Source organism: Cloeon dipterum, chromosome 3, assembly GCF_949628265.1.
Source record: "Cloeon dipterum chromosome 3, ieCloDipt1.1, whole genome shotgun sequence".
NCBI lineage: Eukaryota > Metazoa > Arthropoda > Insecta > Ephemeroptera > Baetidae > Cloeon > Cloeon dipterum.
Window position 1 is genome coordinate 19,867,191 of NC_088788.1, and position 70,717 is coordinate 19,937,907.

The 70,717-nt window shown below is 39.6% G+C and overlaps 6 protein-coding genes across 6 annotated transcripts; 4 read left to right on the forward strand and 2 right to left on the reverse strand.

Moving 5' to 3' along the window:
• Positions 1-3,744: 3,744 nt before the first annotated feature.
• LOC135939235 (locomotion-related protein Hikaru genki-like) lies at positions 3,745-43,771 on the reverse strand. The gene is made up of 9 exons (XM_065483509.1): positions 43,601-43,771; positions 30,466-30,672; positions 25,309-25,400; positions 16,883-17,048; positions 16,102-16,275; positions 11,996-12,130; positions 8,297-8,440; positions 6,582-6,986; positions 3,745-4,839 (listed from the first exon to the last, which is right to left on the reverse strand). The coding sequence occupies exons 1-9, from the start codon at positions 43,713-43,715 to the stop codon at positions 4,631-4,633; spliced, it is 1,647 nt and encodes a 548-aa protein (XP_065339581.1). The 5' UTR covers positions 43,716-43,771; the 3' UTR covers positions 3,745-4,630.
• On the forward strand, positions 26,413-30,199 carry LOC135939237 (UDP-glycosyltransferase UGT5-like). The gene is made up of 6 exons (XM_065483510.1): positions 26,413-26,559; positions 28,087-28,536; positions 28,596-28,811; positions 28,959-29,343; positions 29,480-29,699; positions 29,757-30,199. The coding sequence occupies exons 2-6, from the start codon at positions 28,087-28,089 to the stop codon at positions 30,058-30,060; spliced, it is 1,575 nt and encodes a 524-aa protein (XP_065339582.1). The 5' UTR covers positions 26,413-26,559; the 3' UTR covers positions 30,061-30,199.
• Positions 42,198-43,467, forward strand: Muc18B (Mucin 18B). The gene is made up of 3 exons (XM_065483747.1): positions 42,198-42,318; positions 42,382-42,610; positions 42,851-43,467. Exons 1-3 carry the CDS (start codon positions 42,280-42,282, stop codon positions 43,324-43,326), a joined length of 744 nt encoding a protein of 247 aa, XP_065339819.1. The 5' UTR covers positions 42,198-42,279; the 3' UTR covers positions 43,327-43,467.
• A 9,305-nt stretch (positions 43,772-53,076) lies between the features above and the next one.
• Positions 53,077-55,616, reverse strand: LOC135939706 (zinc phosphodiesterase ELAC protein 1-like). Its single transcript, XM_065484217.1, has 8 exons — positions 55,394-55,616; positions 55,143-55,258; positions 54,932-55,084; positions 54,603-54,739; positions 54,335-54,536; positions 54,181-54,278; positions 53,453-53,624; positions 53,077-53,388 (listed from the first exon to the last, which is right to left on the reverse strand). Exons 1-8 carry the CDS (start codon positions 55,473-55,475, stop codon positions 53,245-53,247), a joined length of 1,104 nt encoding a protein of 367 aa, XP_065340289.1. The 5' UTR covers positions 55,476-55,616; the 3' UTR covers positions 53,077-53,244.
• A 128-nt stretch (positions 55,617-55,744) lies between these two features.
• Gmd (GDP-mannose 4,6 dehydratase) lies at positions 55,745-58,579 on the forward strand. Its single transcript, XM_065484218.1, has 7 exons — positions 55,745-55,976; positions 56,064-56,306; positions 56,364-56,556; positions 56,837-57,069; positions 57,598-57,813; positions 58,010-58,078; positions 58,136-58,579. The coding sequence occupies exons 1-7, from the start codon at positions 55,911-55,913 to the stop codon at positions 58,196-58,198; spliced, it is 1,083 nt and encodes a 360-aa protein (XP_065340290.1). The 5' UTR covers positions 55,745-55,910; the 3' UTR covers positions 58,199-58,579.
• Positions 58,580-58,727: 148 nt separating this feature from the next.
• On the forward strand, positions 58,728-64,014 carry LOC135939708 (forkhead box protein C2-B-like). Its single transcript, XM_065484219.1, has 3 exons — positions 58,728-61,918; positions 62,822-63,183; positions 63,610-64,014. Exons 1-2 carry the CDS (start codon positions 61,536-61,538, stop codon positions 63,153-63,155), a joined length of 717 nt encoding a protein of 238 aa, XP_065340291.1. The 5' UTR covers positions 58,728-61,535; the 3' UTR covers positions 63,156-63,183; positions 63,610-64,014.
• The last annotated feature ends 6,703 nt before the right edge of the window (positions 64,015-70,717 follow it).

Genomic DNA, 70,717 nt, shown 5'->3' on the forward strand with positions numbered 1-70,717 from the left:
CAACTCTTGGAAGTAATGAAAAGTCAAGTCAACATTGCGATTTTGCAATACGAACGTCAACAGGTTGGAAGAACTTGCAAACGTGAAAGGTTCAGACATCTTGTAATTGCTATTACTTAGAAAAACATGTCAATGGTTGAATATCATTAAAATAACTCTGAAAAGCCAAAAAAAAATATTTTTTCGCGAAGTAAAGAAGCTCAACTCTATTACATGGCTCTCTGAAGAAAAATAAGGTTGCTAGCAGTTTTAAAATTACCCTCCAGGCAGCGAGTTTCGGCGGAAAGTTGGCAAATAAAGTCGTCAAGTTTCGGGCACTGCAGAGACACATTCGCGCTCGGCATCCATAATCCTCTGGGCTATGAAAATGATATCCTCCGGCAGCACTCGGTGTATCTTTTCAGCTGCGTGCATCTGTCACCGGCGGAGTGTGTTTACGGTAAATGCTCCCTCAGGTACCACCATTCGGCACTTCCTCGCGAGCTTTTTATTAAAAAAGTTCTCGCTTTGCCGCTCGAACTCCGTAACCTGCCGGAAAGCAAACATTTTCGCTGCCGTCTAAATCCACGCTCGACGCATTTCACCCACCAATACCAGTATTCCATTCAAGTGCGCCGCATGCATGATTAACGGTGTCAATTGCAAATCTGATTTGGAACGGCAAATCCTGCAGACGGCTATCAATTTGTCTGCTGGTGACCGAAGAAATGGCTTTTGACAGTAGAAATTAATATATTTAGCTTTGAGCACGGTTGAATTAATTTAAATTCTCACTCTTCTAATCAGACGTGACATGCTAAGAAGATTCGCATCCTTTGAGTTGATTTTATATAAAATGCTGCAGAATCTCATTCTTTCATTTCAGTGTCTTTGTTGCTATTTAAGATGTTCTTACTTCTTGAGGCTTTGCCAAAATTGCGATATAATTATTATCTAAGAAATTAGGTCTGAAATTCTAAACAAATTGGACATTATAATACGAAAAAGTTTATTAAAATTAAATGTTCATATCCCATTGCTAATTAATAACGAAGATCATACAGCAATTTATTTGTTTGTTTTTTCTCACTATCAGTCCTAAATACATTAATGTATCACAGTCAAAGTCAAAATCAAAAGCATGTTAGAAGGGCGACACTTCAGGCAAACAAGATAGTAGCTAAGACCATGTCCAGGAGGACAAAGCTGAAGTGGGCCGAGACTATTATTATTTATTAGTATATCCTAAAGAGAAAATTACCTGTTAAAATTTCATTAAAAGTAAATTTAATTTTTATTATCCACCTCATTATTATTATGAATTATATGTACAAAATGTTAAATTATTGGTCGAAAGTTAATGAATCTTAAGTATAATTCTTATTATGAAGTTAAGCTACTTCAAATTATTAAGAAATACTTTAATGTGTTACAAATTTTTCGTGTCTGATGATAAATCTGATTAATTTCAAGTTGCATAATAATTCAACACATATCTTTTTCTCAGATTTTAGTAATTATTCGATTGCTATTACAATATGCTATTAATTTGTAATAATAGCAGTGACGCAGTAAGTGATACTATAGGTCAGTCTAACTAGGAATGCAATAAAAATCTGGGATTTTCCAAAATATAAATTTATTTTTAGGATGGAGTGGAGAGGAACAGATTGACAGTGTCCTAGCGCATTTCCATGCGAGTCGGGTGTGCATGTCGTGGCTGGTTTTGCGGCACGCAGATAGATAGAAGGCAGAGATCGTGAAAAGTTTTGCGAATTTTCGCCCCGCTCGATTCGGAAGCCAGATTACTCGGCGAGCGCGGCAGGGGCGTATCAAATCGTGCGGCACGTCAGCCAAGATAAATTACATTTTGAGCGGCGATATGCGCCCATTTTTATCGCATATTGATGCAGTGTGTGTGATTTCATATTTGCGTTGATGGGCGGTGAAATATTGCGGAATCGAGTTTGCAGAAGCAATTCTCGCGCGCGCACCAACGATGGAAATAAAGAGCGCGCAAAATCCATCGCTTTCCGCAGAGAAGTTTTAAACTTGCGTCGAATGAAATATTGCTTCTTCTCTTTTCTGGAAACCGCCTTTTGCGCACACAACGTGGGGCAAGCAGCAGCCTCCACAGTCAATATTATGATAATAAAATGCTTTCCCTCTGCCTTCTAGGCGTACCCGTTTGTTAAAATAATACTCTGATTCGCACTCTCGCCTCTCACAACTTCTCCCCAAGCCGTATTTTAATCCTTCTATCTTGCTGATTATCCTAATTTCTTGGCACGAATGCAAAATTCTCCTCGGTCTCTAATCCTCTAACCTTGAAGAACACTCTGCGACAAATGCTCACTAGCAGGAGCCAAATTATAGATTTTTCTAGGTTCACCTTCTTAACTTCAGACTCATAAAAATAAAAGAACCACTCCTTTCTCGGCTATTTTATTGATTTATATTTTGGTTTCAATTTCATAATCAAAGGAGCAATTCAGTGCGCCATAAAAATTTTAGATTTACACCCAATTATCTAAATTGATTTCAATTATGGCGCGTCCTGGCCCTTGGCTTCTGAAAACAGATTCTATGTGAAGCGCACATGAAATGATCGGTCGACCATTGGCTTCCACCAAGTGCAATCATCACAAATTGAGCTGCCACGCGGCCCCAAATAATTACAGATGAGTAGCCTGAGCTGACATGACAGGCAATAGCAGCCTTTTGACAGGCAATCATAATAAAAGAGAGAAATAACAGCCTCCACTCGCTCGCAGTTTCTCGGCGTTTGCTGGCGACTAGGATTGAGAGCCGACACACGATCACGATCAGACTAGGTCGAGAGGCGGAAACAAAGTGATGCTCGTCGAGAAACGGACCTGCGTTGAATCTTCAGTTCCAAAGCTTCCAGAAAGTTCGATTTAAAATTGAGCTTCCACTTTGATAGCCTATGACAATATTTTTCTTTAAAATAGAGAACAAATCGGATTTTATTCTATCAATTTACTTCGTAATATTTTTCATTCAAGATTTTCAGAAGAGTTAAGAAATTCTACCAAAAAATGTAAACCGAGAGGGTTTGCAAAACTTTTGCTCAGCTGACTGAGTTGCAAATCACAGGCATTATTTGAATAATCCGACTGACAAGCACCAGTTCCTCACACATTTAGATGTTCTCAACAACAGAGAGTAGTCCTTCCTATTCCATTCCAACCCATTGGCCTCAACAAACGCTTCAATCAAGAAGATAAAACAACGACAGAAAATTAGATTTGCACCCCTCTCCAAATTAAGCGACTGTTTTGATAAGGGATTGACTGATTAAAGTGGGATTCCCCCAGTTCATCCCCTTTTCCTGGGGGGAACAAACAACCCCGTGGTATCTGCTCTAATTAAAAAGGGTCAAACGAGGTGGCGGTGGCCTTCTTTACTTCAATGTACGCAATAAATCAACTTGATTTATCGCTACATGTACCGAGAAACAAAGAACATGCCTTTTTCCCGTTGGACGCCCGCTCGCCACTGCTGCTCTAAGTGTTCTTCACTTTGCCCTGGTTAATTGATCATCGATTTCTCAAGCTAGAACTGAGCGATTCAATTAGCACCGAGAGTGGAGGCGCGTTGAGAGTTCATAATAAAATGAAAATACGCGTCACACGTTGTGTAAAGGCGTGGCGTAAAGGACGTCTGCTTGTGAGACTAAAAAAGTTGTTTGTTTCTTCTTTTCAAATGAATCAAAATAATTAAGAGGGGAAAATTTAAAGTCAGTTTACATTCCGTCATTTTTATTGTTTGTATGTACACTATTGCAACAGGCAAATGATACTCTAGCCGCAGTAATTACCATTTTATTTCAAATATGAGATCTACGTACATTTTTCGGGTTTTGAGATCATTCAAGATCGCGGTCCAGCACTCTAATATATAATGCTACGAATATTTGATCCAAGCAAGGCGCCACCTGATGATTAAATTACTTACATCGCAGTCAAATACACTTGAATTTTCCATCATTTAAGAAAAAAATATCTTGTGCAATAATCATTTTCTCATATAGGCTACAGCTATCTGAGAAGGACTGTGAATTTTGTCGGATACGTACATGTCACTACATCGTCTTTTTACGGTTGGGATATACTCGTGCACCTAATGATCTTACTAATTTCACCCTTTCAGTAAAAATTGTATTTTTCTTTAAATTTTCGGGGATTAAATTTTAAGACACATTATTCAACTGAAACGGTTTTACCAGATGCGACCGGTCAGATTTAAAATTTCACAGCCCTTCTGATGTTACATAAACATTTAATCTAGGGTTCACATATTAGCCCCATTAAGTATCAAATAACACACGAGTGTTGATTACATGAATGCGATCAGGTGGCGCCACTACGCTTATCGTTTTACAAAAGTAGGTACACATGCACACGCAGAACTCGCAGAACTCACACGTTCCCAATAAAAGCATCACAAATATATTACAAATAACTAAAAACCACGCGGGCTGTAACTCTTGCATTTGGCGTACACAACACACTCGTTCCCAGCCAAGGAAGTCATTATGACACAATTAAACGTCAATTCCACTCGCAAGTTGCCGTCGCGGTTCACTTGTGCTTGCGGCGGAAAAGTGCAAAAATCCGTGCTCGCTCACTCAGACCTGAGTGTAGTCGACACAGCTGGGGATTTCCTCCGACCATGAGCCGTCTTGCCGACAACTCGGCCTCGAAGTTGCGGTGCGCTCGCGAATCACGAAGCCCGGATTGCACGTCACTTTGACGTGGTCCCCGGGCTCGTAATAAAACTTGAGCGGCGCTATGCGGCCGTTCTCCGGGTCGCCTGGATATGGACACCGCGGCTTGCCTGAAACACGCCCAACAGACACACAACTTGAGACCTGCTGATTCGATCAAGGCCCGGATAATCAGGTTAACCAAGTCTCGGGGATATACGTGCATGTGTGCGTGCAGATTTGATGTGTCTCGGGGCTGGGCTCAAAGAAGGGATCTTGATTTTAAAAAGGGGTATTTCCTAGAGTTGGAATTCACTGTTTTAGAAAATTTGATTGCAATCTTAAGAGGAGGGTTTCAAACTCAATTAATGGTGACGATCCCATTAAAAATTGCGGTGTTCAATAATTTATAGAAAAAAATATGAGCGTGTGAAAAACGAAACGCGAATTTATTTAACATTTGAGTTTCAAGATAAATATACATATTATGTTAAATTACTTCCTAATTAAATCTTAATTTTTATGCCGAGATAACAAGTTTAATCACAAGGGATCCTCACATGTTCTAAGAAAAAATTTATAAATAACAATTAAGATTCGAGGAACTCCTGATTGCGAGAGGAAATATTCCAAATTTGAATTATTTAACCCTACAATAAGAATTAAGGGAGAGTAAATGTGAAGGAAAATTATGTTAAACCAATTGAAAATAAACTCCCAAGTTGGCAGTGAACATTTGCCAATTGCTTGTCAGGAAGGGAAATTTAAAAATTGTGCAGGGAAATCAATAACGGAATATAATGGAGCACTGGTTTGTATTGCAAGTTCTGCAAATCCCAACCCGCGTCAGCAAACCTGGCTATGGAAACGCTTTTGTTTTCTCTGCAGCAATTTCAGAAATTTCTTCTTTACGACAGCGAGTAGCCATCCATTTTAAAAACTACTCAGCACAATTCAAATACCAAGACGAGTTCTTAGGCTGAAGTTATAGGGGAGTTTATTTAAAAAAAAAATATTACCTAAGCGACAAGAGCATTTTACATTTAAAAATAAATTCGTGCCTTTTTTCAAGAGACTGGAGGAAATATAATTCAAATTTTAACGCTCAAAAATGATTAATTTCTTTTGTGGATATCAGAACCCAAACGGGCATTTGAATTGAAACTCATCCGCTGGCGTGTGTTCATTAGCAAAACGTATTTCCAAGTGGAGCTCACACATACACCATAGTCTACTGCTGGATGGTCGGCGCGCAGAGTATCAAAGCGGGGTAGCAGAGCCATAAGACCGTCTGCTTTGCATTCGGCGGCTGCGGCCGGCGGTTTAGTCGGGGATATTGGCCTAATTACCAGCCGGCCCGTCCGACTCAATGCTCGGGCTCTCACGTGAGCAAAAATTACACGCCGCGCATCAAACGGCAAATACGATTATTATTTCACGCAGGCAGAATTTGCCGCCGCTTTTTCCGACGCAGCGCGAAACCATAGTGGCAGTATTTGCTCTACGTGGCCAGCGGATTTACTCGATCGCACACACATACACACTCTGTGATCATAAAGCCGGAGAGCTTACTCTCGTTCGTTCGCCGCGGTTCGAGTTGAAATTTGAATAAAGGGTGGTGAGCAAGGGAAGCCTGACAACGAATTGTCGTTTGCAGCCATTGCGATAAAGATACCTGATTTTTTGGCTGTCCAAATTATTTTTGTGCGAATGAGTTTTAACTAAAAAGGACAACTTGCCGGGGTCAATAAATACTACTCTGGAACTAGATTGGATGAAAGGATAATAAAAATTTTCTATTTTAAAATTAAGAAAAACTATATCTGATCTTAAAGTGATGCCAGATCGATCCATTAAAAAACTGTATACTCACAAAGTGGCGCTTTGTGCGACCAAAATCCGTTCTCAGTGCAGACAATGGTGGGCTCACCGACCAGCTGGTGCGAATCTGAGCAGCCGAACTGGACAGCGCTACCGACGGCATACCTGCCGTCCGAGAGTGCTCTGCCGCCGGCCTCGAGGATGCGACCGTTGAATGGCGGCTTGGGTGGCGGACAGTGCACCGGCTGGCAGCGCGGCACCTCACCGATCCACTTGCCGTCGCTGCCGCACTCGAGCCCCGGCGGCCCCGTCAGTCGGTAGCCCCACCGACAGCGGTAGTACGCACGGCCTAGGTACGTCGTGTTCTGTTCGATCAGCTCCAGGTGCGGGTCGCCAATGTCCCGAAGCCGCGGACACCGCACTGGGTTGCACTGTGGTGGCGTTCCGGACCACTTTCCTGCACCAAAAAATTCAAAGGTGAATTAAATATAAAAAAAGGAAAAAATTGCTGAATCTATTTTTCAAAAATGATTTGATTCATTTTATTTTTTAAATGAAAGAAATTTCAAATAATTCTTGTGAACTATAAAAATCATTATCAACTGAAAATGAGGGAGTTAATACAAATGTAAATCGAATGAAGAATTTATTGGACACAAAATGTGTACACCAGATATGAATAATGATCAATGTTCACAGGTTTATGCTAGAGTTTGCATTCAGTCCTCATACTTGTACAAGAGTGGTAAGTCACTTCAAAAAATAGAGAAAAAAAAGTTAATATATATTATATTTAAGAAAATAAATTAAAAAAGTTTTAAAATTATTGATTGTTAACGTCGAAGCTCAGACAAACTTGTCAAATGTGCAAATCCATGGGATTTACTCAATTACTCGCATTTGAGAGAGCGAATACGAAGAAGCGATCGTCTGATTGTTATTCAGCGAGTCTAAAGTTTGTCTAGTGAAATTCACGAGGGTGGCAAGAGCAAATAATGCAGGGGGTTGGCGGGCACAAATTCGACTGACAAGCAGCACGCTGAGTGCAGAAAAGCGAAAAATCCAGGAGGAAAAATATAAAAGGGGAAATAAGAGCGGCGAGAGGGATTCGCTTTGTGCGCCCGCGGATGAAGTGGCGTTTTATGAAGCAGTCAGAACCGACAGGATGTTTTTAATTAAACCGTTGCAACTTTTAACAGGTGGAGTGAGAGAGCACGCTCGCGAGATGAAAAAAGTGTTTCTATCATTGCAGAATATTACAATAGGAGCAAGTTGTGAAAGACTTCTCGGAAATTAATATCTCAAGTATTTTTTATTGCCCCCTTCCAAATATATTCAAGCCTTTCTTTGAAAAAGGTGCGCACAAAAAATCGATGCCCATGTTATTCAAGCTTCGCTAGTGTTTAAACTGTCCAAATACAAATTTTGTGATGTAAAAACGTTTGTGCTGGATAAACAGTCCGCAAAAACTTTGAGCGATGGCCAAAAGAGTACACGCTTGTCTGGAGGTCAAGGCTGCGTGTGCCAAGAAGAAAAGCGCGGCGGCCAAGAGTTGGCTGAAATGGTAAAATATTGACGTGCACCGTGGCCAGGTTTGCGAATTTAAGCTGGCTGGGTGCGCGCCAACTTCACACAAGATGAGCACGGCTTTCCGCACGGCTTAACCGATCAAATATTTATGCTTTATTTTTGCTTTTCACGCATCTGCTCGATCGTTTGTTCTGCTCCAATCCAAGTGGTGATTTCAGCGATTGATTTTGAATGTACCTGTCGCGTGGCAAGTGAGATTAGCGGTGCCGTTCAGGACGAAGCCCATGGGACACTGGAACACCGCTGTATGGCCCAGTCTGCTGCCTTCGACCCTTGCGGTCACGTGCGGGTCATCAACCTCCAAGGGCGCGCAGTGAACAGCTGAAATCACACGCAGAAAACTTATTTTGATTTTCTAAGGCATATTATGATGTGAATTAAATTTCTTTGCAAGGTTATGAATTGAAAAAAAACTATCTTCTGTTTAGTAACATTCATAGAGAAGATTTTAAAACAAATAATTTTGGAAAGTCAAAGAAACTTATTAAATTTGGTTCCTGGTTTCCAATTTATATTTGAAATTAATGCTAAACTTAAGTTGTGCACGTTTTGTGCAATTGATTATCTTATAAAATTTATAATATATTAATAAGTAAATAGAGTTAATTTCGTGTGTCTTCTATTCCTCGTAGTTTTCAATGGACTGAACTTAAAGAAATGAATATTTCGATTTGCTAAGGAAATATGGAAGAATGGTGTTTTAATTTTATGAAATAAGAGAAATATTCTTGTTTATAATAAGAAGAAAATATTAAAGGAAAAATTGGGCAATATGGTTTAAGCACTGCAAATATGACAAGGGTAGATACAAAATTAGGTTTGGTCCGACCTAACTATTTTTAGCCTCCCCAATGACGTGCTTTTCTATTTTTCTCATATTTTGGAACAGGCTCTCTTTGTGGCAAAAAAGCTAACTTGAAATAGATATTTGATGCAAATACCATATCGACCAACATGCAGAGAAAAGGCTGTATTTGACATTCAATACGGGGAATTTATTTAACAAGTGAGTAAACGTGCAAAATATGGAAATTTCCGTGTGGCGCATCGCTTAATAAATTTCAGCCACGGCGAATGGCAAAAAGATCCTGTTAAGAGCCCCCAAGTGCGTTTCATATGCACTTTTATTCAAAACTCGGGGCCGTCATCTGAAAACTAATGAAGGCGAGAGCAGTCGATAGCGATTCCCAGCGGCTTTGAATTTTCCTTTCACTGAATTGCATCTAGAGAGGAAAGCGACGGAAAATATGTCTGCCATGGAAGAAGAATGCACCGGGGAGTCAGCGAGTGCGTCGGCAGTTTGTTTGGCGTCGCCTTCCCAAGGGTGAGGCGAGCCCTTCGTGCTTCACCGTTCAAGCGCAGCCCCTCGTCTCGTTCTTGGTACACAGAAGCGAGTGCAAACGAGGCCAAACACAAACAACTAGTGGTCCTTTATCTGTGCTGAAGCTAGCCTAGACTGATGCACCTCAAGCTACGCGTGAGAGCCAAATGAACCGACCCCTAACGAATGGCTCAGTCAGCGCGCCGTGCAGACCAATTTATGTGATGAAAACTTGCCGCCGGCTTTGAAGGTTTTCTGTTTGAAGGTCAGAGAAGGTGCAGATTAAATGGAAAGTTCTTGCGTGTCCAATTTCAAAAAGGCAGGAGGGGCGAGCCTCAAAGGTACACTACGTTTCAAATTTACTTCTTGCTTCAATGATCTTAAAGTTTTCGATCTTAAAAAGTAGCTAAAAAGAAACTTTCGTTTGACAAATTAATAATATTTTTACGATTTGATGCATATCGTATAGTATTTATTCGAAGCCCAGCTAAACTAAATTGTTTATCGGACTTAACCGTGCTTAAAATTTTACCTAGTAATTTTTATAATTCATTATTCCGCCACTATCATATAAAAAATCATATTATTTTGATCGAATTTTATTTAAATTGAATAATGATCTCCAAAATTGTGTTTCAGACCTTAGACGCAACAATAAAAATAAGATCTCTAGAATTTGGAACAATTTTAATTTAACTCATTTTAACCTATATATATATGTTCAAATTTCGATTTAAATCAGAATATCGATTTTTCTCCAAATGTAAAAAAAACGTCTTATACTTTTAGTTAAATAAAGCGTTGCTTACGCATTTGGCTAATTTGTGTGCTGACATGAGAGGTTTGCAATATCAAACACAATTTTTCTCTCTAAAATTTGCCATGGCAACTTTTGAAATCGAATCACCAGTGATGGACGGAACCAATCAGAGACCAAACTGTGGCCATAATTGGATTAGCCTCTACAGCTCCATTAAAAGCTTAGCTACGGGTCCGAAAATTGCACCGTTGCATAAATAATTAAAAGCTGATGCTGGCGGCGTCCAAACCAGGACGGCTTCCCCCCTGAATCGAGGAACACAGGAGCAATATGTCAAGACAAAAAGGTCCGATTCATTAGATGCGCAGCCAGCGGCGCGTGCAGTTTATCTGCAATCAGGGGGGCAGCAGCCAGACGGAAAATGATGGCGCCCGGCCGTTTAAAAAGCCGCCATCACTTTGTTATTTTTGGTTGCGCGCTCGCTCTCGTTTCCTTGGTGATTTCAATTTTAATAAAATCACTCCGTAGCCAAATTCGCGCACCGACGCATGGCAATGTCGTGTTCGGCCTGTCTAATCGAATATTGCACGCGGCTGCGATATTTGCCCTTTTCGATGAACTTTGTCAAACAGGGTCTACAATGAGGCTTTGAAGAAGTTGCGTAAGGGTAAAAAAGAGCTGATCAAAGTGCTGGATTAGGTCGGGGAAAGAGAGAAAGCGGAGCGAAAGCAGACGAAAGGAGGACGATGATGCTGTGCCATGGATAAGGCACACACAAGTTGCTTGGATTTCTGCTCCTGGTCAGATGTGAAAAGTGATGAAGAGAGATCAATATGTAGCGATAGCCCGACTGAGAAAAACTCCGCAGCTGACCGACCAGCAGCCCGGTCAACGAAAGCGAAGCCAGCAGAGTTTTTTCGCTCGTAAAAGAGCTGAGATTTCGCGAAAAGCTCTGCGTGGGCAGATTTATTTATTTAAGGCTTCCTAGATACATGTTTTGGGAAAACTGAATATATTTTCCTATCAAAAACAAAGCATCATATATTGTAATAAGTATTTCATTAAAATATATAATTAATGCAGACCTCACACGCAAAAACCAAACATACCAAATAAATATTTAATGTTCCTGATTTTTAGTAGTTTCTTCCCGAAATATCCTAATATCGTAATAGGGATGGGCGTCTGAATTTAAATATTTAAATAAAATCATTTGATTATATCACATAGCCTTCATCAAGTAACAGGATAATATGAATTCCAACATATTTACAAATATTACCTATTTTCAGCATCCATATCAGAAGCGCAAGCGCTTGTTCGTAATTTTGATCTATTTGGACTATTTAATTAAATTAGTCTGTTACTTTTGTGCAACAATTTTTCGGTGCAAAAATCATCTATTATTTAAATAAATTAATTAAATGTCAAATTTTAATAAGTAAATTTAAAATTAAATATTGATAATAATCAAATTTTTTACGTTTGTTATTAGTGTTTAATAAGTATTCAAAAATTCAGCCAAAAACAATACTGCTACTAATACATAAACATTTTAAGAATTTCTCATGCAATAGAACCAACAGTTTTTCTCCTGCTGAGAGTTGAAAAAAAATCCCAAATCCAGTGGTGGGTATTGGGATTGAGGTCGAGTGCCAAGGGCACGATTTAAATTGTCGATTGAAAGGCACTCGCACCACACAGATTCCACCGAGACAAAAACTTTCGGGTGGCAATTATTGACGCAGAGGTGCTGTGATCAATATCTGGAACGGCGCGGGGGGAAAACACTTACCCACAACATTGATTGTGACGCTGTTTGTGAGTCCGTGGGGCGTCGTGCAAGTGAACACACCTGAATCCTGCGGCTTACTGTAATAAATGGAGAGGCGATACTTCCAATCTCGCTCCTCCGGCGCTATCGCCCAACCTACAACAAACAAATAGGTCCCAGCTTTATTAGCTGCCGAATTTTCATTACGATAATTGTTCATAAAGTGGCAATATTTGGGGGAGCAGGGGGATACTTGTTGTAACTTAAAGGCAAACGTTAGGATTAAATTGACTTTATGTTAGGAAAATTGTTGCATAAAATGTCTGGAATAGTTGTTTGTAGCTTATGATTTGGAATTTACAAGAAAGACGGGAAAGAGGTGTTGGGGTATTTAAAAAAATACAAATACCAAAAATAAAAAAGCAATTTTGGTGCAAACCAATATGACATTAAACTTCAGCCGAGTTTTGTACTATAAATGGTGATAAAGACACGAATACAAGCTTCCGCAAAACGACGCCATTTGCAGAAAACCATGAGTCAATGGTGGCACGCAATATCCATAATTCAGGTGGGAGCACATCTCATGCATCATTAAGCGTACATTCAGCAGCGGTGCTAAATTATCGCTTTTTACGGGAGCACACGAACAAAGCGGTGTGTGTCTCATAAATGTGCAGAGAGAGAGAGAGAGAGAGAGAGAGAGAGAGAGAGAGAGAGAGAGAGAGAGAGAGAGAGAGAGAGAGAGAGCCGGATGGGTGCTTGACGCTGATATCATGACACGCGCTGTCAAATCGCCTGCCAATTACCAAGTGACAGGCTTAACAGAATAAAATGACGCAAGTGATGGCAGTAGCAAAATTTTTGTATGCACAACGAGCGAAAAACACAAATGAGGCAGGCAAATGTCACGTTCGGTCGGGTCATCCCGAAAATAAATTGGAGCGATTGCTCATTTCACGCTCGATTTGCAGCTCGCGAATTTCAGACACACGGCTTGATCAATAAACGGAGCGGAGGGGCTGACTGATCGAGGCAATTCGTAGCAGACAACGCAATTCCATTAGCCCGCTGAGGCAAAAACATAAACTACACGCCGAGTCAACACGCTTGTTAAGTTTTTTGCGACATGCGAAACTCATCTTCTGCTGACGGTGAATTTTTCAGCACCCGAGCTATTCCGCCGGATGTTAATCTGATTTGTTGCTATTTTTGCGTCGTTGAATGGAGCACGAGAAAGTTTGAAGCTAAATGGAAAGTCGGAAAAAGCTTTTTCTTCGCCACTGACGTTCACAAATCGTGCTACAGACTTTTCATTTCTGCGTCGGTGGGTTGAACTCTGTTGAGGATAACGTCGTGTTTGTTTCTTGCAAGCGGTCACAACACTTTTTGGTGACACGTGAAACAAAATATTCATCTGCCAAAAAATCTTCTGTTTTTATTCATCAATGTGAAATCACAGAGCACTACATGAAAATCATAATATCATATAAATATATACACACAAACAGGTCTGTCAAATGCATCAGGTAAACAAAGGTAAAGGTGATACGCGTTGAAATTTTTTGTTTGTTATTCTCCTGTTAGCTGTGGAGTTATTTTTTCATCTACTACAGGGGGCTGAAATTAACGAGTTTCCAGTCTTTTAATTATGTTATAAATAAATTCAATTTTATCTCTTTCAGCACCTTTATACTAAAACATAACAACACATAAATATTGCGTCGTCTGTGTGACACGCATTAGAATTTCATTTCACAACTCAACAACTTCAATGCTGTATCATAGAACTTAAAACATGAAGCACAAATAGTGCTCTTTGAAAAGTACATTGAATATTTATTAAGTGAGTGAAGAAATCTGAAAGATTTGTTTTTTTTTCTGTACTTAAAGAAATTTTATGATTGTGGTGAATTCTTGGCATGTGTTAAAAATTTATAATTTTTGTGTGTAATTTGTTTGTGCATTGCAATTGGGGGGCATATATTTAGAGTTGTAACAAAATCTGATGTATGACCTCGCCAAAAGACAATAAAGATGATAATAATAATATGAAGCAAATGCAAGAGACGAGTTCAAAATTATTTTGTATTATAAAAAATGTTGAAATTATATTTTGTTTGCATTTGGTGCGCGCTTATTATATACATCATCAGCAAAACAATGCGCCCTCTGTGACCAGTGCAGCTGGCATTGTTATCGCTCGGATGCAAATTGTGACAATGAAATCCAACTGCCACCCCTTTATGATGCAAAATTACCTGCTGGCCTTTCCGTGCATTAGCGAGGACATCTGTATATAAATCGCCAGCACTTGGCATGAATATGCATTTTCCTGCAGCAAAGTGCTGAATTATTCGTACGCGAGGCGATAAAATTCTATCGCCGCCTTCCTGCTGCATGTTAAAAAGAAACCGGCCTTACATTCCGTTTGTCGGGCAAAATATTAGCCTGCCGCAGGCCAACATTAGCCACTCGTCATATTATTTTATTTCCCGTCCCATGGGAGCCTCCAAGTCAATAAGTTGACCGTACAATGACGACCGCCGACCCCTCTTCAGCAAATACACATAAAATTCGGGTTGCACGCGCGCATCGGACATGGTTCCCTTCCGAGCGCAGCTAGATTTACCATTTTTTCGCTTCCAGGTAGAATTTCAGACGAGTAAACAGGAGCGTAGAGGAATGTGTGAACTAAGCTATCACAAACCACTGTAATCCAATATGTGTGTGGAATCCTCGTATTATTAGACGGCCTACAAACAAAAATGGCATCTAGCTTGCATATACCGATGACGTGGCCTAGAAATGATTTGCGATTTTACAGCAGGAAAAATTAAATTCCCCATTCACATACAGGACTGCAGTCATTAAGACCGTGGAAATATTCACCAGTAAAACAATATGAAACGTCTTGAAAATACAATATTAAGTCTCCATTAGACTTGCAACTGTACAAATATATATTTTTTTAAAAGCACTCATCAGTCTGAACTAAGAATTGTTATTTTATTTTTATAAAAAAGAACTCATGAAGTCATGAACATTGCAGCTTTGCAATATTTAAGAAGAGGTTTCCAAGGAATGTCCTTTTAACGCTCTCTTCAGTTGAACTCATTATATTTGTAAATCCTCTGAGTGGGATTGAACATAGAATGTCTAGCTACTGAGGAATGACATTTTTCCTCCTCGAAATTCAGCTCGACTCGAGAGTAATCTATTTAATGGCTCAATCCGAGCACTCCACTTTTGTGTTCTGGTTTCATGAGTCATTTCCAGTATGCAAATGAGTGCCGTCGTGTATTATGAATAAAGATAAAACCAGATTGAATTTCCTGCCTAGCGAAGGGCCAGTTTTTAGAACGAGTTATTCGCGTATAACGGCACAGCGCACAGAACAATCAAGCCGATCCGATTCAACGACAAAAACGGCGAGCACGTTTCCGAGTCTGCTGAAAGATGATAAAGGCAATTCATAGTCATGGCCGTTGCACCCGACTTTCGCCATTCGAGAGACCAATGTTTGGCGGCAGTCGCCTAATAAAAAAACAACAAATTCTTATCTGCCTCGTGTGATTCGGAGTAAAAAAATGGGAATGGCTCTCTGCGGACGGAAATACTTAATCTCCACAGTCCAGGTCGGGCAAGACCACTAGGGTCAGTCTAAATAAAGGCTAGCAAAAAGATCACGAAGCACTTTTTCAAGGTGGTAAAGTTGCAAAACCAGGAATGTAAGGTCAAAGGCCAGGCTTCTCCAACATTTAAAATTTATACGAAAAATCACATGATTTTGCTCCAGACACACAAATAATGAGAAAATATACGATGCAGCAAGATAAATATACAACAAATGTACAAATGATGCATCAACTATGAAAACGTTTTGTTTTTAGAAACGTTAGAAATGTGTTTCATAAAATTTACAAATGTAAAAAATACAAAAATGTTTAAATCAGTTTTTTCACCAATTTTGTGTCATATACCGAAATAAATATATGATGTACACCAATATCAAAGGATTTGCACCGTATGCATATAGTTAGCACTAAATTTCCAAAAAGATTACATTAATTTTGTTCATGTATCACAAAAAATGCTCCAATAACTAGAAGAGTACTGGTGCTCACCTGTCAGGTACTGTCTGAAGGCCGACGACCAGCTCCACTCAGGGTTGCCCAGCTTGCGTGCGAAGACGCACTCCAGGTGGATGATGCTGCCCGGAAACACGGCCAGCTCGCCGTCAGGCTCAACGGAAGCGGAACCAGCAGGCACTCGCACAAGAATTGTGGGAGGAGCGTCATCTGTAGAAAAAATATCCCCGTAATGGATTTCTTGCGGCTTAAAAGCGGCTTGCTATAAAGTTGAAATTATGAGAGATCGCAAGCTGCCTGCCTTTTACGACTGCTAGTCAAGCTGGAGCACAAACTTATTGGCTGCAGGCATGAAGATGTAAAAGCGTGAGTTGTTGTACATTTTTCTCGAGGAAAGTACGTTGTAAAAGAAAAAAAGCATTCCTTGAGATTATAATAATTTTAGCATTCCACTAAAATGAGTATGCGGAAAGACGAGAACTAATATCCCAGGCATAATAGATTGAAATGAACACTCGCATTTCTATTCAAAAATAGTTAAACTTCAAAGCAGATTTACAGCAATATATATCCTGCCCGTAAAGCAAAAAAAAAACTTCTGAACTACATTTTATCTTCGTCTGTGAGATCTTTCACCGGTTGTAGGTCACAGCGTGCAAATAAATGCTCGAGAGCCGAGAGCACCTTCCAGCGATGCAAAAGGGAGCGGAAAATTTCACAGCAATAAAACTTTGCATGCATTGCAAAGATTCTAGCCAGCTGAGCCGTTCAATCGTAAGAAATAAAAACAGTTTGCTCAAGCACTCGAAAGTTTTACCTGTGAAGTTGGTTAGCAGCGTAGTGGGGATGCAGTTGGGCACCTGGTGGTTCCACACGCCACCCTGGCACGTCAGGGTTGACTCCCCGAGCAGCTTGTAGACGCCGAGCTCACGACACCGAACCATCACCTGCGTGCCGTCCGGAAACGGCACCCTCGTGTCCGCCTGCAAACACAAACAATGCAAACTTTATAAATGAGGAGATAGGTATGCAACCCGCGCGACTGTATTGTGTGGCAGGTGGAGGAAATGTGGAGTTTCAGTTACGGCAAATCACGCGTCTAAATTTACCTTTGGAAATAATCATGAAAAATTTGAGTCAGTCATTTAATTTTCGATTGCTTATATTTCAAACTTGTGCTTTGAGTGCATCTCCTGGAAGTGGAACTTAAAAATTTTTGAAACTTGTTTAAATTCTTAGGGTGGGACAACTTTTTAAAGCCTTTTATACGTTATTTTTAACAGTTAATAAGTCAGAAGATAGATATATGAACAGGGAAGCACAAAAGTGTACTACTCCAAAAACCAATTTTTTTTCTATTGGTGGCTTTAAATTGATTCTGTGCTATACAAAAACTGTTTTTTAATCGCTTCTTTCTAATTGACTCGTTTATGTTTAAGCCAATTTTCCTGTCTCCTTTAAAGCTTATTGAAGTCAGATAGATTTGAGGGCACAGAAAGGCCAAAATTTGGGAAATATCAAATAATCGGGACACTTTCAGTCTGTCCGGAATCCTAATTAGAACGCTCATATTGAATGGCCACTACTTATTAACAGGACAGCGAATTATAATTAATATAAACGGGTATCATGCTGTCACCTGCCAAACTTCGCAAAATTTTAATTGTTTTGCACGTTCGTTCCAATTAAACCGGGCCGACAGCCGAATTTAAATGGAAATATCATATTCCGCGCGCACAGCAAGCATTGTTTGATCGCATTTTGATGCAGATTTTGTTTACATCGGCGGTCCGTAATTCACGCTGGCAAACAATCGGATGGACGAGAGCGAACGCAAAAACAGCAACCCCGCATGAACAAGGCAATTAATTTTATACCGCAGCAGACCGTGCACGAAGGCTGGCAGTTATAAACAAATGATAACAAATTTGCAGCCTGGGAAGGGTCACTTTAATTCCATTTGGCACAGACAGAAGTCCAAGATACTCTGTTGGTCGGCGGCTGGTAGAGATAAAAGAGGCTGAGGAGAGGAGAAAAACGCCATACTAGAGTAAGGGAAGATAACGTACTACTTTGCTACACAACCGGCCATTGCTAAAACGAGCTACTTTTACAAATGGACACCGCTGAATAAAGTTGCTGCTTTTCGTGGTCCGGCTGGATTGAAAGTGCGCCGCCGGGAAAGCGGCGGTCGACGCAAACGGTGCGTGCTCTTTTAATTTTCGCAGCTCCACCCGTCCCTTCCCAATTTTTGCCACACACGCGCGCCGAATGGCCGCCATTAGGCCCTTGTTTCTTCAGCTCTCGCCACTTCCAAATCGACCGTGAAAAGAGCGGGCTTGGAATTGCCGTGGCGTTTCCTTCATAGCATCTTGTTGCTCGTTTCTGCCCATTTTTCCTTGTCCCCCTCATAAAAACGGATATTTTAGACAGGAAACACGGCGATTTGGACTGAATTTGGCATGTTTAGATTGGCCTATTATTTATAACTACTGCGACGTAAATTTCTTAGCAGTGAACGAGTTGATTTATGGATTGCTAAAAATAATTTATGCATTGTCCTAACGTGGTCAAGATCATTTTGAACAAGTATTCTGAATCTATGCAGTCTTTTTTGAATGACTTTCATGTGTTTGTAATGACAAAAATAAAAAAAAACGTATTTGTTTTATAAATAGTGCAATATAGATAAAAATTTAAGATTTTTCTCAATAGTAATTATCTGAAAAATTGTGTCGCTTTTGTCAAATTTCTTTTATTGACTAAACAAATTGAAGAATATTTTTCTACTGTAGTGAGAATTTAATCCTTCTACAAAGACTAAACGTCTGGAAAACCCTGTTCAAAACCGTCTCCAACTTCCATTCCAATCAAATCTCAACGCTCGCTGGCAAGCACACAGAGACAGACTTGACGGCACGTTCTCTCCCTCTCACCAAGGTGGCATTTAATATATGCAATGTTGATTCTGTGTTTGTGTTTTGCGAGTCAGCAAAGCAAAATCCCACCTACAAAGCAGGCTAGGCAGACAACTTCAATTTCGGTTTTGCGTGCGTGTTCGCAAGTAAATTAATATTGCAGAAAGCGAAATATTGGCCGCGTGCGATCGATGCTCAAAATTAAATTCGCTGTCATCTCGTGTGCTCGAGAGAGTATCGAATGCGCCTCTGCAGTCGTTCGCGTGCCCAGAGTATCAATTATGTTTTCCAAATTTGTTTTCACTCGTCGCTGTGGTTCTTTCCATTTTTTTATTTATTCGTTCGAAATGATTGTACCACCACCAGCTTATTTATTCCAATCATGCAACGTTAAAATTTGGTTAAACTTTTGGCGAAGCAGCTCGTGCGTATCGGCGTAAAAGAGAAACGCAGTGGCTTAAATTTGTAATTTAGTGCCAGCGTCAAGTGCTCTGCGCGTGCACTCTGAGAGTCCATTATTCTTTTTTGAGAGCAAGAGAACGAGCACTGTATTCAAATCGAAAAATAGTGCTGCCCAAGTCTTCGTCTCCTACGCTAACAGATACAACTTCTAGCGCATCAGAAAATTCGATTGGTAAAATATTTCTCCTATGATTCAGATTTACTTTAACGTAGCAAGTTCTGTAGTTGTGTCCATTTTTCATTTCACTTTTTAACCATGAATTATAGCACCCAAGAAAAATCAAGAGATTTGCTTATTAAACAATTTCCTATAAACTTTTTAATTTTGTATTTTAACGCTTGCTGAGAGTTGAAATTTCGTAGTCGAGAGTCACAAGATTTCATTACCACAAAACACTTTGAAGAAATTATAACAGAGGATCATCTATGTAGTAGCATCACTGTTGTTGAAGTAATCTAATTGTAATTAACGTGTTAATTATCGTATCGACATGGAATAAAGTTTGTAACATAGTTTGAAGTTGATTGAACATTACAATGTAACAACAGTGGTTAGTTGAATTGAGTGTTAATTAATATTGGCAATTAAGATAGCTCTGGAATTGCTCATGTTTGTAGGTTCTCCTGGATGTGTGTTTGCGACAACTTTATAAAACAAACAGATGTAAAATTATTGATGAAACCGATGAAATGAACATTTTCTTTGAAAAAGATTCAAGATAATATCAAATTTAGATTTTACTGAAGCTCTTTAATGTATTAATATGCAAATTAATGCGTCTTTTCAACAAAAGAAATAGATGCATTCTTTCCGTCATAATTTAACTTTTCACTTAAATTTTCTTTCACTTCCGCTCTCTGCTCTAACTTAGTGAATTGATTGAACAAAAACAAAAGCAAGAGAGTCATAAAATCATGAGAAAACAGGTCCGGATGCACTGGAAGGATATGCATAATTAAGGATGCAGCTAGAAGTTTGTTTCACTAGGGGAATCAAGCGAGGGAAGCCCTCCCTTTTAAAACATTTAAGCAAGACAAAAAGTAAGTCTTATACGGCGTATAAAAGTTGACCCAATTTAGTTGATCAACTGCTGTGAAAATACACAGCGGCAGATAAGTGAAACGAGCTCCACTTTTCCGAGACGGAAGGCAAGTCAAACTCACGTCTGGTCTCTGTGCCAAAGGCAGGCAGCCTCTGTTTTTGTTAACGACGTGCCGCCGAGCGGGCAAATTCACATGCACAGACATTTCCAGCACACTTCCATATATTATATGTGAGCTCTTTATTCAGAGGGAACAAAGAAAAGGGCTGCTGCTGGAAAGCAGTTTATTATTTATTTTTCAACTGAGGTGCGCAGTATCAAAAATGAAAAGCGCAGGAATTCCAATGTCGTACTTTATTACACGAGGGAAAACTAGTTTTCCGCTGCTGGATCAAATTTATCGGCCGTCTTTGAATTTTACGGGGCAGAGGGAAAGTAATAACGCTCTTCTTCCGCTCCGCCGGAGGATTGCATCTCTTAACATGACTGATTTCTCATTTCAGATAACTTTTCGGACTCGGTGAGTGCGGAAATTTTATTGGGAGCGACGCTAGTGTAGGGGATCGCGATTTATTGCTCCTTGTTTCCTCTCGAGCGTGTTCTTTCGATTCGTTGCATTTGCGCCACTTTTGATAAATGTTCGTGCTAAATCAAAAGGTAAAATATTACGCACACATGCACCTTCTCCTACATTTTCTTTGCAAATATTAATCAGTTACACTGAATCATCAAATCCAAGTCATTCATCTGTAGCAGAAATAAATGTATCAGAATCTCAACAACTATAAAATATTATATACTATTTCATTTTTTAATTGTATACTAATCACAGGAATGCTTTTGTAAAATCAATTTGTAAAGTAAATCATCCCAATAAATGGTCTCATTTTCTGTTTATTTGATAGTTAAACGCTTATTTCGCATTGATGAATTAATTTCACGGCAAATTTCCATTATTTGATTATTGATTGGACAGTAGTTAGCAGCCTTAAGAAAGGAACCCGGAATTTCTATTTTACCTCTCAGAATTTCTTTCGTGAAATAAAGGGCAGAAGTTTCTTTATTGAATCAGCTTTGTAAGAAAGGATGGAATTTTAGATATGGATTGTTTTGTTCCAAGAGAGATGTTTTCAACAATCATTGATTCCTTACTCTCTGCAGCTAATATTATGGCATGAATTTGCATTTGAAGGTCAATTACTGCTGAGGAGGCCCGCGAGGCCAAAATAGCGAGCTAAATAGTACGAAAACGGGTGAGATAATTTTCCTTGCAATTAATTAACTTCAAATGCCACCCATTCCTCATTTGTTTGCCAATTGTGTAAAATCTACGAATTGTGTATAAGTATTTTTTCAATTTTAACAATTGTAGTGATCTCTTGACAATTTAACATCTAATTTAGAAAATAACAAATCATTGCCAGAATTTGTACATGCATCATGACATGACTTCAATTTTGGTTAGCTCTAAACATTGCGAGGAAATCAATAGCCAACTCTCATGTCGAACAAAAGAACGTATTCATCTATAGACGCACAAACAGAGCTTGGCAATAGAACTTGAGTGACAAGCAGGCCAACGGAGAATTTTGAGGGTTCTTGATAAATATACTACACATCACTCATTCTGACAACTGCTCTAGCCATTTTCTTTTTTGCTTGCTGCACCAAATTCTTTCCGCTCCAACGACGCAGCCCCTTTTGCATACGGAGGAATTCTCCTTTGGCCGGTGGCGAATTCCGTGGGGCAATATTGGCTCTCGACTGGCCGGCCGGTCGGGGCTGGGCAGTTGCCGGTTGCCCATCCGCCTCGGCCAGTCTGGCCCCATCCCGGCACACCTAGCCTTCAATTCCCACCTCTTTTATGCGTCAAGTTTTATTAGTTGCCAAAGTAGTGGTGGCGGTCAGAAAGGGTTCCTGCCGAGCTGGCCGAACCGCCTCTTTGAGGTCTCTTTTCCTGCCGGTCCAAAGTGAAAAATCACTTTGAGAGACGAGAATCGTGTTTCATGCACGGCTGCGTTTCTCAGGTTCTTGCCAATGGAACGGCGACTTTTGCAAGGTTCGCTTCGGCATTCAGCCGAGGGGTTTCTTCTGGATGCTGCCACATTGGAAACGGTCTCTTGTGAATAGAGGAAATCCGGGAAGTACCTATATTACGTCAATGAATCTAAAATGCTTAAAAATTGATTTTTATAGGGTAGCCCGAAATATGTTTTAAGAAAATAATATCTCGTACCAAAACAAATATTGAAATAAAATTATGAATTAAAACTGCTCACTGTTATATTCTAAGTATTTAATATTTAATAAGGTATTTGATGCACACAGAGAGCGGAACGTAAAATGAATTAGTCTGCCTATCTTGAGCCATGAATCAGTGAGATTCATTCCTTCCTCCCAGAGCGACCACACCGCAACACGTAAATTTCACTTATAAAGAGAAGGTTAATTTATACAGCAACCTTTCTAAACCCAGGAGATACTGTAAAAATCTCAATAGAAAATATTATCGTAGATTAAAATCAAAGATCCTAGTTTCATGCATGCGATCATATTTTTTCACGCAGAATGGACACTCTATGTGGGGCTAGCCGATTGAGCGGATGGTTCCAGAAGATATTGCACTCTCCGTCAAGGTATTATAAAACAGTTGATGAAAAATTCTGCCTATCAGACGCGATGGCAAAAAATAAATTTGCTCTAGTCGTTCGCGGACGTGAAAAAATTGGCCATTTGTGCCGAGGACACAAAATGAAAATCGATCTGGCTGCGCGCCGGCCTGACGTCAGCCTTTTGTGCAGCGCGTCTCTCGCGTGCTGCTCTCTCAAACTGTTGGATCCATATTGAAAATTGATAGCCATTTATTATCGCGACCGCGAATATGGCGAGTTTAATCAAATTAAGCCTCGGCTGGATTTTGGGCCAGCTGGCGTTGCCGGACCGCTTTATCTCTGTGTTGCGCACACGCTGCTAAACCTGCCTTTGATGGATTGAAGGGTGCACAAGGAAAAATCCATCATTTTCATCACGTTTTCGTCAGCAGCACCGCAGCAAAACTCGTTTCGCCGGACATGCTATTTACTTGATACCCTCCCCAATTGATGGAAAGGGCAATTCAATGACGGATTTCATTTTTGATCTTTTACAAGCTCCAATTTAATCTTTTCCCACGATAATGATCAAACACATTCGTTTTTTTTATAAAGTTGTAACCCTATCGTTTTGAGTTTTGCTAGTTGTTAACCACTGTAATGGTTTTTAAAATGGTTTCTCTCATATACTAAAACAAAAGGAATTTGTAACTAAAATAGGTTTTTTATTTACTTAAAGTTTAAATAATTTTTGTTAGATGATTTGGATTAGTTTTCAGGAAAATTATAAAGCAAATCCGTTGTATAAACATATGTTGAATACATGATCGTTCACTTCAATCAATTAAATTACTTTTATCCAAATATATCAATCAAGTTCTTTGAACGTGGTCCCCTAACACATTTTAATTTACAGGACATCACTGCTATAGTTTCAAGACAATTTGAGGTATGCAATTCTGCGTTTGATTGAAACAGCCATTTCTCTCATATTCAATCAAAAATGTATTAATTGAACTAAACAGTCAAATATTACACCATATATGATTTCATCACCAGTGTTTTGTTTTTAGTGTATTTCATGGGCTGAGGATTTAATAAAATTTTGGAAATTTTAATCACATGCTTAATCGCACTTTCGGGATTTGAAGGGGGCACTTAATTCGCGTTTTTATCGTCGCTATCAGCAATCTCAAATGGTGTAAGAAATTTCATTTCACGAAGAGAAGGCATAGGAAATACAGCTAAGGGAGTCGTGCGCGAGAAACGAGCGAAAATAAGATTTTATCACGCGCGCTGTGTTTCAACACCTCATTTTTTAACCATGCACAGACAATGTAATTTCGGAACGAGGCATTTTTCAAGAGAACAAAAGCAGGAGACGCACGAGAGGGAAAGAGAGGAGTGAGAAGAGAATATTGGGAGTGTGTGCTCGAGCGAAAATTGTCTTCATCTCCGGGCACGATTTAATCCCTTTGTGTTGAACCCGACACATTTTTGTCAAGCAGCCGTCCCTGGGTCTGGCGCTGCAAAGTGGTGGTACGTTCTCCGAGGTGGAATTAAAATTCATCCCTGCCTTGCGCAAAATGTTAATAATACGTCCTCTCATCCGCTGCCGAGCAAAAAACTCGAGAGTGGAAAAGAAAAAAGGCCAAATTTGTCGCCATCATGCACGCACAGGGGGAATATTTTATTCGAATTTAATTGCCCAGCTGTGCGCCGTTTCACTTTTCCCCGCTATGGTTGCCAGAACCAGCTTCTCGTTCCAGAAAATCGGTTTTCATCCAAATTCAAGTGTTAGAAGCAATTACTGGATTGGTAGAAGAGCATGGTCTGCTAACAACCACATTATTTAGAAATAAAATTAAATGCGTGATAGCATCTTTAAGAAATGCAAAATTCCTCTAACCATGCCAACTTTTAAATTTTGAAGTTGTCTATTTGGCAACCATGTCGGGAAGAGGGAAATTTATTGTTGTCGAATTTTTCACTCTTCTCGTCATAAGCCGAGAGAGAGAGAGAGAGAGAGAGAGAGAGAGAGAGAGAGAGAGAGAGAGAGAGAGAGAGAGAGAGAGAGAGAGAGAGCCAGCCGTGCAAGACCCTTTTTGTGTGTGACAATTTAATTTCCTTTGACCCTGATGCTTGCGCGCTGGCGTGCAATTTTTTATGGGAAGGGGATTGTATCTCTCTCTTCTCGTATCTGCCGACGGAGATGGAATAAGAACTCACCACAATGCTGACATTCTTGTACATCACCAGCAGCTGAGGCGGAAGAGCGCCGAAATGACAGCTTCGCAAGAGAGGTCCGTAAATGTCGCCGCCTGGAAAGAAAACAAAATGTGCTCAATGCGAAAAAATGGAACGGGAGCGAGGCTTAATGCGGGAGGAAACTAAATCCATCCCGATTTTCATTAGAGCGGAACGAAATAATCCGCTTGCTGCCTCTTACAGCGTTGACGCTTACTCAAAATATTTTAATATTCTGAAAAAGTCGTCATGTTTAGCAAATATTTTTAATCAACATTTGGTAGCGCTCGAAAGTCGAATGTTTTCTTTGGAATGTTTAATTTCCTCCAAAATATGCAATATATCAGAAATTAGCTTTAAAATATTATTAATATTTCGTTATAAATACTGTCTCAAGGTTTTTATTTCATAATACAATGCAATCTTGAACATTTTTCATTTAGGTTTCACTCTATGTCTTGTTTAAATTTAGAAGTAAGTTACATTTTTAGGACATACATAACCACAAAAATAACAAAATAATTTTCATCATTCTAAATTTGCAGTAAAATATAGGTTTAATTAATAATTTAGGAAGATAAAACAGATGGGAATTTTGAAGCTAAAATGTGTGTTGAAATATAAATTTCTACCACTGTTTAATTTTCATATATTTGAGAGAACTGAAGACTGAATTTAAATATAATTAAAACCAGGCTTCATCCTCGTTGTCAATTAAAGAGAAATTTGTCTTCTTTATTTCTCGACCAGTTTCGACGTCATCAAGTACGTCCTATTCATGAGGAACTTGAGGCAAGCTCCAAAGACCAAATGAGGATGAAGCCTGGTTTTAATTATATTCAACATGAAAACAACCTCGAGTGGTCGCACTTTTCAAATACTGAATTTAAACTCCAAAAACGGATCCTTGAGATTCTGCAAATTGCAATTAAAGCTCATTTTCTATTTTCCTCAATAGATGTCTCTTCAATTCTCCATTCATTTAATAAAGTGAAATCTTTCGCCGAGTTGCCGCATCTGGAGCCTTGCATTTATATGGTGCTGCTCGTCACCTTGGGCAGCGATAGTGCGTTGCCCTTGCTCGGCCCACGTGACTTTTGTAATGCATCCTCTATCTTTTCTCCAACCGATTTCTGCCGCACATGCGTATCATCAGTACAGCAAGTCAGCTGAGACTGAGAGCTCTGGTCCAGAGTAATTGGCAACCGGCTATAAATTATTTGCACAAAACAGGTACATGATTTTTAGGCACAATACGTTTCAATCGCTTTTTGCGAATAACCGCTACACTTTCAATTATTGTGATATCGTATTCCCTATGAAGATAGGCGGAGGAGGTAATTATTGAATGTTAAATTTTAATTAACACAATATGTTCGTTTTCTAAAGTAAGAATAATTTATTCGATATTTTTAAGGCACATAATGTTAAGATGGTTTGAACAGCTACAAATTAATTATGCCATAAAAGGTTTTTTTTTTTTTTTTTGCTCTTTTTATCCCTGTCCGAGGACCGGAGGACCGGGAAGGGCGCGCACTGCACTAGCACGAATGCTGAAACCCGGGTCCCAATAACACCGCGAACGGATAACATGGGCGCACCAGGCCGCACAGGGACCCAGACCACTGAAGGGCCACTTGCCTCCGCACCGAGGACTGCATTGAAACGCTAGACATTTGTCCCGTGAAGCCAAATCACGCATGCTGGAAAGGTGCAAACCAGCAAGTAGCGAGTCGGCGCCGGTGCGCCTCCCAGCCCGTCGAGCAATTTGAGCAATTCGAGTCACTAAACTAACCACTTTTTGCCATCTCTGACATTGGGTAGCCAGTATTAGATCTCCCAACTGCTCAAATACCTCTCATTGCTTTGACACTCCTGAGAGTGCCTTAACAATGCGAGCCAACGGGCTGGTTTTAAAATAATTTTGATAGAAATTACTTTATTTATTTATTAACCAGTTTTGAATCGGAGTGTTCAATTTGTTGTTTTATATTTTCAATTGATAAATAAAAATTTAATATATTTGAGTTCCCTATAAGCAATAAGAAAATATACAACATGGCGAAATATTGAATTTTCAGGAAATAGGCCTTTAAATTATTGATATCTGTTTAAAATCATATAATATGATGAGCGATTCATTATAATATGTATTTTGTTAATTATTCATGATTTAATACATAACACTCGAAAAATATTACTTTTGGAAATCGCACGAACAAAGGCAAAAAATTTAATATATTCTCCTCATTACAGAAAACAACTCTTCCGAGCTTTTTTTTTTAAAATAATATGATTATAGACAGATTTGGTCTTCTTTAATTTCAAGATAGAAACATCAAATTACTTATAAAAGCTTTAGCTCAGGGAAGAAACTTATTGGTTATAGATATCATTTGATTTAAAAGTTTTTCTTGCCATATTTACAGAGTTAGATAAAAGACTTTCAATTGAACTTTCCTGATAAATTACATATTATATAATAAAGAATTTCTTCTCCCTTAAAATGAACCATTTTTCAATCATAAAAATATTGAATATCAATATACGTTTAAAACGTATTATGAAGCCAATTGTAAAATTGAACTACAATTGTGTTCCTCCGCCTGACATAGTTTTAAGGAAATAACCAGCTCAAATTTTTGTTTCACGTTGAATGTACAAAATTTGCTTGGAAACATACTTCTAGCTTAAATTGAAGCAACAAAAATGTCTAATTTCTAAACTAAACAATCAGCGATTTTATCATGATTTTGCCAGATGCGGTGGTTATCGCTGTTGGTGTTGGCGGCCACCTGTGTGGCCTACGGCCATGGAGCGCGCATCCTGGCCATCTTCCCCTTCATCTCCAAGAGTCACATGATTGTGCTGAACGGACTGACCGTTGAGCTGTCCAAAAGGGGCCACGAGATGGTCGTCGTGTCCGGTTTCCCACAAAGCAAGAAACTACCCAATTACACTGACATCGATCTAATGCCCGCTCTGAAGGAAGTGATCGAAAACGGTCCAAGCAAAAACCTTTTTGAAATAAGCGACATGCCATTCTACATGGTGCACATGATGATGTGGGGTTTTGGCTACTACGTCACAGAAGTCGTTGCCAACACTCCTCAGTTCCAATCAGTGCTTGAGGATAGGAAGGGATTTGACCTGGTCATCGCGGAGGTGTTCATGAACGAGGCTTTCTATGGATTGGCAAACCACTTCAAGGTAATAATTTTTTTTGCCAGGCTCACTCAGCTTTATTAAATTATGCTAAATGATTGTAGGCACCTTTGGTTTTGGTCTGTCCGTTTGGTGGTTTCCATTTCCACAACTACGCGTTTGCAAACCCAATTCCTTTGTCATTCTACCCTAATCCATCCCTGGAATACTCTGATAGAATGTCTTTCATCGAGCGGCTGACAAACTTCTTGTACACAAAGAGCTTTGACCTTGGATATTACCTGTATAGTGTGCCCAAGCAGGACGCCCTCAGCAAAAAGGTAGTTTAATTCAGTTTTATTTTTTTAGATATTGCAATTAGTATTCCTTTAAACAATTTGCAAACTCTTTCTTGAAAGTTCAATTATAATAAAATTAATTTTGCGGCCCCCTATTCCTCTTGCCATATATTTTAAACTCTTAATTAGATTTTTGGCCCGGACACACCACACGTGACTGAGCTAGAGTCCAACGCTGTCGTCGTGTTGGTTAATCAACACTTCACGCTTAACTACCCGCGACCGCTGATGCCCAACATCATCGAGGTGGGCGGGATGCACGTTTCTCGCGAGGTGAAACCACTGGACAAAGACTTTAAAGACTTTTTAGACGGTGCCAAAGAAGGTGCCATCTACTTTTCTATGGGCAGCAACCTTAAGAGCGAATTGATGGGCGAGGAAAGAATCAAGGCGCTTGTTGACGCTTTCTCAGAATTGCCCCAAAGAGTACTGTGGAAGTGGGAGTCGGACCAAATGCCGGGAAAACCTAGCAACCTCAAAGTCGCATCATGGATGCCTCAGCAGGAAATTCTAGGTAATAGTTTATCTGGACAAAATTTCCAGCCAATTAATGAAAATAATTCATTTTGCAAAAGACTTTCAAGGGTTGTTAAGAATTTTTTAAGCGAACAAGTATTCAGAGAGAAACTCTAAAGATTAATAATTTGCAGCACATCCTAATGTGCAAGTTTTCATCACGCATGGTGGCCTGTTAAGCGCCCAAGAAGCAGCCTTCCATGGCGTAACGCTGGTCGGAATTCCCATTTTCGGCGACCAAAAGCTCAACATGCGAAAAGCGCAGCTTGGAGGCTATGGAATTCTGCTCGACTTCAACAATATTACGAAGGCGTCTGTTAAGTGGGCATTAAACGAGGCTATCCACAACAAAAAGTATCGCAAAAATACAGCCATACCGAGCGCAAGGTAACTTTTGATACCTTATTTCAGGATAAAAGAGGCGGCCCGCCAGAGGTCGTTCCAGTACAGGGATCAGCCCGAGTCACCCTTGGACAGGGCAGTCTACTGGGTTGAGTACGCCCTGAGACATAAGAACGGTAAGCACCTTAGATCCGCTGGAGCCGACCTCAATTGGGTGCAACTTGGCATGTGGGACGTTTACGCTGCGCTCTTGGCACCGTTTATCTTCCTTTACTGGTTGTGCAGAAGATGCTGCTCGAAAAAGGGTCAAAAGCCAACGCCTGATGCGGTAAAACCGAAAACCTCTGGCGCGAGTAAGAAGAAGAAACAGTGATGTGTGACTGGTGTTTTATATTTTGAGAATTTTCTTTACTTTCGATATTTTGTGTTCGTGCTATGATACTGTTTGCTAGCTCAACGAAAATTATACGGTTTGAAATAAACATTGTCAAACCATAAAAACTTTTCGACGAGTCCCTTTACTTTTAATCCAAAAATCCCACCTGATTTTAAATCTTTTTATGTAATTGCAGTTCCAAATATTCTACAGAATGTTTGTTTGTATCGATGAATGTAATCATTGATATCTGAATATTTGCATGATAGTAAATAAGCGGTTGAAAATAGGTTGAATTTACAGACAATACAGCTTAATAAATATTTCAAAACCAAACTGGTATCAATTAAAATATCTTAAAATGCATTTCACATAATATGGTGAAAAATAAAATTTGCTTACCCGGTGCTTTTGCAACGTTTATTTGACACATTGGGCCGACCCACTCTCCATGGAGGCACTGGATCCTGCACAGCCTCCGCTCCCCCGAAGGCCCGATGGCGCCGTGGAACATGACCTCGACGACCTTGGAGTAATCGGTGGTGGAAGAGATGACCGAGTTGCCGTCGAGGGCCATCTCTGGCGGTGAGCAGAGGGTGCCCGCCCATCCTGCAACAAACGGCCGCCGACTTTTAATTAAGTTTTTGTGCAATCGACGCGACGGGCGGTCGGAAAGCGTTTGGAGTGATTATTCCGCGTGCTGCACCCGCCTGGCGGCGATAATCTGATCGCGCCTCAGGTCAACAGCACTCCCTGGGGTGCGGTCACAAAAAACGGCGGTCAAGTGAGCGCACTCCGCGCTCGGTTTGCATGCGAAATGCCCTCGGGGACCACCTGTGCTGCTTAATCTCGGCGAAAAATTAATTTCAGTCCCACTGGAAAGCTCCTCGTGCGCGTGACATTTTGATTCTTATTTTTTGTGGTAGTGTGGCGCAGATTTAGCGGTGAGGGTAAATTTTGCAATTTATGACTGCTTCCATAATGAAACAACTTTTTTAGTAGGAGGGTGTTTACGGTACTGCCTTTCTGTGGTAGCGATGGCCTCTTTTTAGTCAAACTCTGAATGATGTGAGTGTGCAACCACGCTTTATGAAAAATGCTTAACGAGAAATGAAAACGAAAATACGCTTCTCATTAAAATGATTAAATTCATACCACGTTTTTAAAGATATTCGAAGTAAAGGGAAATAATTGGAATTGGTGAAAACAAGAAGAGAAAAAAAGTTTATTCTTCCTCTTGAGGTTTCTCCTCCACTTTTAGCATGGTTAAAAACATTTATCTGCTTTTGGGAAAACTTTCTTCTAGAGGAATTCCACAATGAAAAGGACGTAGATAAACGGTAAACCGTCACTTGCCTTTCTCAAGTGCACTTTGAGCGTCACGACTGCATGATCACCCATTTGATAAATATTTCTCACTGACTCGGCACCACATCTGTGGATTTTCTGCGGGGCTCTGCACAAATAAGTTTATAATTCCTCTTCATCCCCAGCTGGTGGAGGGATGTAGTTTGCGCCAGAGAAAGCAACTTGGTCTTCCTTCATTTATGATTACACAGAGCAGAAAACTTTTCTCGCCGGCTCATGCACTTTCCGAACTGGAAAAAGAGACCATCTTTTCAACTTAGCCGAGCACATCTATTCGTAGTTCATAAATAAAATGAATTTGCAGCGGCAGCCGGAGCTAAAGAGAGGAGCAGCCTTTTTATGCAATAAAAAACACACGTGCTGTCGCGGACAATCGCGATTAACGGCGTCCAAGCTCAAGGTCGAAAGTTTAACACCATTTTTCTCGGCCCCGAGCTGCCTTTTCCTAGCTCCACGTGCAATATTTATACAGACGCGTGTGTGCACTCGCGGGCATGGTTTTTTCCGCAGCTACCCAGACCTCTTCGGACACGTTATTTACACACGCGGGAGTGCAACCCAGGAAAAAGGCTTTCCGCTTGGTTAGCCGGCGATGATGGTTAAATATAAAAGCAGAACGCAGCATAACTAGTTTTTATTTCAAAGCACGGCCGCATTTTTATTCACATTAAAAGAGCATGCCTGCCGCTTTTCTAATTAAAAACGCGGTGAGAGCCGGGTGCCTACTGCGTACACTAGCTACTGCGGCTCGTTTTTCGTGAGCAGAAATGTGTACGTTCGACTGCGTACAAACACACTCGCGCACACCGCTGCCATTTGGAGCAGCAAGGGGTTTGAATATATGAGATTCGCAGGTTGCACTTTTCCACCTGGCGTGACGCACAAGCCTCTTGTTACGTTCGTTTATGTATTCACGCAGCCAAAAAGCAGCCGGCACAATTATTTCGTTGATCTCGTGGGAAATCCGAGCAGGCGCGTCGGATTTATGTGCCCAAGTGGGGCCTTAATCTGGTAAAACTTGCTCCTAGGTGAAATATGAATGCATGTGAAATGATTAGTATCACCGCACGTGAATGGAAGTTCCACGTGCTCTTTTCTCCCTACGCCTTGAAATGAAAAACGTGAGAAAAAGATTCATGCAAGCTGAATGCACGGCTATGATTCAACAACGAGTAGAATTTCACCAAAAAGGGTAAATTATTCATAAATTGAAATTGAAACAATTTTGCAACAATTATATTCTTAGCAGTGCCTTGATTAATTAGATACATAACACATAACCTATATGATCTGTTAAACACATATTATAAAATTAAGCAATAAAACTCGTGACAGTAAAATAATCATTAAACAATGAACTAATAACCCAATAACTTTTAGTAGCTGGATTACAAAGACAAACATTATTTAACCATTATACATTTTCCAGATTGGATTTTATTCTTCATTGCTCTGGTGTTCAATCCAATATAAATCAATAGAGATTGTTGTAAACTTTGCGGAGAAATAAATTTAAAACGCGCAGAGCGTTATTCCCGGGAGGCACACGACTGCTTCCAAAACACGAACGAGGGCCAAAAACAAGAGGCGCCACTCGGGTCTTTCCACTTTGCAGAGACGTGAGTGTGCACAGGATAAGACTCTTTTGGGCCGACGAGCTCAGGATGCGGAGAAATATTTATGATTTCTCCGGGAGCGGGTTTAATTGTGGCATAAATTGTTGCGAGCATGCTCCGGAAGAGTGACCCAATTTATCGGGAACAAGAGTGGCGGCTGTGTGCGTTTGCGAGCAAAACACGGCTGAGAGCAGGAAGCGGCGTAAAAATTATTACCTGACCATATAAGCCTAGCCGATCAAGATATAGGGCAAGCACGCGTCGGACACGCCTCTTAAACTCCACCCTTTATTGCAACGCTTGCTTGCCAAGAAATTACGCTCCGATGCTTGATTTTACGGCTTTCTCCGCTTCCTCGTCAATTTTTCAATATACCTCTTCCCAGAAAATGCTCTTTGTTCATATAATTGCATATAAGAGGGAAGATTTAGAGTAGGATTTTGTAGAACAAATAGCTGGATGCTTTACATGGAAAATCCCAATGTTCAAATGTTTAATTTTTTATAGATTCCCATATCTTCTACAGTATAAACAGCTTTTATCACATTATAGGATTCAATCGATATTTGCCAGTTTCACAATTTAGGGGTTGAAATCTTCTTATCCAGGATGAGACTGACTAACTAGAAAAATGCACTGCTGAGCCACTGGTTTTCACCCCCGCACAAGTGCATCCACGCCCCAGTCTCATTTTTCTTCCACTTTCGTCGGAGGGGCGCGTTTAGGGGTGCATGTGTCAGTCAGCCAGATAGGTGCAATAGCCGTGGGGTAAATTCTGTAGGTATCGGCTGTCAATATCGTCTGTTGGGCCTCGGTTGGGATTAGTTTCTCGGCACGGTGGCGGTCCATTTGTCACCAAACGCCACGGCAACTGGACCTGACAGCGAAAAAGTGGCTATCTAATCACAGGCCGAGTCAAGGGAAATCCGGAAAGGGAGAGAGCGGCCGAGATAATATTTTTGTTTTTCCTCTGGAACCTGTCGGCTCCAAATAAATTAGTTGCACGGTTGGATTAAATTGATAGCAATTAAAGTTATTAAGGTTAAATCATAACAGAAATTGGATTTCCATAAAAAAAGGTATTTGATATCCAAAATTATATTTGAAAAAATGATTTTTTTTCAAGGGCTCAGCGAGGCGTGAGATACATTTGTATTGAACCTTTTCGCGTTAATGCTCTAATTTCTGTCAGCCCATTCTCCTCTCTGTAATTTACTGACGAAAGTGTGATTTTTATGCATGTATGACTTGTAGAGGAAGAATAAACAATATTAAAACCGATTTAATAATTTAAAATTGATTCCACGATGAAAAATGTTTCGATCTAATTGTGAATTAGGCAAAGCAGAAAATTTTAAATCTTATTTAACTAGGTTTTCGGGTCCAACATAGCATACCAAGCTATCAAATTCAGGCGACACTAAGCCACGAGCACTAAGCGGTGGCTTAACTAGCTCAGGGCAACTTGAAGCGCGGAGAGAATTAGCACCAAAGCCGATTTGCATGTTGTGTGATGCTCGCACCTGCCGATACAGCCGAAAATCCAATCACGGCTCATGCAAATGACAGTGGCACTTGGCCAGCTTGAATTTTCAAGCACGACCCCTCTCAGCTTTGCTTTGCATTCCGGTGTTCATCGGCAGGAAGGGCAGATTCCAGAGCGCTCGAGCAGCCCGCTAATTATCCAAATTCGCCTGACTGAGAAGGGTGCACGCGTATCATGGGACGGCGACCTTTGTGGAGAATCAGTCACACACCCGGGCCCGAGTGTAATTAACTCAAGGATTAGTCCTCGGGCGAGCCAAACGTAATTACAAGTTCACACACGCGGCGGATAAAACTCGCTTTCTTGCTTGCCGACCGAGAAAATTGGTTTCAGCTTCCTTGGTTTGCACCATTTCTAAGATTTTCTCCAAAAAAATCATTTTTTCTGGTAAAAAGGTGAAAAATTAAATGATTTCACTTTGATAAAAACCCTGAGATAAAATTTTCAATTTAACATTTTTGTTTAAAAAGAGGGAGAAAACGGAACAGTTTTGCTCATAAAATTTGATAAACTATCTTATTGATAGAAGAATCACGCGACAGTGTTTACATAGTTCTTTTATTATTTTTCCTACTCTAATTCGTATTTGAAAAGCTAAAAAAATGAGCGGCAAGTTAAAACAACAAAAGGGATACAACTTATATGTCACGAACAGTCACAAGAAGAAATAATGAAAATTATTTATGAGTGTTTGAGTGCCTCGTTCGTCAAAATTTTTTTAAATATATTTTTTCAAAAGATCACAATGACTTTGAATAAGAAAATTGAATTATTCTTGTGCATATGCTAGCCTCTTGGTTCGTTCTGTCCTCAACCCAAGCTCACAATTTGCTGACATCGATTGATTTTCTGCACAATGGAGACTCATTTCGAAAGAAGCTCATTTTTTATTTGGATTACAGGCAGAGACCGTGTCTCTTTCGCAATTGGATGCTGTGTCTAACAATGGAAAACTCGTTTCCGCAATGAAATATATAAATATATATAAACGAAGGGAGCGGAGCGAAACCAATCAATTTTCCACTTGCATTAACGTAGAAATTTGAATCCACAGGCGCAGCATTGGAAATTAGAAGGAAACCTTTCTTTCTCACTGTGCCATACACTTGGCAAAGGGAGAAGGAAAATCAGCCTTTTAATCATGCTCCGAGCTTTTTTCCTTTCTGTCAAACTGCTGGATAAGTTCGCGGTTATTTGTGTTGATTTTGCGGCTGAGGAGAGAACTTTTTACCCACTTCTTTGGCAACTTCAAAGGGGAAGACTTGCAAGTAATTTTATTAATCACAAACAAGCACGCTGCGATTTTCCCGAGGGGTCTGTTTGTGCGACGGTTATCGGAATTCCAGAGCAGGCAGGAATTTCAAAAGAGGCCCACCTTGTCAGGGAGAAGGTTATTTATTAAAATTTTGTGCAGCTTGCCTGCGGACGGGCGCTATCGAAACGTCGGCCGGAATTTCGAGATTGTCTCTAGTGCGGGGGGCACAAACAACGTGAGCTGAGGGGCGAATGAAAAATGCTCTCTGAACAGGCTCATGATGAATGGGCGTATGCAACCGGTGCAACTCGTCGGTTCAACGGGTTGCATAGCTGCGTCGACGCCATTCCCGGCAATGTGGGGGGCATTACTGATTCTGGAGCACCGCTCGAGCTTGAAATCTGTCGTAAATTGCAAACTATGGCGCGCAGTTTTCATTTGCTGGTGTTTTGCGCGAGCAGCACCGCAAAATAGAGCCTCCAGTCGGTTTGCTAAACGCAGCCTAGGTTTCACGCTCAAAGCGATAATTCTCGCCGCCGCTCAAATCGGATGAATGAGGTGCTTTTGCACATCGGGCGTGATTTGTTTGAAACAGATGCAAAACGACCGTTGCCTTTCTATATTCGCATATCGCTGGTTGCTGCATTACGTGACCCATTTCTCTTGATTTCCCTACTGATGTAGCTGATATTATAGTCAGCTAGAAGCCTCTCATGATGAGATTTATTGTGGTAAGTAGAAAGCAATTAAAATTAATAAGTGTAATCCAATATAGAAATGGGGATATTTACAGCCTGTAAATTTATTCTATTTATTTCTCTTTGGATTCAGATCTAAAGAAGTTTACTAGGCAAAAAATAACAAAAAAAATAGTGTTTTCATTATTAGTGAATTTGTTATAATTTATTGCGTGAGGTGGGATTTTTCGACACTATGTTACCATATGAGACTATACAGCCTGTGAATATTTCACGGTCAAGTTAGTCGGGCCCTGTTTGGTACAAATAAACACCGATCACAAAGCAGTGTATTTTTTCGTTAGTTAAAAATCTACTCTTGTACGCATTGCGATGACTTCGGTCTGATTTATCGTTATTCCTCTAGTATTGTAGCTTTTCTTCATATGAATAGTATTGTTGACCATTGTATGATACTTGGACTTGGATGAGAAAAAACAATATTTAAATTTTTTCCAACGAGTTCCTAAAATTGGAATTTTAGTCATCTATTTATTTATTTTTCGAGTGTTGCAGTGCGATCAGAGCTGTTAATCATGGAATTCCAATATTTTTAATCACTTTGTAAGCTCATTCATCTAGAGACAGAAATCCGTCGAGGGAAATTTAGCCGCTCTTGATCGATGATGTGGTTTAATTAAATTTTTTAATTAAATCCGCTGAGTGCTGCATATTTTTCAAAGGCAGCAAAAACAGTGAAACAGCTGCGCGTCGGATTGCCTGCAATGCCGCTTTTTTCAACACACCGGCGTCGTACTATGTTGTGTAAAAGCTCTGTGCCCTCTCACAGTGGGTGGGCAATTTATAATGCACGCGGGGCGCGTAGCGTGATTTATTGCACCAAGCATTCATCATTTATCGATTTCCATATTGCTCAATGAGGCGTTAACCTTTTCGGCCGCGCCAATACATGCATGTTTAAACACGCTCTATAGAGGAAAAAGTGCAGCAGACACTGATGAGAAGCTAATGACTATATGAAAATACAAACAGAACAGAAAGAAGACTAAATATTGTAAATTTTACTCAGCTATTAAACATCTAAAAGAATACCCTTTCATCGTAATTTTATTTAAATAGCAGAGCATAGATGCGAATGAAATATAACAAACAGCAGACTGTGTGTACTAAATTTAAAAGAATACGATTTTTAGAAGTGTTTGTATATTTAGTTTGTATTGCACGTTAAGTTTTATGACATTTGTGTCTCGCGAATTTTAAAAAGTTGTTTAATAGCAATGTAGCATTCTTGTATAAATCGAATAAATAAAAAACGACCGTTTATATAAAGTCATGAGATAAATGTTTTTCTGATTTTTCACCGTTAAAAAGTTAAATCATTAAATTTCAAATTTGAGAAACAAAATCATAAAATGTGGCATTGTTTTTGTCAACATTCAGCCAGCGTTTGTCAAATATATATATATGAGATAAAAACAGAGCTGAATCGCCTCAGGAGCTGCCTTTGCAGGCACAAGATAAATGGCCGTGCGAGTGAGCTTTATCCTTGCGGTTAACGCAACATATATTTCACGGAATTCAGCGAAACTGGACAAAAATTCAGCGTCGGCTCTGCACACGTTTATAAATTGCAAGTTTTCACCCCCGGCGATAGCGGCGGCACGCATTTGCATAAAGTACCGGGGGAGAAACGCGTTAAAAATTAAAAATGTGATGAACCTACCGTGCGCGCACTTTTTATTCGGCGCCCGCGATTAAAATGCAAAGCTAGTTAGCCGGACTGATCCGCAGAATTAGTCTGCAGCGCGTGCTATAAATTGGCTGTAATTACGCGCGCACTCGAAAATACACAAAGCAGCCAGGTGGAGAGAGGCGCAAATAACTGATGAGCCGCATTCACAATTCGAATTCGGTTGTGACGAATTTTGGACATGAGCTAGTCGATAACGGATGTGTTTGCATTGTTGTTTATCAAATTTTTGCTTTGGTTAATAATATTTTCAATCTATTGAAATTGAAATATCTGTTTAGGAATTCATAAGATTTTAATTAAGGGGGGTTTGAGTTCATGTATTTGCAATAGAGGCACCGATAAGTTTTGTTGTTTATTACTTTACCTAAAAAATCAAAGTCATAGTTACAAAGGAATCCAGCAGCTTTATTTTAAGCCAACGTTAGTATATAAGCGTGGGAGTCGGTAATCAAGGAAAGCTAAGCTCCCTTTTCCACTCAAATCCTTAAATTTAAAATTGAGATTGAATTTTGCAATGTATTGATCAAAGTTGAAAGGCAAACCGCACATTCCCAGCCAAACTATGTTCGCAAGAATCTCAATATAAATTTAAATTACAGCGGCCTGGAATCCAGTCTCCGTAATTTGATATACAGCGTCATTCGAACTGTTTCATTAGATTCCTCCTGCTTAATTACTGAAACCTCTTAGTGAGAGACCAAGTTTTGTCTCGAGCTTGCAGTTTTGAGTAAAAGGCCCCGTCATTTGCATGACGCAGCACGCGTCGAGACAGTGACACATTTCAGCTTTCAACCTGCGCCGAGATGCGAAACTCCGCGCCGCCTGTGCTGTGTTTATATTATACGCATTTTCAACGCATTCGATTTTTTCTGAGCTACTGCTTATTTCAGATACGCTTTATCTCGGAGCTGTCAAAACTGCCACGCTCGAATCCACGTAGATATTGAGAGGTAAAATAAAATGCCCAACGCTGTTTGTCTTGGATTTTTATATTATATTTATTTCTCTGCTGTCTTTTAATTTCTTGAAGTAAATTACTTCCCGAAAGAAAAAAAAGGCAATTGTATTTTAGAAGTCTCATTGTCAGCCAGCCACGCTGCGCCGCGCCAGTCGGCAAATTTTGCATCACGTGAGCACAGGCAGCCGCCAGCCGCCGTGAGTCTGGCTAAGCTGCGCCAGCCACGCCAACCGCAGGAAAGAACCATTTCATATGAGAGTTATACGAACCTCTGCATTGAATTGTGTGCAGTCAATAATTGCGTGAATGTGCAAAGAGGTGCCACGACTCTTATTTACGTTCACGGCCCGAGTGGTCTCGTTACCATAGGAACGGAGTCCATGCGAAAATGTCAGCATTCTCTCGCCGGACACGTTATAAGGATCACAATCGTGTCAATATTTGCAAATGCCTCCAATTCGCGCGATCAAAAGAGGAATTTGTTTATTCTTTTATTTATTCGTTGCAGAGCTTTCAGAAAGTGCTTCTTCCGATTTTACGAGTTTTGGCACGGTGGCGGAAAACAAGTCAGCGCCAGCAGGTTTTTATTTATAGTGTAAATGTTGCCGAGCAAAAAGGTGGAAGGCCGCGTTGGCAAAAGGCGGATTTTTCGTGGCCAGGAATCCCCGAGAAGGCCATTTTCTATTATTGCGGTGAATTATACGGCAGCATGCAGAAAATGAATTTGGCACGGCCGTTTCCGCTTCTCCGAAATCCTGCACCGTGCATTATTCAGCAGCTCCTATCAAAGGGCTTTTTCTTCGCCCTTGCCGAGCTGACTTTATAAATAACGTGTAAAACTCCATTGTGCACAATACAGCCGCACGCGTTTACGTTTCACTTGCCTATTATATTCCAGTGGATGCTATCAAGTTATTGACGCAAAAAGTGCTTGAAACAAGTTTTCTTTGTGTATCCACTTAATAAAAAATATGTCTTTCTCACAACCAGTTACATGCTACATTGTGCTTTGAATCTTTTAGCCAATTATAAAAGATGTTCTTTTCTTAAAATATGTGCAACATGAAGCATTCACAAAAATTGGAATAAATGGATCGAACATGATTATGCCTGTTCTTTTAATCGAGTAGCAAGAATAAATTTTAGAAATAAAGTTGAGCAGCAGAGGGACACACACCAACAAGACCCCATCTTGGTCTGTAAAAAAAGATAATAATCCTTGGTAATCCTTCTCTAATTAATTTCATACTGGAAGTTTGAGGGTAAAAAATCAATCCACACATATCATTGTTCCGTGAAGAAATGGAAAAATTAAAATTGTGGAAAACACTCCTTCCGATAGACCTCTGCAAGTTTCCAAGATATAAAAAAAATAATGTAACATGTTGAAAATTTGAGAGCGTTGTTTGCTTCCCCTGCGTCCGCTGTGCACATCCGCGTAATCAGATTACAAAATCATTAAACTGGTGAGGCTGAATGCGTAATTTCCAAGATATCCTCGTCGTTTTTCATCCCCTTTTCGTGGTGGTGAATAATAAATGGCACGCCCACGCTTTACGCTAAACTGATAATTCATCCTCGCTCTCGCGTATTTATGGAAAAGTATACACGCGGCGCAGAACGAGTTTTTTATTGAGAAAACGCCCTCGCTGCTTTCTGGGGGTGCATAATGCTTTGTTATGCCTCTGCCGCCATCGCGAGCACATTGCACAGCGCGTATCAGTGTGAAATAAGGGATGAGAGAGCAGTAAGAGCGCTCGCAAAGTGCTCCTAACCAATAAACCGCGCGCACCACGATATATAGACCGCAATTTTCCCCACGTGGCCCGAAAATTGGAAAACCGAAACCCGCCACACGGCTTTTAGCGAAAAAGACAAGCCAAAATGAATATTTTCTGTATAATCCTCTTGCCTCGAAAAAGTGCAAAATTTCAATCCATTTTGAAATGAAGATTAATAGCACCACGTCAATGCTTTTTTCGTGTTTTACCCTTTCCATCGCTGGGGGCTTCTTTTGACAGCCAAATTCTATTTTCATAGTCTTCAGACCAAACAAGATTTACGCGTTAAAGCATTTCGTAGCAAGAGCAGACAATCATAATAGCGTAGCGAGAATTCCGGCGGGGCCGTTTTATTATTAAATTCCTGGGAGAAGATTTTCGCACCCACACTGCTGGAAAAGATGTTATTATTATGCCTCGGTGAGAGCAACGAGCTCAACACTGCTCCATTAATTATATTTTCTTTTCATACTACATATCTGCCTAATGAAGCCGTTGGTAGCGCGCTGCACAAAAGCGGGCCCGCCCCCGAAACCGCGGCTTCGGCACAACGCAGCATCCGCTCTCATTAACGCGCCTGCAGCAAAATCTCTCTCAATGGAAAAATAACGAGCCGTGTCCGTGTGATTCATTAATTCCGATAGGCACACACAATGACAGCCTCGTCACCACTTTCTTTAAAATCGTACACCACCAAAAAAAGCTGAAGATATGAACGTCTCGTCGGCTGGAAAGATTTTGATAACAAACTTTCTTGCTGCATATATGCCTCACATTTTGTGTGAGATATTTCCTTACTCCTTAATGGGCTTATATAGACTTTCAAAATTGTTTTTGTTGCTAGATTTTATTAAAAATCGTACAAAATATTATGCTAGCTAACTGTTTGATCTTATATAAGTGCTCGATTTTGAACTGTATTTATTTGAAAACAGTTCTTAATATAAAAATATTTACACACAAAGTTTCAATAGCAAACGGCTCTATTTTTAATGAAACCAAAACTCCTAGAATTGGACTATGTGCAGAATCATAAAAAAAACAATAAAATGTGGCCAGACTAAAAATTTACGTCAGTCCATTCTCATGACAAAGGTCCTTGATAAAAAATCTTTTGCGTCTTTGCTGACCTGCCGTCTGAGAAATAAACTTGGCTAATCTAATCTGCGTTATTTACCGTGTAATAAAATTGCAGCAGTTCACATAAAAAAACAGCAGATACCAGATTCACCACTCTGGCTATGGCTGTCATCCTTCGAGTTCGTTCTTTCTACGTTGTGGTGCTTATTTGAGAATTTTGTCCAAACCTGATCTATTATATAACCGTGATTTCTACTGTGCAGGTGATGCTGTTGACGGTGGCTTTGGTGTGCGCCCAAAATCGGGAATGCGGCCGAAACCACTTCAAATGCCACGGTGCGTCTCAGGTTCAGCAGTGTGTGGACGGCGTACCCATGGGTCCCCTTGAGCAATGCGATGCTGGCTTTGTGTGCGATCCCAATTCTGAGTGGGTGCCGTGCGTGCCTGAGCCTGAAGACGTTTGCTGCGGCCAAGGATTTTTCCCCGTCAAAGGTGAAAAATGGTGGATATTTGTTTTGATCGATTTGAACCGCATTTAGGTGTAAAATTATAAGAGTTTGACAAAAAATCTAATGCTGGAAAATGAGTAAATTGAATCATTATTTGCACCTCAACAAGTTATTTGTTTATCAGATAAAATTTCCAACGTATATAAGTTAAAAATGGTATTATGAATTATTCTGGACCGATCCATGTCATTTTAAATAAATTTTATCGATTATGATATTGCAGGATCCTGCTCTCTTTTCATCAGCTGCGTTCCCGACGGTGAAAAACTGGTGCGACACGTCGTTTCCTGCGCCCTTGACTACACATTCAGTGCCCAAAAAGGGGTTTGTGAGCCGACAGCTGAATCGTCAGCCAACTGTCTGGAGGAACAGACGACTGTTGCATCGAGCACGACGACAACAACTATGATAGCAACCCCAACGACTAGCCTGAGCCCAATGACGTCGACGGAGTCGAGCACGAAGACCACAGCAGCGACAACAACGAAGAGGCCGAGCACCGAGTCTATAAAACCAGTTTGCTCAACGCCTGGTCACTACCCCGACCCCGAAAGTTGCAGGCACTATTACGTCTGCTCGTGGGCCGCAGGGGGCGGCGTAAAGGCCACGAGGACGCAGTGCATCGCAAATTTGTTCTTTGACGTCAAGCTGAACCAGTGTGTTTACAACACTAATTGCGGCACGCGCAAATATAAATGACAATCTGATGTGCTTCGTGTGTTCTGGTGCTAATTTATTGGTGTTTTGCAAGACCATGATATGATTGAGAAAAATTTGTTATCATTACTTTGTCACCATTTTTAAAAGGCGTAGATATGAAAATACATCTCCAAAATAAAAAATGTTGTCTTTTTGCTGCCAACAGGCTAAATATACTTAACGCAATGTATCGATTTAAAACGCAACTAAATAGATTTCCAGCTGTCACACAGCCCTATATTCCCTTATCGAGTGGCGCAACAGTGTTGCTTACCTCTCTCTTGGTTGTCTGCATTCTCTGCGCTGTCCTCGACGGCCGACACGAGCGGCAGCAGGCAGAGAAGGGCGCCAATTAGCATGGCAGCACGAGTCCTCATGATGACACGCATCCAGGACACCTCACATGCTTGGTGGCTGCTCTCAAACTGCCGGTCTGTTTAGCTCACGGATCCAGAGTCTCGGCGGGCGGGCGGTCGGGCAAGGCGCATGTCCCCAGCACACTCAGACAGACACATTCGCGCGCGCACGGCAAGTTTGTTTCTCTCTCGCTTTAAATGAGATTTCCGGCAAAATACTGCTCTGCGTGCGTACTTCGAGTCTTTTTCCCCTCGACGGGATTTAAAATTTGCCGTTAATTAACCTTGGCTCAAAGCAGAGAGCGCCGGGAGTAAAAATAAGTCGCATAATTCCTCCAGTGGAGCGGGAATAATTGCGCAAAGACGGTAGAGGGAGGTCGCAGAGTGTGTCAATTTACATATTTTTTATTTCATCTGCTGCCTCAAGTGGGACGAGATTTTTTCGTCTCCCTCGTCGCTTTTTGTTTTCCACGGCTCTCTTTTGATCACCATGACTTTTAATATATATGCTAATTATTTTTCGCCGCTGCTGCTGCAGATCTTCTTGAGACTCGAGGAATCGTGGAGGCTACTCAATTTCGACTCTTTACAAATCCGCCTTGTTGATATTCATTCTGTTCATCATTCTCGGTTAGGGAAGTCTGTGCTGCTTAAAAGACAACGATAATTTGAGAAATACATATATTTTATTTAGTCTAAAAACTCACCAGAGCATACTCTACAACGAAGGAGGTGATGTTACACTCGAAATGATTTCGTGTGTGAGTGTTTCACCCACATATTCATTTCACCGAGTTTCATTTACAAAAAGCTTTCCGCGTCTCTCGCACATATAGAAACTCTATTCTTGTTGCCGCCGCTTTTGGACGAAACCGTATGCATTATCAGGAAGGACGAAAACCAGAGAGGATCGCAGAACCTTAACAGCTCGCTTGCATAATTTTTTGCACGCCCATCCTCATGATTAAAGGAGGCTTTTTAGTAATTTGCAAGATTCTACCTTGAAGAGAGAAGAGAGAGAGAGAGAGAGAGAGAGAGAGAGAGAGAGAGAGAGAGAGAGAGAGGGGGCGTGGAATTGTATTCTATGTCAGCAGAGGAGCTTTTAATGAAAATGTCTTTTGCACGTGAACATGGCATTCCGACCTGCAACACAGCCAGCACAATGAAGTTTTTATTTTTGACGTACATAAGTCGCCAAACTTTTTAAATCTTGCTAACTCAGAAATAAATTGTAAGAATTTGCTCTTAATTTATTGTTCGTTTAGCTTAAGCAGTCAGAGGATAGCTGAATTCACTTTTTGAGAAATATAAGATTTTGAATCCAATGTTATAAGTGGCAGACTTTTCTCTGCATCAACGTTTATTAAAAACGGAACAACATTCTTTTTCCCTGCATGGTACACTACCCTTTTCCCTTCTTGAAATACTCTTACCCTGTGTGTCACAATAACAGTGAACAGCAAAACAAGAAGAGCAGGGTTGCAAAATGACGGATGGCAAACGGAAAACGGGCCGCGCCTCAGACATCGCATTACCGGCCAAATGGGCGGAAACACTGTGAGGAAAAAAGCGAGCGGAAGGCGGGCAAGATATAACGAAAACATCAAGTCTAATTAACATGGAGCTTATTGCTGCCAGGGGGAGGAAAACAGAGTGCAAGAGCTTATTATTACGCGAGTGAACCCATTGAGTCGATATCTTTTGTGCCTTTGCGTTGCCTGGCCCAACGGGTGAGTACATAGACGGTCTCTTCGGCTGCTTCGTTTGTCGGCTTTTGCAGTTGTTTTTGGCCCTCTCTCCACCATTGAGCCCGAAGTGTCAACACGCCAAACAGCGAAACCATCAAAGCGTCCGTTCGCCGCACAATGCCTGTCACATACGTACGCAGCGATCGACTAGACTCAACGAAAGCAAACAAAGTGTTTTGCATTTCGGCCATAGCATATTTAATTAATTTTCTCTGTCATACGAATGCATCGACGCCAATAGTGAGTATAATAAAATCAAATATATGTAGTTGAAAAAGATGGTAGCCAAAGTCAGGTTTAAAAAAATTAAAAAACAGATTTTCGAAAGAACAATATAGCAACAATTGATTCACGACATGCCTCCTACCGAGGTCAGGAAAGTGGCATTATTTGTTTTATGATCAACATGTTGATAAATAAAGGTAACTTCAATTAAATGACACTTGAGTTTATGCGTTGCAACTTTGATAACGATCTCAATAACAAATTGCATTTTGACAAAAGAGCTTTTACAACGGTGCTGTGTGCCGAGAGTGTTACTGTGGCAACGCACCAACTCTGAATTTGCTCTTTGACAATAATCTCGGACGGATCCCCGACTGCCTCGAGGCACAATAATAAATTCCGCACCGAGCAGCTTTGCGTCGCTGTGCAAATAATCTGGAGGTTTAGAGCAAATCCTAGACCTGCTGAAAATATGCGTGAATATAGAAGCGAGAGCGTGCGCGAACAGCAAACGCGGATCAAAGCAGATATTGGAGAGAAAGAGAGTCGCGATATTATACGGCAGGCTGGATTTATCCCTATTTGTCCACGCGAGGAAAGAGAGACGCAGGCTTTCATCTGTGAAAGGGTTGGTCAATATCCACGCTGATTATCCTAAGTGCCCCCGGGGAACGTGATTCCGATGCGATGCAATCGACGCTCTGACTTTCTCTCTACGCCTCTTATTTTCCTCGCCGGCGCCGCTCAATATACATTAGGAGCGAAATCTGATTCCTCCGGCTAATGCTTCTTTATTATTGTAGGCCTGCTGCCAATGGATCCGGAGCACTGAAATAAATCTGCCACTCCGCATCAGAGGATCCACTTTGATCTTATCGTGTTCAATTGCACGTCTTCCCTACTTCTTCTTGCACCAAGTAATCACAGCTAACATTTTTGCTCTGATTTCAATCAGCAAGCGAAAAAGCCACTTGAGTCTTCTTGAACATTTCTAGACGATTTATTTAGACACGAGTTAGGTAAAGACAACTTGGATTGTGTGTCAGATGCGAATTTTTATAGTCTAGTTGGAAGAAAATCTACAAACGTGAGGCAACAAAAAGTTGTTGTTTATTAGTGTCCTATTAAAACAATGCGTGACGAACCAATTATGAAAAATGGCAATCTAACAATAGCATACCCTTCATTTGGCGGTATTTGATAGATACGATATTTTTAGTTCTTCAAATATATTTTGGGAATTCCAATAGCCAGAAGTTTTCTGCTGCCCTTCTCACTATAATTTAATATCGTAAAGTCTTATAACTTAAAAAATTGCCTTAGGAATCGATTAACAAGAGCAAAAATAAATTACCATGTTCACCGAAGCATTGATTTGCTGTTGAGGTTTATTGCAGCACGCATAGAGAATATAAAAGTTATATCTAAAGCAGCTAAAAGCGCAAGTTTGTTCGCATCATCCCCAACCAGAGGGTATCCCTTTCATACAATGCAAACACTAACAAAGACATGGAGCAACTCACAATTCAGATTAGATTTTTGCTAATTATGATTAATTTTGTTATGTTCTACAAAATTGTTTGTTCTGCTTGAAAGCATGGAATTACTAATGTAGTTCAAGCTTTCACATAACGTTCGTTAACATCTCGGCATTACTTTCGTAAATATATCAACATGATCAAATTCCATAGAAGGCACAACAGAGCAGAAATTCAACGAAAACAGTAATTGAAAGGAGTGTTATAACAGAGAACAGAGAAAGTCAGACTAATTATCTTCTTCCATTAGTAAATTGAAATTGTGCTGCTGCGTTGCAGAACAAGCTTCCTACTAAAATGAAAGTTTTTACTGGCAGCAGGCGCTAAATTCTGAAACTTTACACCTAAAATATAGACGAACTTTTTACGACACCGAAGAGTGAAAAAAGGTTTCCAAGATGCTAATTTCCTGAGCAAATTCACGTATGCGCCGAGTGCGCGTGACAATGTGCAATTTTCCCTACTTTGCCACGCACCGCCGACGCATTAATCAATTTTTAAGCGGGGGCCTTGGCTCGCTGATTGCATAAAGCTACTGGAGACAAAAGGTGATCAGTGCCGAAGACTCTTTGTTCCATCAGCCTCTGCGCGAGTTTAATCGCATTATGCACCCCAACCTCTCTGATATCAGCACTGTTTGTTCCCGCAAATTTGTATTCACATCACAGCCAATCCTGCTGATTATTTGGCTTGTTAGTGTGCGCAACAGATTAATTCATTTCCAATTAAAACCAGTGCCGAATGCTGAAATCGGGAGCTTGTGGCTCTGATATTAAAATTCCAGCCTCGAAACAAGAAGGCGTTTAATTATGCTATAATCTGCAAATAAAATCTCGTTTAACATCCTGAAAAAGTGAAATTAACCGCTTGGCAGTTTCAAAACTTTGAGATCCTCGTAAAGATAAAAATGGAAGCAAGCTTAATGAGTCCACGCTGGAAATTAAAAAAAAGAAGAAGAAATAAAAAATATTTTGGACTCTGATTCTGGCCTGCTGTCTCGGAGGTCGCTCACTCTGACTTTTTTATCTCCTCGCTGATGTAATTAAGGTGTAAAAATTTTATTAGGTGGTATAAAGAAGATGTTGTCGGCGGCGGTGGTAATCAAATTTGCAGACGCGCTCGCTAAACGCTCGTTCACATGTTGTGGTGTATGTGCGCGCAAAATTGGTTTTCCTTGGCTTACGGAGTGCAAATTTATTATGAGCAAACTTTTGCGCGGCATTGACTGCGAAAGGGTAAAAGTCGGGCTAAGGAGATTTAAAAAGAACGCAGTTTAAGGTGTGTTTGTTATAATTGTGGTTTTGCATTTGTAAATTAAATAGATTAGTTAAAATAATTTTTAAAATCTAAAGAAATTTTCTTTTAGAAATATTTTTATGGCTCATTTTAATAAACTTGCATGATCTTTAGCTTAGTATCATAAAGGTTCAAAATTGATTTGACTCTTTCTCATAGTCTACATTTTCAGAAAATATTTTAAGTGTACGTTTTTTTCAGAAAATTCAGTTTGTTTGAATCATGTGTCCATTAAAAATTACTTTTGTTTTATAATTATTAAGAAAATGTGCTGAATAGTTGATATTTGTAATTATTAACTCAAATATATATGATAATTAATTGCTGAACCGAGAATCAAGAGTCTCTTCCGCGAAAAAGGATGCAGGGGATTCATTTAAATAATTGAACCCCACAGCAAATATATTTTTTCTATGTCACCTGACAGAGGCATCCTTGTTTCAATAATGTCATTTAGGCTTCTTTTGGCAAAATTAAAAAAAAACGGTGGATTGAATAGGCCTGGTTCAAATGTATGCAATTAACCATTTTATGCATTCCATTTTACAAGGTGGTGGTGCTGGTGCATGACCTTGCACTAATTCTCTCGTTTCGTGCCCGAGCAGTAAAGTAATTTATGCAGACGGCCTCGCCTGGCGGTCGCACAGGTTGCATACATCGATTTAACATTCGTCTTTCTTTGCAGCTGATACGGACAATCGAGAGTGCCATGATAAAACCGACTATCGGGGAAAATGGCAATGGAGGCGTAGCGAGGCGAACGTCTTATTGATTATATCCATCCCCCGGTGCAATATCTGCCGAGAAATATTAAAATGAGACCCCTTTATCTGCTGGCAGACACACGCGCCGCTCGCTTGGCGCGCGCTCACACACATACACGGAGAAATCAGTTTGCCTTTTTGCGCCATGCCGGAATCATAACTGCAATATCCGCGCGTGTGTATTAATGCCATAAATTTCAATAATATTTGAACCTTGCGGCTTTTAGGGGCTGCAACCGGCAGCACATAATAGGCAATATTCACGGGCCAGAGTGCGCCAAATGGCCCCATATGGTACCTGATGCTGTTGTCGGCCAACGGAGGTCCTTAGTCTCAATCAAGCCGACACCCAATGACCAATTTAAGGTCAGTTCTGGCGCCATTTTTCGCACTTTATGTCCACTTTTAATGTTGTGCTGTGACATTTATTAAAACTCGGCGACCGCTTTTGTTCCTGCGAGGCTTGCGCTCGGAAAAATATTCACGGGGTGGAGAGTTCATGCAGTTTGGGCTTGTTCGTCAATTCCAGATTATGGGGGCTATTTACATTGGACCCTTGGGGCTAAAGCAGCTCATTTAAATGCAACCCATGAGCTCTAAAAGGTCCGGCTTTTGGTGTCACCGCGCATAAATTGGAAAACCGTTCTCCAGATTCAAAATCATGAATTTTATCATGGTTCCTTTGCTTATTACGGATTTGGAGTAAAAATTATTACTCTATAGAGCAAGGAATAAACTAACAGCGCAACAGGAGAAATATTTTAGTTGGTCTCTTTTTTAAAATTAAATCAAATATAGTAGTTGAAAGAAGTTGCCCCATCCCTATTAAGGAATGTACAAAGCTATATGATTATCCATTATTTTTCTCTTGATTGAAATACGTTTGGAGTGTAAAATTAGCACGAATCATGACTTTGTAAGCATTTTGAAACAATTTCAAAATCTCTTGTTTTCAATTATTTGCTGCTCATTGACTTTTTTACCATTTCAGTGAAAAAGGCAATGAATTGCCTACATTTTGAAATATTGACGATCGATTCCTATTTGACGGAAAATTGACTCTTTTTAAATTTGCCAAGTTGAAAGGCTTTTCTATAAAATGTGAACTGCTTTTTATCAAGACATGGTGGTTCTTGGGAAGTCCTTGGTATTCGTCAGGTGGTGCTACGGCATTTCTCCGCACTAATTTCAGAGTCCATCTATTGCTGTGTATTCTGGACGCGATTAATTTTTTGCTAGTGTACTCAAAATCAAAAACAGCACAGCCAATCGAGGTAGATGAATTATAAATAAAATTAGATTACTAATATGAGACTATTTTTCTCGTTTCTTCCGCGTTTGGCTGCAATCAAATTTTTCCTCAAATCTCAAAATTAATTCTTTCTTTATCAAGGATTAAATTCGAACTAGCAAGATCGAATCTGAAATTAGAGTGGTAGTCACACCATGTATTAATATATATTATGGTGTCGCGCGTCGCACCATCTTTTTGCGCCTTTGACCAGACCCACAAAATAACAATGATTTAAAAAGACCAGCAATAAAATTTTAACTACGTCGAATGATTATTTAATTGATTTAATTGGTTCTATCTTGTATTTGCTTAAAATAATAAAAAACTTTTGACATTTACGTTGCAAACTCAAAGGGATCTCAAAGAGACAAACACTCGCAAAAGCAGCATGTGCTTACAACAACATGCCAATCTGAAAACAGGGTTCTCACAGAGTTAAATCGCAGCGCAGATACGCTTCGCAGAGTTCATTCCCAGCGGAGCTAAGAGAGCACTGACTGATTCAGAGGATGGATATATACTCCGCAGGCTATTTGAAGTGCACAGAGCGGGTTTTTACGGCGACAGCGTCGTGTGCGAAATGCAGCAGCAAAACTCTGCACAAAAGTCAAACAGATAGCGTTCAATTTGTTTTATTGTCGCAGCTTCATTTCCAGCGGAACACATCGAATCTGCAATTCAGAGTGTGTGGTTGAACAACTTATTTGCATGCGATTCACGACTGTTTGAAATGAAAAAAAAAGATAAAAGCATTTATTATGGGGTTGTGTAAAGCAGTTGACTTGATACTATTACCCTGAATCATTTCGAATGTCAGAGAAGAGAATTTTATTTTCTCTGGGGCTCATAGCTCACAGAGTTTCTTTATATAGAAAACAGCTAAAATAGGAAATGAAACGAAATTATAATTATTTGCTTTTACACAGCTTTTTCTAGCAAATTATTCCCCGTTTGATGTTCACAAAAAAATTAGCTCCTCAATATTTAAAAGAGAGAGCGATTCCTTGTCAATACTGCGTTGCGGCTCGCAGTGTCAAGGCAATGGGATATATTTGAGTATTTTTTAGGTCTGTTTCTGCCTGTCCAATGTCAGAGAGGGCAAAACAAGGATGTCTGTCAATAATTACCTCGGTGCTGGATGGCGAAAAGAGATGGCCACATTTTGGCCCAAGCTCCTCTTGCAGTCATTCAGGCCCCATGTTTTTCCGCCCCACGGTGTTATTAGGACGGAATGTGCTGTGCAGTAGTGGTTAAAAAAGGCAACAATTTAAGATATCAAAATAATATAAAATATACTGTTTTTGATCTAGTCTACTCATGTGTTTATTGTATAGGTTGTGACGAACTCATCCTCTAAATTCCAGATTCTTTCACAACCCTTACACTTTTTGTTCCACTTTCAAGTGAACTCGCTTGCTTTTGCAAGAACAAACCCCATCCTCTATAGTTCATTTTTCATGTGCGCAGTGAGAGGCAAATTTATCTGTCTTTTAATGAGCAATTTCATACAGCATGCGTGAATTTTCTTGTTGCAAAAGGTGCTTTCGCAATCCAATTGCAGCCGCACTCGATTTATTTACACCTTTTTCATACCTGTACGTGAGCAAACTGCGAGCGCATTTGCTTGTGATTCACGCTCCGCCATGTACGCTTTTTGTGCCCATTACGTGCTGGATCTTTGCTTTTGCCTCGTATTCACGGACAATGCAGCAACAGAGCAGATCTGTGTGGTTTATCTCGGTAAATAAAGGGGAGTATTCAGACATCCATCTCTCTCTCTCTCAGCCGGGTGTGTGACAATGTGGGTCACGTGGCCGCAGATATAGAGCGTAATTTCTGCAAAGAACGGCGCGACAGTGAAAAATGATGTGCCGGCGCTTGGTATTCAAGAGCGGTACAGTCGCGCTGCTCCGTTGCATCAGAAATAATATATACACATATAATCACGCCGGCACTCTTTTTGTGCCAAAGGATAATTTATTGCGAAGCAAAAACTTTGCAAGCAGAAAATACTACACCGTGTCACGCCCAAAATATTTAAATTCTCTGCTATGCACATTTGAATCCCGGAAATGAAGATGCTTTGTGCTGGAAACAAGCATGTCTGTGGAACAAAAATTTTCGTCGCCAGCACAAGACCGTTTGAAGAGATAATCAATACGCTCACACAGGGGGCGGAATTCCTCTCCTGAAACTGTGAAGGCAAACACAAAACTTTTGTAATAACTGCCAGGCATAAATCACGATAGGATTCCAATATAATACTTATTGCACGCCCCGCCATATGTAGCACCTTAGCGCTTGTCCAATAATTTTGTTAACAAGCGCAGAAACTTTTAGACGCAGCCTGCTCCTCAATTTTTATGTTATAACACCTAACACTGCACCCAATACTGTGCAGTTGCAACACGTTAAACTTAACCAATATAATATTCAAATTTAATTTTCTTTAAACTACCAGTTTACCTTTTGAATAATCAATTGGATGACTTAACCCTCCAAAGTAATTATTATTGAAAAAATAATTGGTGACTTTAAACCTTTTATTTTTTTTATTTTTATTTATCCCTGTCCGAGGACCGGACAGCTCACCAGTTTAACACAAAGTCTTCTGGATTACTTGTCACACATTTTAAGTCCATAAAAACGGTAATGTATATAATTCATATTTTGACTCGGCACTCAAAATGTTGATAACTATCCATCCTGAATGACGTTTAGGATCCGTTTCACAGAAAATTCAAGCAAATCATGGGCCAGATGAACCTTACATGAAGTATTTCCTAACTCTGAGAGAGATTCTTCAGCTTCCTTCTGCAAAATATCAACTGTTGGTCCTTCCTGCAATAGACAATAATAATGATTCTTTGATAAATAAAACTATTAATTTATTTGCCGAGTTTACCTCTTCCGAAGTTGCTCGGTACCTCTGGCTAAAGTGGGTCAAGATAAGATTTCTGGCGCTGATTTCATGGGCATATTTCGCTGCCATCCCGGGCGTGGAGTGACCTTTTTCTAGCGCATTTTCAAGCATGCTGTTTTCCAACGTAGATTCATGAACTAGCGCATCACTATTTCTGAATAAGAGAACATTACATATTTCACATCATCTCTCTTTCTATCACTCTATTTTTAAGATTAAATGTTTGTATTCAAATTGAATAATTAGTAATGCACCACGTTTTTAAGATTCTTATCAAAGTCTTAAAAAAATTAGGGCGGTGTCTTCTACTTTCTGAACTGCTTAGCAGAGCAAATGCCAAAAAAGTTGTTATACTTTGTATTGCTACAAAATTAAGTTTTCTTGAGATGTAGTTTCACTAATTTTCGCCGCACATTAACAGTTTTTTTAAGGAAGTTCTAGCTTTCCTAATAATTAGATTAAGATGCTGATTTTCACTTAGAAATCAGAAGGGATTTACTAGAATGATATTAGCAAACAAACAGCAAAATTCAGATATCAATATTAAAAAGCAGCAATGCAAGGAATACCATACTAAAACCTTAAAATATTAACAAATTTGTATCCGCATGATAAAAAGCACAAAAGCAATTAAAAAGGAACAAGCTTTAAGTGAGAATCACATGTTGTTAATCTACATGAAGTTATTTTAAGTTGCTGAAAATACTTACAAGGCCATCTTTATCATTCTGTCCGAGTTGCATGTGTCACCCATGATCGTGATTTTCCTCCCTTTCTTTGGCGATCCCACAACATCTTTTGATCTGACCTGAATCAAACGGAATTAAAAAATTTTTAAAGCTTTTTTTTCAATATGGTTCAAACCAGATTTCCATCAAAAGTGACATCTTCCCCTTGCTTGAGTCTACTGTAAACGTTTCCAGGCGGTATTTTCATTGATGCAAGTTTATCAACATCAAGTTTGCCACTCAAATCTGGCTCCTCAATCACATAGCCAAAACTAGGGATCCTTAAATGTTCATTGTGTCCAGCTAGCACGCTAGTCTTGCCTTTTACTTTTGAAATCCTAAAATCAGAACACATTAGTTATTAGTACTTGCTCTTTACATAATAAAACTTAAGTTTGCTTTACACAGTCCATGCGTCATTTTGTGCCGAGATAGAGTCTCCAAGCAGCTCTTGTGGGTGTAGGGGCCCACTAACTAAATCAGGTTTCCATTTGTCCCAGTCTTGTGGCAGCTGGTAGCTCTCTGGAATCAGCTCATGGACCTTATAACACATTATTGAGTTTAGTCAATTATTGATTCAGAGTTATTTTCCCATTATTAAATAGAAATTTTAAAATAATGTTTTATTATTAACTATTTTAAATTATTTATCATTTTGATGGCAAAATAATTATGATTACATATCCAAGTTAAAATCTATCAATCAATCCACAATTTCTATATTACACATTACCTTAAACTTAAATGGGAGCTCGCTCCTAGATAAATATAAACTCTGTCTGACAAACTGTCTTAAACCCTGGGGGCCGTAAATATCTAGTATGAAATCACTCTTGAAAGAAGCTTGTGTGGAAATTGTGGCAATCAATCCTGGAAGACCAAAGAGCTGAAAAATTGATAGATATATTAAAGTCTGCGTCTTTTTAAGTTTACAGCATCCTTACATGATCACCATGAAGGTGTGTTATGAAAATTTTAGTTATTTTTCCTGGTCTAACGCAACTTCTCTGAAGCTGTACTTGAGAGCCTTCCCCGCAGTCAAAAATCCAGACAGAGCCATCTGAAAATAATATACCAAAATTTAATTCTATTGCATAATAAGTACATATATGTACATACATTAATATCGATACGCCACAACATATATTATTTTGCGATTCTAAAATAGATTTATGTAGATACGCAATAATGTTACCTGCATGACGCAGAGCAAGGCAAGATACACTTCTGTGATAAGTTGGAAAACATGACGCAGTTCCCAAAAAAATTAATTGCATTTTAAATATTCCCGACGATAAAATAACAGCGTTAAAAATAAGGCAATATCAAGAAGTACAACATAGTAAAAAATAAAATTTAAAATAGGCGTGCAAACGACGAGGGTATAAAATGTAAACAATCCTTCAGAGGGAGAAGAGAGAAGAGAACTGACAGCACGCAATGGGCGTGGTGGAGAGCCAATCAAAAAGCAGACAGCTAGATTTAGCCAATTGGAGGGCAAGCTGAAGCCAGCATCCAATAAAATGACTCTGGTAAAATAGTGAGTGTTTTTACACAGTACACTGTACAATCAGCTGCTGATAACAAACGCTCTGTCAACTCGACTTATATTCAGCCTTTTCCTGTCCCCGTGGCAGAGTAACGCGTCTCTGGCGAATGCCACTGTACTGCTGACTCGCAGGACCTCCGGTTACGTGGAAAATCTTGTTGAAATGGCTGCTGCGTCTGCTGAAAACGGCGCCCGGAAAGTCGCCCTCATCACCGGAATCACTGGCCAGGTTCGCTCCTTTTCCATTGTATTTTGGAATTTTACCGACTCTCCTGTATTGAAGATATGAGTATCTCACATTGTTTACCTTCTTCAGGATGGCTCGTACCTTGCCGAGTTCCTCATTGCCAAGGGCTACGAGGTGCACGGAATCATCCGCCGTGCAAGCACATTCAATACCGGCAGGATCGAGCACCTCTATGCAGACCCAAAGTCCCACAAAGAGGGCAAAATGGTACTCCATTATGGTGACATGACAGACAGCAGCTGTCTCGGCAAAATTATCAGCACGGTCCGACCGACAGAAATTTACAACCTGGCAGCTCAGAGCCACGTCAAGGTTTTTCCTCAATCTGAAACTTTTGAATGTTGAATTTTATTTGTATTTGGTTTGCAGGTGTCTTTTGACCTGAGTGAATACACTGCTGAGGTGGATGCTCTTGGTACATTAAGGCTTTTGGATGCCATCCGCACCTGTGGGCTAGACAAACAGGTGAAATTTTATCAAGCTTCAACTTCGGAACTCTATGGAAAAGTACAAGAAACCCCTCAAAAGGAGACGACACCCTTCTACCCTAGATCACCCTATGGTAAATTTAGATTTAAATCGCAGATTTCCCCCTTAATTAAAACCTGGATGTCTAATTATTTTAAATGCTCAAGTCTGTCAGGGGGACAAGGAAGGGGATTAGCTATAATACAAATAATGTTGATTGGATTTAACTTACTGATAGTACCAAACTGAAAATAAAAATGAATTCAAATATGGCTTTCAAACAGATTTAATTGTCTGATAAATTCAGGCCATTGGATCATTTTACATTGATTAACAAGTCAAAGCAAACAAATAAATTTCGTTGTAAATTTCAGCATGCGCCAAGCTCTACGGGTACTGGATAGTTGTGAATTACAGAGAAGCGTACGACATGTTTGCATGCAATGGGATTCTATTCAACCACGAAAGCCCAAGAAGAGGAGAGAACTTTGTTACCAGAAAAATTACTAGATCTGTCGCGAAAATTACGCTTGGCCAGATGGAGTGCCTGGAGCTGGGAAATCTAGACTCAAAACGAGACTGGGGACACGCTAAAGACTATGTTGAGGTACTATCCTTTTTCATCAAAGCATCAAACTTAAGTGACCAAAGCTAAGGATGCAATTTTAATTGTGTGCCTTGTCTCATGATGATATAATAAGTTAACTACTAATCATTTTTATTTCACTTAGTTATAACTTTATATCTTATTAATGGCACTCTCCATAAATTATTTTTGTAAAGAGAGCAGCGATTTATTGTCAGTTGTTCAGTTGAAATTTTTCTTACGCAGCATAAACTGTGCATAGATATCTGGCTTAATTTGTGTGTGTCAGAATCAATTTATTATGCATTAGAAAAAATCATGTTTTTCTTCGTATATATTTATAAAATAAAATAAATTACTGTCCAACTGAATATAGTAGTTCTTTTCAGTAACGATAAGAATAGGCGCTGCATTTTTATTATTAATTTCTGATTTTGGATTGGGCATAGTTGCTCTGCTTATCCACAGTAAATTGACTTGAATCTAAAAGTGGAATTACTTATCAAAATAAAACTTTTGAAACCAACTTACAAAATGCACACATTGCAGGCAATGTGGCTGATGCTGCAGCAGGAGAAGCCCGAAGACTTTGTTATTGCAACTGGTGAGACAAGAAGCGTCAGAGAGTTTGTTGAAGCATCCTTTAAGCATATTGGCAAGGAAATAATTTGGGAAGGTGAAGGAGTCAATGAGGTTGGCAAGGAGAAAGACACTGGCATTGTCAGAGTTCGAGTAAATCCAAAATACTTCCGCCCTACTGAAGTGGTAAGGCTAACATTCTTGTAATATTAGGTCGTTTGTTAGCTGAGTAATTCAGCTTAACTGATAAAAAAGTGATATTTAATGCTCTTCAGCAGTTTTTTATTATCAATTTGTGCTATACAATTTGCTGCACTTAAAAAACATGATAGAATCGCTATCACCATCTTTGATAAGTACTACATAATTCTGATGTTTTAAGGACCTTTTGCTTGGTGATTCCACTAAAGCCAAAGAAAAATTGGGCTGGATACCGAAAGTAGGATTCCAGGTATTGCAATGATTGGCGCTTAATCTCAATGGTATTAATTTTTAATCTCCACTCTAGGAATTGGTGACTGACATGATGAATTCTGATATAAAACTGATGAAGCAAAACTCATGTGCGTAACGCGAAGATAATGAGTGCGTTTGAAGTCACAAAAGTGCAATGCTTTTTTAAGGCCGTTGTTTGATGCATTTCAAATTTTATTTCTGGACAAGTTTTTACAATTCGAATCTGTTGGTGTTTCCACTGTTGTTATACATAATATGTCATGCTTTAAGTTTTATTGCATATTACAATTTTGCATTGTTTGAAGGGTTGCTAACTATAAAACTGTGTGTAATATTTTAAATAATTGTGCATTCCATTATTTCTGATTTGAAAATGCATTTCAATTATTGAACACTGTCAATTTTTCCTGTATTTGTGCACAGAAATGATATGTGCAGCTAGTCTGCTATTGGTTCTATTTACAAACGAAAGTAAATAAAAATCATTTTGACCAAATGCGCCTGTCAGTGCTATTTTGTGCGTGCGTTTTGTATACATTTTGGTGTTTTGAATTTTGGCAAAGACTGTTTATTTTCCTGCCTCCGCTCTGTTTGAAGTTTTACCAACTTGTGATATTGGAGGGCAGTAAAATCCACGACGCAGATGCACGTGGCTTTTTTATTTCTCTTCTTAAACGATTTCTTTATTTGAGTCTGTTTTTATGCTCTTTGAAGACATGCTTGTTTAAGTTGCTCTAAAAGTGCAACGCGCGGACAGTGTTTATTTGGCTTGGGTATGACTTTCTGTTTGCGGCGCTCTGTTTGGTATAATGCACACTTTAGTTACCATGTATTTGAACGCTTTTTATGATTACTTGGAAACTCAAGGAACAAACTAGACAGACGTGCATGCTAATAAAAATAATCTCACTTTCTCTTTTTCAACGACCACGTATAAAAGTCGCAGATTAATTCCAAAAAGTTTTGGCTGCTCTCCTGAAACCAGTTTTCTGCTGGCGTTCGTGTCCAAAGGAGCGGAGGCGTGTTTTTACGAGAGTTGATTGGGCATATTTTGGATAAATAAACAGTCTGCTGCTGCTTTAAAATGACACCCCGCTGAGTGAGCGCGGCGTGTCTGTCTTTGGTGTTTCAAAACTTCTTTTTAATAGTCTCGATCTGGCGTGGGGAGCCGACACCATAAAACCCTTTGACTCTGTGCGGTTTTGCGGCCGCCATTAACATGTTTTTACGTTTCCTCTATCAGAAGAACACATTAAACTTTTACTGTTTGATTATTTTGAGAAAAAAGATGTGTGTAACAAGAAGAAGGGCTGAGCTGCGCGGCATCTGCGTGTAATTCTGTAAACACATATATTCCAGACTCAAATCGCGCGTCACGCGAATGCTCGAAACCGGTCCGTAGTTTTCGGCATGAAAGCCGCGAAGGGAAGGATAAAATTTCGCTCCAAGCACACGCACAAGAGGAAAAAATATTTGATTCCTTGTAAGGTAGGCAACGCGCTGCACTTCCGTGCTCACCAAATTGCATTTCAAGTTCATGCAAGGGGCAATGAGTAGTGTAATGATATTTATAATTTTATGATATATTAAATTAAATTTTTACTAGGAAAATAAAAAAATACAATACAAAACTGAAATCATATAATCCAGAGTCAAGCTAAATTGTTGATCCTGTATTAATTTGACAATTTGTTTCTTAAAACAAGAATTTTTTGACAAATATGGAAATCCATTCTGTCAAGCGGTTCAATTTTTTCTGTAATATTTACTATTCTATTCATGGAGACGAAAAAATATATTTTAAGTTCATATTCATATCGCAACAGTTCCATCTTCATATCTTTCGAAAAGCGTACATCGGAAATAATTATTATTGAAGCTGAGTTTTCAGTCGTGTTTCTGCAATTTCCGCTGAAATGAATGAAAAAAATGAGGGGTTGACATTTCAAAGATAGCATTGGAATGAAATCATTATGAAACCTATCTGGAGCTCTTGCGCGTTTGTATGCATCTGTCTGTGCAAAAATTAATTCCAACTCGCGTACTGCTGGTTTGTTATTTCCGACTCTTCATTCATCCCGTGCGGCGGCAGAAGCAGCAGGTTCTGGCCGCGTGCCACAATGTAGCAATAATTTATTTCATATAAAACACACACGCACACATCGCTGCAGATGTCATCGTCGCGAGATCTGCTCCCGCGGCATTATTTCCTCTGCAAGCAGCTTTTTTGTCGTTGACAGCTCCGATTCGGCTCTGCTGCGGAATCAACTCTTTGGCTGCTCGCGCGGCACGGGTGGTCCCCCCGCTTTTTCTCGCGTCCTTTGGTGTGTTCAATTTCTTCGATATGTTGAATATCCAAACACATCATGCAGCCACCGCCGAGTTGCTTTACTTTTTTGTGCGAGGAATATTTAAACTGGCGTTCCAACCGATTGGTGGAGTGAGAGTTTTATTATCTCTGCGTCAGCGAGTTTGCCCCCTCTGCTCTGGTGGTCTCGCGCTCTGTCTGTTGCAAATTGTATGGAGCTGACGCTTTGCCATCGCATTGAATGAACTCAAAATAAACAAGATACGAACGTAAATTAATTTTGATATGTGAGAGCAAATATTTTCTAGTGCATAACATTAATTAACAATTTAAATCATTTTACAGATGATTTAATGAACAAATTTATTTCTCAGAGCTTTTACTGGCTTATGATTATGATGAATGAAAAAATAACTTTAAATCTCAACTGGCCCAACGAATCTCATTAACACCAACCCTTACTCAAAATTAAATTCCAGCTGGCACAGATGCTTTTGAAGGATATCTAATTAACGTTATGTTAAGCATTATATTTTCCAGTTATTTTATTGCAGTATGATTTCTGTTCGCATTTATACACAACACATTACAAATAATATTGAGAAGCCTACAGATAGTCGGATACATAATTATGTCTCATTTTTGAAAGTTTTAAACAAATCCTTTTGGAGTTTTTAATTTGTAAAATTAATTTATGGGGGAGTTTTTGTAGTTTTTAATTTAAATTTTCACATTGCTTTAATTTTTCGGAAAATTTATAGATTTTGGGTCTTTTTTGTCAGCACGAATTTCGTTAACATGCTTTTCTAAATCAGGTCCCAAGGGGGAAAATCCAACACTGTTGGTACATAAATTACAAACACTAAGAATTTGTTCTCAAACTCGAAACGTATATTGGAAAAGTGATTTTTTTTCTTCAATTTCCCCAAAAGCATGGTGCAAGCCGCAGCAGAATAAGCAGCAGACGCCAGAGCGACCCCAATTTATGGCGGCTGGCGGTCGCTGCGATGGTTTATGTTGTAAAACTTTTTCACACTTGTCCGAGAAGCTAAACAACAACATTTGAGGGCCGCGACTGAGAGCTGGCCGGGGGAGGAAGATAAAATATTCAAAGAGGCGTTTGCGCCGCGCGCCAGTGCCGAAGATGCTGCCGCTGTCGCCGTACCTGTCTTACGGGCCCGCGGCAGGGTTCGCCCTACAAAGGGAGCTGCTTTCGTCACGCCTCTTCTTCCACCACCACCAGCAGCACCACCAGAAGCCACCCTACTCGTATATTGCCCTGATCGCCATGGCCATCAACTCAACTCAGGACAGGAAAATCACCCTGAATGGCATCTACAATTTCATCATGGATCGCTTCCCCTACTACCGGGACAACCGCCAGGGCTGGCAGAACTCCATCAGACACAACCTGAGCCTCAATGAGTGCTTCGTCAAAGTGCCAAGGGAGAAGGGGGCGCCTGGCAAAGGCTCCTTTTGGTCCCTTGACCCAAACTGCACCGATATGTTTGAACACGGCAATTACAGGTATTTTTAAATGTTTAATTTAGGTTTTTATTTCAAATTTAAATTGAGGATTTCTCCATTGCTACACATGTCAAAAAATAAACCTTTGTTATTTAATTATTCCTCCAGATCCTAGACATGTGATTTGCAAAATATGATGATAATAGTCTATTTATTATTAAAATAGAAAACGAACTCGATATTGGCATGAGGAGCTAAACTGCAGGCAGGAAAATGGAGATACCAGTTTTTTTTAATTAATTACACAATCAGTATTATAATGGCGTTTAAAATGTGCCACTCAGTCTGGTGAGAAATTACTCCTGCGTTTGTACGTTTTCCAAAATTTTTCTAGTTATGTATGCTTTTGTGCATGCCTTATTTGCTGTTTATTATATAATTATCTCTAATCAAACTTAATTATATTAGCAAGACAATTTTTTCAATTGTAGATAGCCATGGTGACATAAAATGGATAATTTTTATGAACCTAATTTATGGAACATAATATATATGAATGAGGGAAATAAATTAAAATAAAAAAAAACTTTCTATCTAATTTACTTGCAGTTTTAGCTGATTTATGAACATACCTAAATAAGTGATTTACCTGTTCTAAGCCTATCATTTATATGATATGTAATTTAAAACTCATCCCTGGCAATTCTAATTTTTACTTTAGCTAATCTGGTTCTACAAAAATATTGATTGAAAATGCTGATCAATTCATGAAATTATTTTAACTCAATCTTTACCTTTAGAATATTTTTGATAATTAGCTATTTCAATATGCCATTAAGTTTTGCAAATGAAATTCATATTCGATAAGTTAATACTTTTTGGAAGCGTTATTCACAATGCAAAAGAAATATATTGTATTAGTTGATTTGAAATTTAATTGAATTCATGTCCCAAATTTATCAGGAGACGAAAACGGAAGCCTGCATCAGTGATGCCACGAGTTTCAAGAGGCACACCTAGTGTTCGCGACGTGGTAGGAACTTCAACGAGTGATAAAGGCAAAAGGGTTGTCCTCAAGAATGACGAGATCGCTACCAATTACGAGCCAGATACAAAGCAGTTTTCCACCAAAGCATCCCTCTTCACGATTGAGAATTTAATCAAGAAATCGCCGTCGGACGCCACAGACAACGAAGAGAGGCATCGCAGTTGGAGCGAGGACGACATCGCAACCCTCCGCTTTTATCAGCAGCAAGTTGTCAAAGAATGGTGGCCTGCAGTGTGTACTTCGAGTTAGAAAAATGTCTAACAAGAGAATATTTAAGGTACACTGCAAAATAATGGATTAGAAAATCATGGCATATGACCACTATACGCTGTAAAATAATTTAAAACTTAAAAACAAATTATTTACTGCATTAACAAATTTTCGTAACATTTTATATTTTTTGATATTTCGATTGAATTTTCAATTAGAAATCGATAGGAAAGAGCAAATTTTTCAAACACAGACGAATTTTCCTTAAATCTAAGAAATCTCAAAACTGTAGAAACAAGCAAATATTTTTTTAAAGAAAATACGTTATTTTCTAAATTCAGTAACATAATAATTCAAACACAGACATTTTTGTATTTGAAAGTGATGTGCTCGTTCATAAATTATTCTGAGAGGGAAACGATATTGCCTTGTAACATCAAACTAAAAGAGCAGTTGTGCTGAAGGTGCTGAATTTTTCATTTGCTTGTTCCAGGTGGTGCACGCGCGCTCTGGGCGAATGCAAATAGAACAATGGCTTTCGTAACTTGCAGGGGCGTCGCTTGTGCAACTTTTAGCGCTGAAATGGAAATCAGATCGTAAGAAGAGACACGGTGTGTATGTGTTTGTGAGAGTGTGCAATCTCGACGAAGCGACAGAACACAGCAAGACTGGCGCTGAGCGGCTTTTACATAGATTAGGTTCGCAACTCTCGTCCTTATTTTGTTTATTGAAAAGTTTCTCCCAGGCTTATAAGCTGATTTGTGATGCGAGTTAACTCGACAAGCCACTACATAGAAGTCGAAACTTTGTTGTCGTCTAGCTCTGCACAAAGGTGGTTTTCTTGTGTTTGCGTCGGTGGTTGACAGTGTAGATATAAATTAAAGGCAGACTCAACTTTCCTGACTTATTTTACTCACTCAACCAAAGACTTTCTCAACCCTAAAATATTTTTTTCAAATAGTAAACTAGAAAGGTTAGATTGATAATTAAAAAAATTTCATCATAATTTCCTGCTGCTTAATGTAAAAATTATATATTTAAGATAGGGATGCTTTTAGTAAAAAAATTAAATTGGACGAATAATTTAGATTAGCTATCAAATTATCCTGAAGTTAAAGCTTATTTGAGCATTTCATATTATTACATGTGAAATAAAATATACTATGCCGTAAAAATGGATTTATATCTTCATATATATTAGTTTTAGTAAAAAATAGTATATTTAAATAACAATTAACAGCCTCGCATGGTTTTCGTAATCATTGCACCGAATGCACTTTTAAAACAAATCATCGATTTAATTTACTCTCTCTTTAGTAAGTAAATTGGGAAGAATTTGCATTAAACTAATAAATAAATGATGTAGCCTTGCTCAAAACTTTGCGAAAATTGGATCGATGGAAGCGTGTCTAATAGTTGACGGAACCTAACTTACCGGTTAACTTTTAATGTGGAGCAATAGAACGGAGGTACCAATATAAGGTTAACGGAGAGGATCAAGTGCATAAAATATGGCGCTGGCCGGTTCCATTGGCTGGCAGTTAATCAGCGCAATCAGTGGTGCCTTTGATGGCAGGGCTGCCTCGTGTCTCGCTCGTATTTCGTACCCTTATTAAAGTTAAAGACAGTTTTACTGTTCCATCCATCTATCCATCCACCGCTGAAGCGGGAGAGCAAGCGAGGTGTTCGTCTTATCAAGGGCCACACCCTCTCGCAGCTTATCTCTTTGGGCTGTGTGGGGTTGCTTTCGCTCTTGCCATCGAGATAAATCGCGTCTTCCTATTCACATTGCTACAAATTACTCACTCCACTTGCTGCGGCTAAAAGGAGACTCGCCAGAACTCGATGCTATCACTCCGCTCGCGCACGGCAAGAGCTTTTGACCTCAATCGCAGTGCAGGAAACAGGCAAAAGGCACACACTGCAATTTATCAACAAACGAAACGATTTCCTTCAATTCCCGACCTTATTGTCTGCTGGATGGCTTTGTTTGGAACAAGAAAGACGGTGTGAAATCAACTAATACCACCTCCTTTCTGCACTACAGGCGGGAAATCGCGGCAATATATGAATTATTATTTTATGAGCGCAACAAGTTGAAGAATAAAGAGTACTCTAAAATTTAAAAATAACAATTTGGTTTTTTTAATTTTTGTCTCAGAACTTGCATATTCCAAAGGCGTGTGCCACAGTAAAAATCACGTTACAATGGAGGTTTCCATCGTAATATGCTGCTGCTTCCCTATAACTCATTGTCTTTGCACTGCATTTTTTCATATGATATTTTTCACATTTGCTTTCACAAAATTTACAAAAAACATTTTTCATTAATAAAATAGAAGGTCCTATTTAGATGGGTTTGTAGGGGGATCGTCTAACTTATTTAGTTTTGTTTCAGTAATTCAATAGCGAAGAATAAAAAATATCATTCACGACTTTTCTGAGACAAAAACAGTGAACTTTATTGAGGACACACCAGTTTAATTTAGAAATTAAATTAAAACCAGTTAAATTTTGGATGCTGTTATGAACAACATCCAAATATAGCTGTAAATTATAAGAGGCATGATCAATAACTTCACCTGTTTCTCCCGCTGGTGTGACGAGGGCGCACTCAAGGCAGGGGAGAGAAGTGAAGCGTGCTGAAAAAACTGAAAGGCCCTCTCAGCATACTCAGGACGTGAGGAAAGTGACTTTCATTTATCTGGGAATCACGATTTTCCGAGACACGTACATCGCTTTGAAGCCTTTTTCGCTTTTGAAATGATGCTGCAGGAGATTAAAGCCAAAACGTGACGAATGTTCGCAAGCAAGCTCCTGCTGTCTGTGTGTGCACGAGCACTTAAACGAAATAGGCAGTCAGCGCTTCGCGAATTTCACCTGTAACAAGCACGCGTACACGGAGAAGCACTACATATTGGCTGTTGCGCCGGGCAACCTCGTACCTTCAAGTGGCTCTCAATCGCCCCACGAGTCTCGCAGTTCATCATTCGACGTTCAAACATTGGCCAGTGGCATATAGTAGAAAGAGAAAATTAAAATTATTAAAATATAAAACGAGAAACTTTCAAATTATAAAATTTATTTTAATATTTAAATTTCCGCATTATAACTTGGAAAGTCTATATTAATATGTAATTATATTATATTAAAGACCTTATTTTTTGGAGAAAAAAATCAGGGGAAGAAAGTTGTTGTGAAAACTATTTCCACACTATGCATGGCTTGTAGTTTATTTGTTGCTGCTCAGTAAAAGATAAACCAACCAATAAAACTATTTTCAGCACAAGATTTTGAGAATGTTTGACTGGTGAAGTTTTAAAATTATTAAAATAGATATTCATGTGATAAAAAATATTAGGGAAAATTTCACCAATGTCAATTACATTTTTAACATCCCACTTTTTCTTGATTTATTTTTATCTGTTTCGAGTTCATTAGCAAAACAATATTTAAAATAATTACACACCATCACTCTAACCAATGTAAGTATAATCACTGTTTAATATGTAATAACCTTTAAAACTCCGTTCCATCAATCCATTTGCACATTTGATCATGCAAAATCACCACTCTAATTGAAAACCACGCTTCAACATAATAATAGGATCAGCCAAAGAGGCTGCATTGCGGCCTGTGTGACACGTAGTGCAAGCTCCTGTTTAGAGATGGCATCCGATTTCACCCCCACGAGACCGCGGGGTCGGTTTTCCACTGATGCTGGGAAATCGTCGCCGTTTCGGCTGCCGAGCGCATCTTTTAATCCGGGGGATCATTGATGGCGATTAATGAAACAGCAGTGTTCCGAGTGTTTGTTGAGTCGGGCGCCGCTCTCTAATGCAACCGTAATGGCCTCTCGTTGTGGTTAATTAGATTTGCATCGCGTTTGTGTGCTGCAATTGGATTATCTTTCTGCGTGAATGTTTGTTGCTCGCGCGCGCACACAAGAGAATATAAGGCATTGTCCTGCTGCCCGAGAGCGGAATTTGCGAGAGCAGGATTTGTAAAAAATAACACTTTTAATGGCTCCGTACGTACTTGCTGCATCAACGCACTCGAACTCGCACAAATTACTGCTGGAACCAATTGTTCAGGTCGACAAAGCTTGCTTAACTATAGGGCTTGGCGTAAAAGATTGTTAGGGAATTTACGGTATGCACTCAAGCTGTGAAAATAGTACAAAATAATACAGTTTTCTGCAACATTTATTCTACACTTAAATGTGCGATTATACACATCCTTAACATAAACGATGATAATTTACATTAAAGTGAATGCGCATATTTATTGGACTGCAAAGGCTTTGCTGGTTGTGCAAAATTAACAATTTCCTATTTATCCGTCCTGCTGATTCTCGATAACTCGGGTTTTCGTTCTCATTTTCTTCATTAACGCATCTAAAAGGCATATTTACAACATCCAAATTTGATTAAAATGAAACAAAAAAATTGAAAAATAAATTCTAGGCTGATGGCAAGCAAACCTAATAAATATGTATAACGTTCCACAGAACTATTTACAAATCACGGCCAGCACGTTTCGCAACAACATTCATGCGATATTAATTGCAAGAGTCGCGCCCACACCCTCTGGTTTTGCTGCAATTCCGTTCCCAGGGTGAGTGGGGGTGTTGTGCAAGTACAGCGGTGCGGTGAACACGGGAATACAAGTGTGTGTGCACAAGGAAAAGAAGTCTGGCTCTCGTCCGTCGCTCGCACACTTGCAGCAGCCGCACATTTGCGAGGCATAATGGCCGAGAGCAGCGGGCTTTTCACAATAGCATGCACGCCAGCTTTTTGTCCTGCCAGCCGCGCAAGCTTGTTCTCTGTTGAATTATTAAACTCGCACAAACACACACCACCGCACCATATAGTGTATGTACGAGCACGTGGAAAGCGCGGGCCTGAAATAAATTATTTTAATTGAAAGCAGTCATCATAATTGTCACCCTCTGCACACATTCATCTCTGCTCACACAAATTCAGCGCCGTGAATGTGGGCCGGGTCGCCAGCGTTGCGCAGCCAAATATTTGCAAACGCAATCAATTTGTCGTGTTTTGTGCCTGCCTGAATGCGGAATTAATGGCCAGGTGGGTTTCGGCTGCCAAGCCGGCGCTGTCTGCCGTGATTGTGATGAGAATGTCAACAAGACCTCATATTGACTCGAGCTTCAACCAAATTAAAAAAAAAGAAAATGCCGAAGAAACTTTTTTTAAAGTTTTTAATTTTAATAAAATCCTCACGATAAATTCCAAAGCATGAGGATTGTTTTAGATCAAGACAACAGGTGGTGAGGTGTATCTAAGTAGATGAATCATCGAGGAAAATCAATAGCCCCAGGATGTAATGAATAAAAAAGGCGTACACAAACTTATGCAAACAAATACCAATTTGGAGCGACCTGTTGACATTTCATCATGTATTGATGCTTCTAACCGAATTACCGTAGTGACTCTGGAATTCAATTACAGCGAGCGTTTCAGGAAATTGAATCAGCAACTTTGCTGGACCGAAATCCAGGTCGCATAATTTCATATCCCCGGTCGACTATCAATTTGGTTGGAAGCACGCAACGCTGGTCTCTCTCTCTCTCTCTCTCTCTCTCTCTCTTTTGTCAGCCCGCCATAAATCGCACCTTGGCAAACTCCGCGTGAGCAGGCAGGTGCCGCTGATGATCATTTTTCAATGATTGCACGTCACCACGGCAAGCGAGAGAGAAGGATTGAGTCAGCCAGTCAATTTGGCCACATATTTATCATGGCGGCGCCTCGCTGTTTGACAAATTGCGTCGACATCAGCACCATCCTGCTGTTTGGTGACAATAAATCACCACGCACTTGACGCAAATAGGCTAATTATGCGCTTCTTTCCCCCCTTGAAATTAATTTCAGCACCATACTGTGAAAAGTTTCGACCTTCAACCAACAACTTAATCCTCCAATGCTTAATTGCATGAATCTGTTTCAAAATATGAAAGTTAACTAAACACACATCATTTGAATAATGTGTTTTCGATTATTATGACAACACCATTTTGAATTACATTTTTATCTTGATTGAATTGATTTATCGAACAATAATTAGTTTTAAATATCATTTTAATAATTGAATAAGCTAAAAAAATTAAAAAACGCAGGCATGAATTAAATGCTAATTATTGCTAAAAATTTAGGGGCGAAAAAATGTTTCTGATTTTACGTGTATGTATAGGTATTTGTTTTGTTTGTTTAAGAAAAAGCAAGATTTGCAAAGATGTATAATAATTGGCTGGTTTCTTTAAAGCTTAAAAGTCATAATGCAAACACATGGTAAATCCATTTCAAAGTTACGCTTTGATATCTGTCTGTCAGATATTTCACATTCTAAAGACTACTTCGTTCATGTCAGCTGTAGCAGTTATAATGATGTAAAAATGGCAAAATGTAACAAGCGCTTTTTTCATGACTGAAATGTTTGTCACATTGCGATGAGAATAGACTTCAAAAGCTGGTATTATGTCAGTGCATATCGATTCATCAACCGTGATTTCTGCCTATATCAAAAGCCAGAACGAGACTCGTTGTATGAAAAAAATGCCTGACAGTTTAAAGGCAGCTAAGCGTGGGTGGAAATGACAATCAGTGATGCAGGCGACGCGACGCCTGTTCACCGATGCAAGCTCGCGAGACACATCAGGGGAGTGTAAATAACACCGTTCGCCTGCATCCGGCGAAGCGGCAAAGTAGAGCAGGTTGCATAACTACGAATATCGCAGGCGCTTGTGCGAGAGAGCGAGCGAACGGAGCAAGTGAACGCGCGGTTCACTTCATAATTCAATTGAATGGCCATGCGTCTGCAAGCCAAATCGACGTCTCGCTCGTTTCGCTTGAATTATTGCGTGGTTTAATTAAAAGACATCAAGTGCAGGCAGCCTCTGGGGGGAAAAAGCAACGAGAGCCGCCGCCGGCAAAGATTTCTTCAGCCTGTGCACACACTTGACGCGACGAGTGGTTTTGCGACATGTTTATTTTGCCGATTTGCATAATGCTAAGGAGATGCGATGCAGGCAGCGCAAAACGCAAACCACTCGACCGCCACAGCACCTTCTTGCTTCTGACTTAATCAGCAAGAGTCTCTCCGCAGCGGCTTTTGTGGTTCACGCGATTCCTATTAATGAGGATGTCACCATTTCTGGATTCAATTCGATTGGTCTGATGCTATCAAAAGAATAAAAAATACGAGTGGTGATTTTCTAACATCTCATGAGCTGAGTTTACAGTTTTAATTATGTGCCTCTTGGTTTTAAATTGAATAGGGAAAATTTATACTGTCAATAGCCTATTTTAATTGTATGTTCATGATGAAAAATGTAACATATATCACTGCTTTTTTGATGTGAGCTGAATTATTATTATTCAATACTCAAGATATGATATCGTTGTTAACTGAGAAAATCAATTTTCCATTAAAAAGAAAATGCGCAGACACACTAAATTGTCGTATATAATTCAGCAATAATATCAATTATTCTCAACGAAATACATTTTGAAAAAATCAAGATTGCACCGATTAATAAAGGAAATGGTAAGAATAACTGCCAACATTTTGGCATGTCGTTATTC

Excerpts from the sequence above, each read along its gene's own strand:
- Gmd (XM_065484218.1), top strand. The coding sequence starts at position 55,911 with ATGGCTGCTGCGTCTGCTGAAAACGGCGCCCGGAAAGTCGCCCTCATC. Across the intron at positions 57,070-57,597 it reads ACGCTAAAGACTATGTTGAG|GCAATGTGGCTGATGCTGCA; the intron begins GTACTATCCTTT and ends CACACATTGCAG. Across the intron at positions 58,079-58,135 it reads TACCGAAAGTAGGATTCCAG|GAATTGGTGACTGACATGAT; the intron begins GTATTGCAATGA and ends TCTCCACTCTAG.
- Muc18B (XM_065483747.1), top strand. The coding sequence starts at position 42,280 with ATGGCTGTCATCCTTCGAGTTCGTTCTTTCTACGTTGTG. Across the intron at positions 42,319-42,381 it reads TTCGTTCTTTCTACGTTGTG|GTGATGCTGTTGACGGTGGC; the intron begins GTGCTTATTTGA and ends TCTACTGTGCAG. Across the intron at positions 42,611-42,850 it reads AGGATTTTTCCCCGTCAAAG|GATCCTGCTCTCTTTTCATC; the intron begins GTGAAAAATGGT and ends ATGATATTGCAG.
- LOC135939708 (XM_065484219.1), top strand. The coding sequence starts at position 61,536 with ATGCTGCCGCTGTCGCCGTACCTGTCTTACGGGCCCGCGGCAGGGTTC. Across the intron at positions 61,919-62,821 it reads TTTGAACACGGCAATTACAG|GAGACGAAAACGGAAGCCTG; the intron begins GTATTTTTAAAT and ends CAAATTTATCAG.
- LOC135939235 (XM_065483509.1), bottom strand. The coding sequence starts at position 43,715 with ATGCGTGTCATCATGAGGACTCGTGCTGCCATGCTAATTGGCGCCCTT. Across the intron at positions 17,049-25,308 it reads ACAAGAATGTCAGCATTGTG|GCGGACACGAGGGTGCCGTT; the intron begins GTGAGTTCTTAT and ends TTGTGTTTGCAG. Across the intron at positions 6,987-8,296 it reads TCTCACTTGCCACGCGACAG|GAAAGTGGTCCGGAACGCCA; the intron begins GTACATTCAAAA and ends TTTTTGGTGCAG.
- LOC135939706 (XM_065484217.1), bottom strand. The coding sequence starts at position 55,475 with ATGCAATTAATTTTTTTGGGAACTGCGTCATGTTTTCCAACTTATCAC. Across the intron at positions 54,537-54,602 it reads CAAAATGACGCATGGACTGT|GATTTCAAAAGTAAAAGGCA; the intron begins GTAAAGCAAACT and ends TTCTGATTTTAG. Across the intron at positions 53,625-54,180 it reads AGAATGATAAAGATGGCCTT|AAATAGTGATGCGCTAGTTC; the intron begins GTAAGTATTTTC and ends TCTCTTATTCAG.
- LOC135939237 (XM_065483510.1), top strand. The coding sequence starts at position 28,087 with ATGCGGTGGTTATCGCTGTTGGTGTTGGCGGCCACCTGTGTGGCCTAC. Across the intron at positions 28,812-28,958 it reads AGGACGCCCTCAGCAAAAAG|ATTTTTGGCCCGGACACACC; the intron begins GTAGTTTAATTC and ends ACTCTTAATTAG. Across the intron at positions 29,344-29,479 it reads GCCTCAGCAGGAAATTCTAG|CACATCCTAATGTGCAAGTT; the intron begins GTAATAGTTTAT and ends AATAATTTGCAG.